This window comes from Helianthus annuus, chromosome 5 (assembly GCF_002127325.2).
Source record: "Helianthus annuus cultivar XRQ/B chromosome 5, HanXRQr2.0-SUNRISE, whole genome shotgun sequence".
In the NCBI taxonomy this organism is placed as follows: Eukaryota; Viridiplantae; Streptophyta; class Magnoliopsida; order Asterales; family Asteraceae; genus Helianthus; species Helianthus annuus.
In genome coordinates, this window is record NC_035437.2 from 85,499,254 (window position 1) to 85,571,342 (window position 72,089).

Below are 72,089 nucleotides of genomic sequence, written 5' to 3' on the forward strand. Positions count from 1 at the left end.
TATTTGGGGAAAGTGTGTTGGTGGCCGCGCGGATGAGTGACCAGTGGTCACCAGACAGCAAAGAGGTGCCTGTCTTGAAGATTGGCGATCAAGGTCAGTGATTTTCTTCCTTCTCTTTGTTTCAAGTGTTTGTTTTATTGTTACTTATGTTATTTGGACGTGTAGAGGCGCAACTATATCAAGCGGCATTCGCCACGTTCGGTGGTTCTATGGGCGTGCGCCCACTGCGCGAGGACGAGGAGAGCTGGTACGAGCAAATCAGAGGCAATTTTATGTACCCTGTTGCTGATGCCTTTACCTCGCCGCCTACCGCGACTGAAGGTGCGCAATTCCCTAAACCTCGTCCTTTGCGCTCTGTGACTTCCGCTGGGAAAGATGTTGTCTATCTTTCCAGCGAGGAGTCTGTAGGGTCTTCAAACGGCGAGTTAAGTTCGTGGTCTAACATCTTTGCAGGTGTGTTGCGCGACCTGGGGATTGACCCAGAAGAGAAGAAGAAGAAAACAATCAATTTGGATCCGGAGGTGACCAGCAAGGGGGCTGGTAGTAGTCGCGCAACCGCTGCCGCTGTTAAAGGTACTCTTCGCCTTCGACAGAGTGATTTAAACGATTATGTGATAATAAGTGACTCACTTGAAGGCTTATCGCGCACAGCTGAGACAAAGACTGGAGCGGGTAGCTCAAAGAGCTCTGGAAGCGCGGGTTCTCGTAACCCTGATGCTGGCGCGACCCCTTCGGTGCATGAAGAAGAGGAAACTGAAGAAGAAGATGCTGCTGCCCAGTTGGTCGGCAGAAAGAGAGTTAGGAGCGAGACCACAGCTGGTGTGGCCTCTGCGCCGATTGTTGATGTGATTCCCTTGGTTGGGAAAACGAGCAAACTGCGCTCTCTGTACAAGTTCTCTCCTGGTAAGCTCTTGATTTCTCTCCCTTTAGTTATGTTCCTTGCTTAATTACTTGTTTTATTTTTGCAGAGATCAAGAAGAAGACCCCTGAGAAGAATGTCAAGTTTACTGAGCCCGAGCCGAAGAGGCCGAAGATTACTATCAAGTCCTCTCAGACTGCTGATAGTGAGTCTGCTAGAGAGAAAAGTGTGGCTGAACAAGACGCGGCGAAGGCTGTTGAGGCGCAGCGGAAGGCTGAGGAATGTCGCAAGAAGGAGGAAGAGAAAAGAAGAAAGCTGAGGAGGATAAGAAGAAAAAAACTGAGGAGGAGAAAAAGAAGAAGGTTGAAGAGGAGAAGAGGGCCGAAGAGGCGAAGAGGAGAGCCTTTGAGTTGGAGAGGGAGCAAGAACAGAAGAAGGCTATGGAAAAGCCTGTCAATGTTCAAGAGTTTGAGGTCGTTAGGGGTTCTGAGAGGAGGCAAGAGCCCGAAGTCGTCAAACCTACCCACCCCGCGCTTGTTGTGACCCATGACCGTTCAAAGATACTTACTTCCAAGGGGTCGAGTCGGTATACTTCCAGTGGCGCGAGCTCTGGTGGAGAGCTGGGGGCTATAACCCAAATGTCATTGGGGCGAAGGATACCGTCGGTGATATGTATTATAAGAGTTACACCGAGGAAGAGCGCGGTGATGCTCCTCACCAAGCTCCCTGGAGTTTGAAGCAAAAAGACACATTTCAAGAATTCGGGCCCTGCCGTGATTGGTTCTTAAACTCGTTTACTCCCGGTGAGGTTAACCGGCAGAGGGCGAAGACCCATGAAATGTTGTATCGAACTTTCATGCTTGGAGAAGCCAATGCTCGCGCTGCCAACCATCAGATAGTTCGTGAGTGGCGAACGATGGTTAGGGAGCGGGCAGACTGGGAGGGCTATCGCGAACGGATGCTGAAACGTATCACCGACTTTGAAAAGTCCAAAGCTGCTTTTGCTGAGGAGAAAGCCAAGTTTGATGCGGATAAGAAGGCCGAGGAATGGGGGCGCGAGGGCCTTAAAAATAAACTTCAAGCAGCTGAACAGCAACTGGCCAAGGAGAAGGCCGAGTTCAAGCGTATATGTGAGAGGGATAATGAGCGCGCCTTCGCGCCTCGGAACAAGATTGTTGACCTTGAAGCGAAAATTGCTGAGCTGACAGTGAAGGTTGAAGATGCGCAGGTTGAGAAGGCTGCCAAACAGCAGATTGAGGTTAGCTTACCCCTTAATTCTTTCTTGCTATGTTGTTCACAAAATAGCCTAAGTCTTTTGTCGCTTTTCAGGTTGAGTTGGCTGAGACGAAGGTGCAATTGTCCGACAAGGATAAAGCTCTCCAGGCTAAGGATGTCGAGATTGCTGAGCTTAAGCGTCGTCTGAATGAGCAGATTGATAGGTGTGAGTCCTTGGAAATCGACCTCGAAGCAGAAAGAGTTAAGGCTGCCACTGCTGAAGAGGCGCGTGCTGTTAGTGCCGCCGCTCTTAATGTAGCGCGGACCAACTACTCAGAGGCCCAAGGAATCGTTGATACGCTTGTTTCTGAGGCCGAATGGATGCGTAGTCGTGGAGTGGTGCTGGTAAGTTTATACTTGCATGTTTTTGCATGCTTAATTTGCTAGCTGGCCTTAATATGCAGTTCTCGTTATAGGTTGCCAACTCTATCCTCAATGCTGGCGAGCTGGATCGCGCTGTCGCTGCTCTTACAGATGCTGCGCGCGTAGTGGGTCATCGGGGAGGCTATCTAGAAGGTGCCTAACATGTTGAGGAGATGATCGGACAAGAGTGTGATGTGAGCCATTGCTCGGTGACCGACCAGGCTAATGCCGCGCTGACGCGTGCTGAGAATGCTTATGACAACCTTACTTTGCCTGTAATGGATTTGGTTGTGGAAGCTTTAAAGAAAGACGACTGGTGCCAGTGTCTCAAGGCCATTCTTGATCCACCAGTGACTGTGGAGTTATCAGATGAGGAGGAACCAACTGGCGATGATGGTGGGAATGATGATGACGATGGTGGGAATGATGATGATGGCGATGATGATGGTGATCAACATGATGAACTAGAATAGGCTTTGTCGATAGGTTATGCCTTGTAATTTTTTCTGTTTTTGGCTGTACCTTGTTGCGCAGTCGCGCACGTATGACTGAGTATGTTTTGCAATGGTTGCGCTTTTGCGCTTTTGAAATATGATCTTTTTCATTTTGCCTTTCGTTTTTCTAGTTACAATGGTTGCACTGTGGCTAGAAACTTTGGTTAAGTTAGCGCGAATGAACGTAAGTGTGACTCTTTTTGTTGAGTGTAGTTGTCCGGTCTTGCGCTATGTTTGCGAAGAACCTTGAAGGCCTGCGTTGTAGCTCATAATTTACTGAAGTGTTTTCGTGCTAATCAAAAGTTTAACATGCATTTGTAACTAGGAAATAATGTAGAGAATTAGCATTCAACATGTAAAGAGTGCTTGTATTAGCAATTTGTTAGGCGTGTAGCCCCTGTTTACAGCAATAGTTGAATACATGTTTTTCTTTCGCACACCACCTGGTAACACTGACTGCTGTCTAGTGTGGTGGAATTTTGATTCTTCACGGTATTAAGCCACCTGAACGCTGACTGCCGTCGAGCGCGGTGGTTTTCCGGTGTTTATTCTTGATAGGTGATGTGGCGAGACCAGTGATCACCCATTTCTCTGTATCTTCTTGATGTCCTTGCGCACACTCTTCAGTAGGTGGTCCAGCTTGCCACTCTTCAGAGCTTTCTCGATTTGTATGCGCAGTTGGATGCAGCCGTTAGTCAAGTGGCCTGCGTCTTTGTGGAATTCGCAAAACAGGTTGAGATCTTGGCCTTTCTTGCTACGCATTGGTAGTGGATCTTTGAGATCCAATTTCTCTGTGTTGAGGACTTCGAGCGGTGTCTTGGTTAGCTGAGTCCACTTTCTTTCTTGGTGATCCTCTTTGTCTGACTTCATGTATCGTGCTTTGTCGCTTGCTGCGTGAGTATCCTCCCAACGCCTGCTCTTGTGCTCGCTTGATCTTGAACTCCAGTCGGAGTATCTCTTCCTTTTCTCATGTCTACTATAATCGCGCGAGTAATCCTTTGAGTAGTGATGAGATGAGTGGTGCTCTTTAGTATCATAACCAGATTTGTACCCACTCAGGGATTCTTCTGTTTGTGCCACGATCTTCGCTGCGTCCATGAGCTTGTCCCATTCTGTTGGCATTCCATCTTTACCTGTGATAGTTCTGATGAGACTATCACAACGTATGGCCTTCTTGAAGTGGCAACGCATGAGTTGTTCACTGACGCCGCCTATCTCCAAACATTCCTTGTTAAAACGGGTCATGAAGTCCTCCAGACCTTCACCATCTCTTCGCCAAATATCTTCTACTTCGGCTGTGTCGCGCTGGTAGCGACGTTGTTGGCTGAAGTAGCTCAAAAACTGCGTCTTGAAATCTACCCACGATTTAATCTTTCCAGGTGGAAGGCTATCGAACCAGGCGCGAGCCGCCCCGGTAAGAGTTTGAATAAACAAGTGACACCACATGGGCATGTTCCAACCTCCCATGCAGCCTACACTTGTGAATGTTCTGACGTGATCATCTGGATCAGTCAATCCATTGAATTTCCCGACAGTCGGGGGTAGCTTCTCTCGTGAAAGCGGCGCGAGTGCAATTTTCGGGATGAACTTGGAGTGTTCCGCAGCTCCCGCTGGTCGGTATGCCAGGCGGAAATCTCTTTCAGCTTCTTCTGTGTACCCGATGTGCTGTCTCGGCTTGAAGTACTCGTGGTTTTTTGGCAAGCGGTTAAAGACTGACGAACCCTCGTCATCTACCCAAGTCGGATCGTTCGGGTCTGTCTCTTCCCATTCGTTGTTCATGTTGCGCGGCGTGAGCCGGCTGTGAACAGGGCCTCGTTGAAGGGTTGACGGATAGTCGTGATAACTGTCCGTTTCCCCTCTTGTGTCGCGCGTGTCGTGTACGCTCAAACGTCTGGTAGGGGGAGGCCTGTTTATTCTGCCTTGGAGATTGGGCGGTGGAGGCATCTGGCGCGCCCCTTGACTTAGGGGAGTCACTAAGGACGATTCTGCCGTCAAAACTGCTTGTTGCGCAATCAGCGACTGGTACGCTGCATTGATGGTGGCGATGTTTTTGGCATACCATGAGGCTGGGGTTTCGCCCTCTGGTAAGCCTAATAATGCCGAAACATTCTGAGCTGGCGCTGGGTTCGAAGGTCCTTCTCCGTTGTTCCCTGGGGTGACCACTTGAGTGATGCGGGTGATGCTCCCGCGCGGGCCCCCAGTATTGGTTCCGTCGACTTCACCAATTTCTTCGATTTGTTGGGCTTGGAAGTTTTGGATTCCTTCACCCAACGCCGCGTTAGAGTTGGCTCCGAAGCCGAACTCTGGAATGGTTCCTTGACCAGCCATGGTCGAAGGAAGAAAAGATGTCAAAAGCTCAAATAAAAGAAGATGAAGGTGGTTATAGAAAAGATCGGTGGGCGCCAATGAAGAAACACTGAACTGATTAAGGATACTAATCGGTTTGGTTTATGTTCCTATCATAGTGGTTAATCTTCTAATGAATATTTGAGCTCCGACTTGATGTATAATCCTGCAAAACAGAACACCGTTACTCGTTAAGAGGGGAATGTGGGGGTTTCCCTCTTAACCAGGCTCCGGCGTGAGAATAAGCGACTGCTTTGAGATGATAATTAAGTGCTAAGAGTGAGAGTAGAGGGAATAGAATGTTTAACCTGTGGAATGAGGTCTCTCTTTATAGCCGGAGGGGTGTAAGAGGATATGGGTTGATGGGCCTTGGGCCAGAAATGGACAGCATAACGGATATGCTCTTTGTCTCTCTAGTGTCGACCGTTTAGTGGCTTCTAGAAACTCTTTGGTGCTGGCGCACCTTGATTGGAGCCACGTGTCGTTGTTGTCGGCCCTGCTGCTTTTCTGCCATCAGCAGACAAGTGGAGATCGTGGGACAGATGTCTCCGTCCCCTGATTGGTGCCATGTAGGCGTCCTTGAGTACTTCTCGTCAGACGATCGTGGCGCACGATTGAGCAGAGCCTGCTGGACGCTCATTGGCTCCTTTTACTGCCACTTGTACCTTGTGTACCACCGGAGGTAGCCTTGCGCTCCCCTCCTGTGTGGTTCTTGTTGGGCATCTAACTAACCCGCGCGGGGTTAGTATGTCCATGTGTTCCATTATTTTATGCTAAGTGCTGATATCTGAGCTTCTTGTGGGCTATGCCTTGCGCGACACAAATCGGAAAGTGGTGTAGGTCGCGCGAGGCTCTCAGTAAGAAGTTTATTAAAATAAGGAGTATGGTCTCACGCGCAACCTCAACTGAGGTTTGCGCGGCTTTTTGGGACCATACCCCTTCAGGTGGTGAATTTGCGTACACAACTGAAGGTTCAGTGCACGAAAAGTTTCTTACGAAATGTACGTGACAAAACAAGGATGTTGGGAATTAAACCCATGTACGTGACAAAACAAGGATCGTTCTAATAGATTAAAGAGAATAAACGAAGTACAAAATCATCTGCTTTCTGAATCTGAATCTGAATCTGAATGTTAACTTTGACTCATAAACCCTTGAATCCCAACACTTTTCTAAAAGAGCCTGTATTAGAAACCATCCTATGTCTTTTACCAACCGAAGAGGCAGCAAGGATAGGTATTTTCTCTAGGGAATGGAGGTACAAGTGGACCAATATTCCAAGCCTTCGGTTTACTTTGTGTAATAGAACTTCCGAGCTAACATCTGATGTAGCAAGTACAAGGAAAAACATGGACATGAATGATTTACACCAAGTTTTGTTGCTACGCCAGGGTCCAATACACGAGCTCACACTTGTTATAGATGATTACTGGGAAGATTACAATTGTTTTGAGTTTTGTCAGATAATACTTCATTTGTCGAGAAACCATACTGTCAAGAAACTAACATCTTTTAATACTTCATTTGTCAGATAATACTTCATTTGTCGAGAAACCATACTGTCAAGAAACTAACATCTTTTAATACTTCATTTGTAACCGTAAGGATGATGCAAATTTGTACGTAAAGATCTCTGCACAAACTCTTCTACATCTTTTAACCAATTGTCCATCACTTAAGACCTTGAAAGATTTGTTGAAATCGAAGAAAAGAGTAACTAGCAGAAGACGTGTTGGGTTCTTCCAACAAATTGTGTATGTGCTTGTGCTGTAGAAACCGGTGATGAATTTATGTATCTGAATAAGGTCTCTGCCTTAGATCGGTCATTTCTTGTGATACATTGTCACACCCCAATATTTCCGCGTATTACCGGTGGGCCCGGTGGGAGTATCGTGACAGTTATAAAAGGGATCCACAGGCGGATCAAAGATAAAAGCAACATTGTTCAACAGATTCTTAAACATCTAAGCTTGCAAGACTCTTTATTGATGCTAGGAGTAGCCAGCCCATTACGATCAGTACCTGCACTTAACCTTTTTGGGAAAATACGCCAGTTTTCACTGGTAAATACAATTAACCGACTCATTTTGAAAATGTTTAGGAAAATTGATTTGAATGCACAAGGCACAAAATATCTTTTATAGCTTGGGATAATTATTTATATATAAACTTGTAAAAGAATTACATGTTTGTTATACGTTCAGTAGCCCGGGCTGAATACCGAGTTAAAGATTAATAGACACACCACATGATATAATCCCGCGGCGAGTTATTCTCAAACCGGTGGTTATACCTTTTTATATATATGCACTGGCAGGTGTATGCCTACACCCCGTGCTTAGGTCGTGACCATTTCAATAAATGATGCCAAGGATATCCGGGACATGGTCATTAACCCCCCCCCCCCAAAGGCTTTAAGAAAACAAAACAGTTTAAACGGGTCATCTCAATGAATTAACCTTTATATGATTAACAATTCAATGCCCGACCAAGCGGTATTTTATATACCGTACCCCAAGCCCGTAAAAGGGAAAATAAGTTAAAAGTATTTACCTGAGCAATTTATACAAATTTATCCCAGCCGTACAAATCAGCAAGTGCAAGTATCTTTTACTGGTCTCCTAAATCTGGAACGAATGTTTTAATTAACCTATTAGATTCCTAACGGGTCTTACTTAAGTTTAAACTTAGACCGGTTAGTTTTAAAGAAAGGTATACGGTTCAAAACGCATGATTAAGCGAAGACCAGAATAGAATGTGATTTAGATCCAAAAAGTTTGAAGACTTGTATAATATGGGTAAACTAAACACATTCTGGAATTTGAGATAAAAATGATAAGGTTTGACCCGTTTCGGTTAATTTATGCAAACTAGTTACATAAACCGCACCGAACGCGAAAAATGCATAACGGGTAAACAAATGAGTCATGAATAGGTTTCCTAAGTTAATATGCCTTAAATATGTTGTGATATCAGTAGGATACCTTCCATTATACCCAAAGCGGATTTAAACTCAAATTAAGCCCCGTAGGGGTATTTTGGTCATTTTAGAGGTTATAAAAGAGATTAAATATAAATCTGAGGTTCAGGTCTGAAAAGATCAGTAAAAATATTTAATTTAATAAGTTACATCAGTAGGGTATTGCATATATGTGAAATTTATCATTTATAACCAAACTATGCACCGTAGGGGCAATTTGGTAATTTCACATAAGCTTTAAAGGTCAATTTTGGAAATCTGGGTTCAAAACTTTTTCTTACTGTTAAAGTATAAAAATTTACTTAAAACATCCGTAGGTATTAAGTCTTATATGATAAAAATAGTTTTAATACATACTATGTGTTTAAAACGCGTAAAAATTGGTTTTAAGCGATTTTCGGGTTATAATAAGAAATCTGAGTTTTTGATCAGTTTATAAAGTTCAAAATATTTTATTTATCATATAAAATCAGTAGCAAAAAGTTTGGTATCAAAAGATTATGTAAAACTCATTTTATTAGCAAAAAAGGGTATAACCGACAATTACCGAATTAAAGCAAGAACCCTATGTTATGCTCAGCTTAAAAATAAATAAAAATCTTCAAAAATCCCAAAATATTATATTAAATCATTGGGTAAAAAGTTTGGTATCGAAATTTGGGTTTAAATAGGCTTTATGCCAAATATGTCGTTTAATTAATAAAAAGTTTTCAATTTACGCTATTAAGCATAACTCTTAATCTAGACCTCAAACTGATGTCAAATTTTTAGGACAAGTTTATAATTCAGTAACAAAGGTTTTTATCCTCTCACATTTTCAAAAATATCGTTTTAAGTTCAAAAGGGCATAATGGTCAACATTTAGGCATATAACGGAAACATGCAAATGAATCGGATAAATTAGGAACCAAGTTGTATAATCTCAGAGGGTTATACTAACTTATAACCTGGTCCTAATGGAACTTTAAGGCATGTCTAAACTAAGCTAAATCGGGTCACAACTGAAAGTCAAAGCAAAAGTCTACTTTTGCGACTTTCGGTTCCGAACCGAGCCTAAACTCAGAATTGTCGGGTTGAACATGCCTAGACATGTTCAATTAATATTTACCAAGTTATTAAAGTGATAAAACTGATTTTATTGCTTTTACATCGTTAGTTATGAATTTTAATTATAAACCGACTCATTTGACTTTTATTTTAATTACTTTGACCCGACAATTAACTAAGCAAACGTGGTAATTAGGAGGTGCCCTTTTGAAGGTTTAATACCTACCTAATTACGATCACGTAGCCATGTTCGTTGCGAACAATGGCTTGATCGCTTAAAAGTCAAAGCGTTTATCGTAAACGCTTGACTTTTCGGCTTTAATCGCCAAATAAAACAAACTAGCCATAAGAGGCACTTACAAAGGGACCAAAGGACTGAATGGAGGTTCCTAAAAGCTCAGGGTCCTCCTTGGCTTGGAGATACAGCAGCTTTGAATGAATTGGTGCAAGTGCAAGTGAAACATCTTGGCATATTTATAGTAATTTAGATGTAGGGGTGTAAACAAGCCTAGAGGCTCGAGAGCCACTCGTGATCGGCTCGGTTAAAAGCTCGAACGAGCTGAGACTTAACGAGCCCGGGCCCAATCTCGAGCCTGAAATAGAGCTCGTTTTGTTATCGAGCCCGAGCTCGAGACTGAAATACAAAGCTTGTTCAGGCTCGCGAGCCTAAACGAGCCCATACAAAATTTTAATTTTTTATATATAATATATTAATAATGATGATAACCTTGATGAGCCGAGCTAGAGCCGAGCTTTGGCTCGTTTAAGCGATGTTGAAGTGAGCTCGAGTCGAGCTTTTAGCTCGTTTAAGGTTGTCCTTGAATTAGTTCGAGCCGAGCTTGAGCTTTGGGTTTTACTCGCGAGTCGAGCTCGAGCTCAAAAAAGTAGGCTCGAACCGAGCCGAGCTCGAGCTCGAGCTTCATAAAAACCTAACGAGCCGAGCTAGAGCCTGGTCGAGCTCGGGCTCGGCCCGGCCCGTTTACACCCCTATTTAGATGGAATAGGATGATGCCAAGTGTTTCAAGAGTTCAATGGATCATAACAGGTGTTAATACAGCTATTTACATTCTATGTGCAGCCCAAGGTTTCAATTTGATGGTTTGGATGAGAGTGGGAAACCAATACTATCGAAAACCAGTAATTAAACCCATATATCTTATAAAAATTTGGACAGAATTGCAGATTCAGTCCCTGTTCTTTGTAATCAGCTCCTTAAACCCATATATCTTATAAAAAAAACATATTCAGTCCCTCTGACTTCTGAATCAGATGGTTGCAGTTTTAAAACAACTTTTGAAAGTTGTTAAGATTAGAAACAGTTTGCTGAATTACAATTTCAGCCCCTGCATATGATAAATGTTATTTCTGACACATTTAAAGCTTGTTAAGCCATTTTCAAGGCTCTACAATGATGCCTAAACCTAAGGGATATGAAACATGCTCAGAAATATGCCGGATGTCGGTTCGTTTGGCCGTACGGTTGCGTCGTTCGGCTAATTATGACGAAACACGAACAGACGCGAAAAACGATCCAAATTACGCGACGAATGGAATTTTATCATGCCAAACACTAAAATAAAATATTTTAGTGATTACATAAATTTTTGGATGTCCGGATATATTCAGAATGTAATATACGCGCGAAAATGCAAACTTATGCACTTTTTGACGTTTAGTCCCTTTTTGACAAAAAAGTTTATTTTTGCATGTCGGACCCCTCAAAGCCTATTTCTAAGCTATGTAAAGGATATTTATGGTATTTTAACTTATATTCAAGTTCCGTAATGATCGCTACCATCCGATTCAATATACTTTTGCAGTTTGACGCAAATAGTCCTTTAATCGCACAAAGTAACGTGGAATGTCATTTAATGATATTCAAGCCTTCCATGGCCCATAATGGGTATTCCCAAGCATGTGTTTAGTTATTACTACGCTCTCGTTCGCTTGAATGGTCACCAAAAGGGTAGATTCAAAAGTTGACGCTTTTGGTCTCTCTAATGCGCAAACTTGCGCAAATCATCGTTTAATAGCATCGAAGCCTTATCTAATCCATGTTAGGCATTCTTAAGAGTATTATTAAACATCACGATGCTACAGGTTCGTAAAAAGGTCATTCAGAGGTATAATTAAACATATTGACGCTTTTAACCCCTTAAACTTGCGAAGTTGCGCGTAACGTCACTTAAAGGCATAAAAGCCCTAAATGGCCAATAATTGGCATTCCCGAGAGTATAATCAATTATCATGAAGCTCTCGGTTTGTTAAAAGGTCACTCAGAGGTAAGAATAACATGTTGACGCTTTTAACCCTTTGACGCGCAAACTTTCAATCAATTATGCAAACGGCCATTCTCGATCAACAAGTGGCCCATTTGTGAATATGATTACCATGTAATGTTATTCAGAGGTTTATAATAAGCATGTTAACATTTCCAGTCCTTCTATAATCAATTTTTTTTTGATTTTTCGCAAAATTAGTCCCTCAGATTCAACTTTTGACTTTATTAGGGTTTATTAAACGTGTCAATACATCATTGGACGTGTTTTTACGAGGTGTTACATACATGAACGTTGTATTCTTGTCTTTCAGAAGAGTTGGTATTGAACCAAGAATACTTCAAACATTCTAAACCCTACCTGGAAACAAACCAACAAAATCCTGATAGTCTTCTATGATGATTCGAAACATTCACGAACCACAATGGACTCAGACTCATACTACTCACCCTCCCCTGAGGAAAAGTTTTCCCGACGACTCAAGATAAAACAGTTGGTTTGTGTTCATATCAGCGTTGTTTATCACCCTGTGTGAGCACTGGAAGCCCGACCACTAGCAGAAGAACCCGACACGTCTTCTATGATGATTCGAAACATTCACGAACAACAATGGACTCAGACTCATTGTTGCGAATTTGGTTTCTTCGGTACAGGCTGATGAAACCGAAGACTCAGACTCCTTACAACTCTCATCAAATGCCTCACCCTTCCTTTTATTCTGTAAGTATTAAATACAGAATAACACCATGCCCTAATCCTGCGTTGATAGCTTCCGTTTTATTACAGTCATACGACACGTTTTTTTGTTCTTCAATCTTTGTTACTTGTTAATGTTTTATTTTTTTCTACTTTTAGAAAGGTTTGAGCACCTCACGACTGTAAAATGTCTCTTGTGATTGACACCTTAAATCCCTTAAATACTTTGAGAAAAATCTAATTTTCGAAGAATACGGACCGTATAAAAGTATACGGCCCGTATATAACGTTCGTATACATTGTATACGGCCAGGTAAATTATTTACACATGGTGTATACGGGCCGTATAATGTTATACTGCCCGTATGGAATTAAAAAAACTGACAAAGACTTTGTTAGTTTTTTAAATTCTATACGGGCCGTATAACATTATACTGCCTGTATACACCATGTGTAAATAAGTTTTTGCCATGTGTTAATATTTCGACCCTTAATTTATCCTAATATGGGTTTATAATTAAAAAAAAAAGACAAAAAACCGAGTTGACGTGGGAATCGAACTAAAGGTTGGAAACAACGCTCCTTACCGGTTAAACACTAGACAACTTTATTTATTGGGTTCACCCACAATTTATTTATTGATTCCTACTAAATTTTCTATACATGTTTTTTCTAAAAATTACAAACCGACTGAGTTTCTATGAACCCGATGTTTTAACGTAGATTCGCCCCTGAATTCTACAATATATGCAAACTAGCCTAAGACCCCGCGAGCTTCGCGGGTGGCTAAACACCAACTAAACACATAAAATAATTTAAACGTAGAAGCATTAAAGTGTGATTTGTTAAGCTTAATATTTTGAGACAGTTGAGCTCGTCCCAATAGTACATCTACATAATGTTCGTTACAAATTAAGTTTTTATCAAATAAACCTTCATGATGTTTTCATGATGTCTTCTTTAACTCCACTATCGCATTCATCCTCTGACATTATCAATTCCAATCAGGACAACTTAGAATTTAAAGCTCTATTGCTAGATTATTAAAAAGAGTTGATTACTGTTTTCGTCCCTGTGGTTTGTCAAAAATCACTATTTCAGTCCATTAGTTTAAAAATTGCGATTTTAGTCCTTGTGGTTTCACTTTCGTAACCATTTTAGTCCACCTCGTAACCATTTCAGTCCTTGTACTTACAGAATAAAGGGATTGAAATGGTTATGAAAGTGAAACCACAGGGACTGAAATGGTCACGAAAGTGAAACCACATGGACTGAAATCGCAATTTTTAAACTAATGGACTGAAATAATGATTTTTAACAAACCACAAGACGAAAACAGTAATTAACTCAAAAGAGTTAATTACTGTTTTATATACATGAAATTAATTTGAAAAAAATAGATTCTTACTTAAGTGTAAGAACAACTCAAACGGGTTCTTAGAGATATCAACTGGTTGGCTACCCTCCAACACTTGATTTGCTATAAATCCCTTTTAGTGTTATAGAAAAAAATAAGGTTATAACCCGAAAATTTTCCGGGTAGGAAAATTTAATTTATAACAAATAAAAGTATAAAAATAACACTTTAACATCTAAAGTATTCTCTTTTCCTTTTCTCCATCATAAATTTTTAATTGGTTTCTTAAACTTTTTCTTGTTGTAAAGAGCCATAATAACAAGAATGTAAAGTAAACGTCTATATTTAGAGCATTTACATTGGAACCTCTATTCTATATTATATAGAGAAAATAATAGAGGAAACAATAAAAATACCATCACTTTTTGGAATTTCTATAATAGAAAAAAATTAAAGTAAAGTACACCTCTATATTTATAGGGTTACATACATTTAACCCTCAATATTATTATTCTGAGTGTGTAATATCTAATATGATTTTGAAAAGCTTCATTTATACCACAGCCTCACCAATTTTGAAAAGACCCATTTAAAAAAAAAAGACTCATTTCATCACAACCTGTTTTAATCGAGTTAATCACAGGTTATCCTCTAAATATCTTTTGACATCTATACATAAAATAAATACAAACAAACTAATCATAAGTCCGTCTTTAAACAATTTTTCAAAGTTTACCTACTTGAGCAATTAGAGATAAATATAAAGCAAATCACCCGTTAGGTAAAAACAGTTGAAATTGCATTTTTTTTTAGTAAACCAAACTTTATTAATCACCAAAAGAGGCATACAAACAACAATTAAGCTTCCAAAAAAACACACTAAGATACATCCAAAATACTCTTACCCCATTACACATCCAATCACTTTAAAAAAATTATCTATACACATACACTAACCAAAGTCTAAACCAGAGAAAGTGGACCAGATTGAGAGATTGACGCCTATCGATCTGTTAATCATCCACCAGAGAGTAGCCTACTTAATGTCTTGCACTATTTTAGTTTGAAAAGCATCGACCCCTTTGAAGATCTATCATTTATCCTTAACCATAGCCTTCATACTATGATGAGAAATACAATATCAATCGGCATTTTTTTTCGTGGGCGTATCCAGACTAATTCTACATACACAAACCTTCCAACATATTGATTTAGCGAAGATACGTGAAACGAACAAAAGACAGGAAGAGCAGCTTTTATATTTTGTTATCATACCTGTAATCATTTTATAAATGCTATACAAAATTATAGGAAGAGAAACTATTATAGTTATTTTTTTATAATATCAATCATAATGCTATACACACCTTGTTGTAGCTTAAACACATTTCTTCAGATTATGGCCCAATTTGATCAGATTCTAAAAAACGAAGAAAGATTATCACGAGTACTGTAAAACTGGGGTTTAGGATGTAAACCATAAAAATAACAAATTAATTTAGATGATTAGCCTTGCAGAAAACCCAAATCGGAAAGTTTACCTGAATCGTTAACGAAAAAAATCAGACTTAGATTGGGTTACTCAAGCGGATATTAATCCCTGGAATAAGATCGGGTATCAAACATAAGAGCACACATGAGTTGATTAATGGAAAAAAATGGTGAGGAGAAGAATATACATCAGTGAATCGAATAGAGATCAATTTCCCATAGGATCCCATTTAAGATATATAGATATATAGATATAGATAAAGAACGGTGCAAGATATACCTTTCCTTCAACTTCTCATAGGATCCCATTCAAGAGTTCCTTGTAGGGGAAGGAGTCTGAAAGAAGCTCATCATCTAAAATTACAAAACACAATTTGAATTAGATATGCAACTCGAGTACAAAAACAATAGTCGAAGAAGACTCGAAGCATCCCTAAAATTACAAATAATATAGTCAAAGCATCTCATAAAAAAACATCAAGATTTCAAAGCATTCAAAATTTAAAATCAAATACAATAATGGTTTACTTCAAAATTTAAATTTAAAATAATGATTGACTTCAAAATTTAAAATTTAAAATTTGAAAATCAAATCACTAATATCCAATCCCGTAAATCAAGCAAACTTATTAGGAAAATCTAACCTTTCAAATTTAAATTCAATTTACAGATTCGAAATTTAAAATCAAGCACATTAATGGCAAACTTTCAAATTTAAATTTAAAATAATAATTGACTTCGAAATTGAAAATTTAAAATCAAACATAATAATGGTTTACTTCAAAATTTAAATTTAAAATAATGATTGACTTCAAAATTTAAAATCTGAAAATCAAATCATTAATATCCAATCCCGTAAATCAAGCAAACTTATTAGGAAAGTCTAACCTTGCCAAGCAAAACCAACCGACATAGAAACAAACTCATAAGAGAGGGAAAAAATATAAAACAAACAAAAGGAGGGGTTTCAAAAAACGTAAATGAATTTATTTATAGAAACACTACAAATTTTCTGGAAATTAATACAATACCAAATTTATTAGTAACTAAAAAATACATCCAAAATTAAATGAGCATAAAGGATGAAACCAAACAGTATATCGGATAAAAAATAGGAAAAAAAAAAACAATAAAACTAAAATTTTTGATTAACATGTCCGACGTGGCATAAAATTTAGGGTTAACCATGAAAAAATAAAAAAACAAAACAAAAGAATCATTAATACATATTAATACAATACAAAATTTATTAGTAAAAAAAAAAGATTTTCAAATTTCAAAAAATATCATAGTTTGATTTGCCAAAAAAAAAATAACTTAAAAATTATAGAGATTAGCATAAATGATGAATACTATCATTATACCGGATCAAAAAACACCAAAAAAACGATAACATTAAACTTACCTCTTGTGTTCGAAGAAGATTCAGACTCCCGCAATTGCATAAAAATTAGGGCTTATCATGAAAAAAACAAAAAATAAAAAATAAAAAAAATCAGTAAGAGCATCACTCTTTCAAAGACATCAAGAATAGATCCATTAATAAGATTAGATTCGAAAAATTTAAATCATCATCAGCAACACAAAAATACAGAAAAATGATTAAAAAAAAGTGCGATTAAGCATTTAACATATAACAATCTAATCTTGTTTACATACCTGCAGAATAAGTGGAATGATCTACAAAAAAGAAGAAGAACAAATTCTGAGAAACTTGAAAATTAATGTTATTGTCGAAAATTATGGAGACTAACACAAAATTTGGAAACAATTAAAACTTTAATATAAGTTATCTTGATAAATTTGGAAATACGTTACAATTTAGACAACTTTGATAAATATCCATAATTGATATAAATTTCAAAAATTCAAATTTTGAAATAATCAGTCAAAACAATTTACCCAAATAGTTAAATATTATTCAAACTTAAATTCAAAACCAATGTGGTTAATATATTCATCATATAATCAATATCTAAATGATTGTGAAAAAAAAGTCAATCACAAAAAATATAGAAAAATGATTAAAAAAAGTGCGATTAAGCATTTAAAATACATAACAATCTAATCTAGTTTACATACTTGCAGAATAAGTGGAATGATCTACAAAAAAAGAAAAAGAACAAATTTTGAGAAACTTGAAAATTAATGTGATTGTCGAAAATTATAGAAACTCACACAAAATTTGGAAGCAATTAAAACTTTAATATAAGTTATCTTGATAAATTTGGAAATACGTTACAATTTAGACAACTTTGATAAGTATCCATAATTGATATAAATTTCAAAAATTCAAATTTTGAAATAATCAGTCAAAACAATTTACCTAAATAGTTAAATATTATTCAAACTTAAATTCAAAACCAATGAGGTTAATATATTCATAATATAATCAATATCTAAATGATTGTGAAAAAAAAAATCAATCACAAAAAATACAGAAAAATGATTAAAAAAAGTGCGATTAAGCATTTAAAATACATAACAATCTAATCTAGTTTACATACCTGCAGAATAAGTGGAATGATCTACAAAAAAAGAAGAAGAACAAATTCTGAGAAACTTGAAAATTAATGTGATTGTCGAAAATTATGGAAACTAACACAAAATTTGGAAGCAATTAAAACTTTATTATAAGTTATCTTGATAAATTTGGAAATACGTTACAATTTAGACAACTTTGATAAGTATCCATAATTGATATAAATTTCAAAAATTCAAATTTTGAAATAATCAGTCAAAACAATTTACCTAAATAGTTAAATATTATTCAAACTTAAATTCAAAACCAATGAGGCTAATATATTCAATATCTAAATGATTGTGAAAAAAAAATCAATCACAATCATGGACCTGAGAAGAAGCTCGAGACCACTGATTCAATTCATACCTTAGTTGTCGAATGAAGAATGTTGTCTGGAAAAAAACTCATCTTCACAATCAGTACATTGCTAGAAACCCTTAATAAACCCTTACCATCTTGACAAATGAAATACGAAGAATATCAAAATAGAATACGCAAAATTGAAGAACGCAAATCAAATAATAAACCTTTAAAGGATTAAAAAGATTGAAAATGTAAGATTTTGAAGAGATATCATGTCTTTTCATTGTCTTTAAAGATAATCTTGCAAATTCTTAACCCCAAATTGGAATTTAAATCTGATAATTTCTAATATAATTTTAGTTAATTCGTCAAATTTAAATGTTCAAAAAGAAAAGGACAACAATGATTTAACTACAATACATAACACAAATATCATTTATAAGTAAAAAATTATGTTCTCTCATCTTGAAAGTTAAAATCGCCATGGTATCATCTTTTAAAAAAATGTTATAAAAATTGAAAACCTATATCTGTTAGGCAAAAGCAAAGAATTTGCAAAAGGGGCTAAAGGTATGGAAAGGATGGAGAAATAACTCACCACAAAATCATCAAATCAACTGGAATTTGATCTTCTTCTCCACTTATGAGGAATTGATAAACCCTAACAGATAATCATAAGACCGATTTGATGAAAAGGGACTCAAAATAACACCATATCGATAAGAAAAGGAACTTGCTTACAATCAACTGGATGAACGATAAAGAAGACTCAAAATAACACCAAATCTATGGAAAACGAACCTGCTTGCAATCGATTGGAAGAATGATCAGCTCTCTAAAGGACCTGTTGTCAACAAAGACATCACAATTTTAAGGATTTAAATAGAGAATGATGGATGAAACATTGCTTAAGCTTAAACAATAATCTGTACTATAACCTTTCTGGTATGCCAAATCATCACTCCCAATTGTTGAACTGTAATAGTGTCAGCAAACAACGTCACCTCTGACAATTGCTCAAAATCTACTTCAATACGTGAATTTAATCGGAAAACCTAAATATGAACATATGATAGAGAACATCAAACAGGAAGCGACATTATCAAACATGAATCGATATTTGAAGAATTGTTACCTATTTGTTGAATCGTTTGGAGAAGACAGTGATGGATCCCTGTAACACCTCGAAAATTCATGTCCACTATTATCGACACGTGTCATGGACTTAAAACGTGTAAAGGATTGATTTAGAGGGACTAAAGTTGACAAACAAGGAATCTATGTGTGTAAAAGGATTCAAAGTGTCAACAATGAATAAATATATCTTTCAATAACCCTACATAATGTTTATACCCTTAAACGAATAAATCATGGATCATACGAAGCTAATTGTGAAAGAAAGTGAGGAATTACAAACTACAGGGGTTAAATGTGTCAACATGTTTAAAGTATACCTCTGAGTGACCTTTTAGCGAACCGGAAGCTTTGTAATGATTAATTATACTCACGAGAATGTGTGATAAAAATTTCACAAAGTTTCGTTATCGTATGAGAAAGTTATGATAAAATTCGTATACGAGGGGTTAAAAGCGTCAACGTTGAAATTTTAGACTTTTCGGTGATCGTTTGAATAACCGGGGACTTAACAAAGTTGGTTTATGACTTGGGGTCCTTAAAAGTCAAGTTTGGGGGTTAAAAGTGCAAGAAACCATGTTAAAATCAAGTTTGGAAGGACCAGGGCCCTAAAATGCAATATTTGAAACTTGCTGACCGGACTTGACCCTCACACGGGCCGCGTAAGCCCCTTGGGGATCCTTACGCGGGCCGCCTAAGGTGCCCAGATGCAGAAAATCATCACAGCTGCCTGTTCAACTGGTTTAACCGACTTATGAAGCTTGTTTTCGATTCTATGGCCTAGGGACACCTGTAATGATCCCATAACATCCATAGACCTTGTTGGAATGATCTTGGAGCTCTAAGAAACCTATATAAGTGCCATGAGTTCATTTGTTCAAATGCTCATTCACTTGCAACAATTCAGGCACTCATTTCTAGAGGTAGCTGACTTGGGAGAAGATTAAGAAGTGTAGAAAAAATAGCAAGGACCTTAAGTAAGAGTTCTAATCCTTGTTTAGTTCTTTTAATTAGCTTATAAACCAAAAGGTCAAACCGTCGTAATTAAGATTTGACTTCGTCATTAATCTTAATTTGTCCAGTCAAATTTCAAACTGAAAGTACCTATGAGTTGGTAATTATGTGGGCAATAAACCCTTAAAAGGGCACCCTCTGATTCCCACTCTATCTAGGTCAATTGTCGGGTCAAACTTGATTATAAAAAGTCAACAGGAAGCTTATTTTCAAATTAATGTATAATTAGCAATGTAGAAGCTATGCAACCTGTTTTTATCACTCATATAACTTGGTAATTAATGTAAGAACATGTCTAAACATGTTCAACCCGACAATTTTCAGTTTAAGCTCGAATTGGAACGGAAAGTCGCATAAGTGGACTTCTACTTTGACTTTCAGTTCTGACCCGTTTGATCATAGTGTAGGAATGCCTTAGAGCTTTATTAGGACCAAGTTACCTATAAGTATAACCCTCCGAGATTATACAACTTGGTTCATTAGTTATCCGATTCATATGCATATTTCCGTTAAATGCCTAAATGTTGACTATTATGCCCATATGACCTTAAAACATGAATTTTGAAAATGTAAAAGAGTAGAAACCTTAGTCACTGATTTATAAACTTGTACCTAAAATTTGACATCAGTTTGAGGTCTAGATTAAGAGTTATGCTCATTAGCGTAATTAGCGTAAACTTTTAGGCTGAGCATAACATAGAGATCTAAGCATTGATTCGGTAATTGCCGGTTTTGTCCTTTTGGCTTATAAAATGAGTCTTACAAACCCTTTTGATACCAAACCTTTTTGTACTGATCTAATATGATAAATAAAATATTTTGAGCCTTCTGGAACAATAAAAATATCAGCTTTCCTATGAAAACCCGGAAATGGCTCCAAATCGCCTTTTTACGTGTTTTAAGCGCATAGTATGTATTAAAACCATTTTAGATATATAAGACTTGATACCTACTGATGTTTTAAGTAAATTTTTATACTTTAGCAGTAAGCAAAAGTTTTAAACTCAGATTTCCAGATTTGACCTTTAAACCTTAGGTGAAATTACCAAAATGCCCCTTTAGTGCATAGTATGGTTAGAAATGATAAATTTCAGATATAGGTAATACCCTACTGATATAACTTAGAAAATTAAGTGTTTTTACTGATTACATCAGACCCGAAACTCAGATTTATATTTAAACTCTTTTATAACCTTTTAAATGACTAAAATGCCCTTACGGGGCATAATTTGAGTTTAAATTCATTTGGGGCATAATAGAAGATATCTTACTGATGTCACAACATATGTAAGGCATATTAACTTAGGAAACCTGTATATGACTCATTTGGTTACCCGTTACGCACTTTTCGCGTTCGGGCCGGCTTATGTAACTAGTTTGCATATAATAGCCGAAACGGGTCAAACCTTATCATTTTTGTCTCAAAATCCAGAATGTGTTTAGTTTACCGATATTAAACAAGTGTCCAAGCTTGTCAGGTCAAAACCACATTCTAAACCGGTCTTCGCTTTATCATGCGTTTGAACCGTGTACTCCTTTTGAAAACTAACCGGTCTAAGTCTAAGCTTAATTAAAGACCCGTTAGGATTCTAATAGGTTATTAATAACCTTCATTCCAGATTAGGAGCCCAGTAAAAGCTACGTGCACTTGCTGTATTTGATTTATACTTTGCTCAGGTAAATACTCTTAACTTATTTTCCCTATACGGGCTTGGGATACGGTATTATAAAAGTACCGCTTGGTCGGTTGTGTAGTCATTTAAATCGGATTGTGATTAATGTATTTACATGACCCGTTTAATATGTATTATTTGGTGTATGGCCTTTGGGGGTTAAATAACCATGTCCCGGATATCCTTGGCATCATTCGAAGAAATAGCCACGACCTAAGCACGGGGTATAGGCGTACACCTGACAGTTGCATATGTAAAAACTGGTAGTCCACTTAAAGGAATCAACCTTATGGGTATTATACCTGTGGCGTGTCAGTTAATCTAGACCGGCCCTACAAACCAGCCCTGATGGACGACAAATAAGTAAAACTGTGTACAAGATTATTTTTAAATAATTGTCCCAAGTTATAAAAGATATTTTTGCCAAAATGCATTCAAATCAATTTTCAAACTCTTTTCAAAATGAGTCAGTTAAGTTGTATTTACTAGTGTAAACTGACGTATTTTCCAAAAAGGCTATGTGCAGGTACTATACGAAATAGGCTGGCTACTCCAGGCATCATTACTCAAGTCTCGCAAGCTTTAGATGTTAAAGTATGTTGAACAATTTTCCCTTTTATTCGATCCGCCTGTGGATCTGTTTCACCCACTTTGTGATACTTAATATTACACTTTATTCGGTTGAAATAAATCTATATTTTTGCTTCCGCTGTGCATTTAAATTTGTGTTGTTTGACTATGACGATATCAACTACGTCACGATACTCCCCACCGGGCCCACCAGTAATACGTGGAAATATCGAGGTGTGACAGGTTGGTATCAGAGCCAACAATGAGTGAATTAAACACTAGCCTTTTGTGTTTAATCGCAGTTACACAATTGCACATTCCTTGATTCTCGAGTCTAGACAAAGAACTTAGGATTAATCTTCATTTGTTTTATTTCGTCCTTTATTGTTTTCTTGTTATTTTCTGATTAGCCCCTGCATGGGCAAGTCATTTTAGTTAGAAGTCCCGTTTAGGGCAACTATGTACTTGTTTAAATTTTAGTGGGACGGTTAAATTTAAAATATCATTCCTAATATAAGATCTACCATTATAATAAAATGGCAAAATCTAAAAAGGACAAGACCTAGCCATGTGTCACCTTAAGACAGGGCCAAGATGGTAGTTCCACAATTAGATTCAGATCCATATTAACATCTCAAATTAGGATTGTCCTGCGTTTGAATATTATAAAGAATCTTAGAGGTAAAACCTAGTCTATATGTCGTTGCAAACATGGCCAAGATGGTAAAACCTATTCAAAAGATTCCAATACTTGTTAACATCTGAAAGTATGTTAACACTCTTGGCAAAATATGATTCGATAAAATCGCATAAGTCATCCTTAAATTGGGTTATTCCAATTTTTCCTTATTAAAATAATCATCCCTCAAAGATGAAGTGCCTACGGGCTATAATTAACGTCCTTTGAGACTAAAGACAGTGGTAGCCTACAACTCTCTGTCAAGAAAAGGTAATGAACTTTGATTCAAACCTTAATGCCTCGATTCCATAAAATCGGGTCTTATAAATTAAACTTGTCTACGTGACTAGGCCTTTTTGTGCTATTATTAACTTATAATTTAGGATTATGATAAAGATCCTGAACAATTATATATATAACAAATTAACTAAAATGGCTATTAAAAAGCATGGTTAATAAATCGTCAAGAACGATAGTACTGTATAGGCTTCTAAATAAACCTTGTCATTAATTTTCTTTTATGTAGCAATTAAAGCTACATGGCTAGGTCAGAAGAAGTAAATAGTCATCCCCTGGAAAACCACGATGATCATAGGATTAATATAACCAGAGGAGAGCTCCGTACACTGATTGATACAGCTGTATCTAAAGCTATAGATAGGCAATTCAGGGAATTTAGTGGGACGAATAGTAGGACCTCATCGGTACCCCACTCTAAAACTGTCCCTAAAACTCATTCTAAAGCCCACAGCAAGCCACCCTCTACCCAACCTAAACCTAAGAAAGAGGATGTTCAACATTCCTCAAACCAACACAGTGTTCCATCCAAGAGGATAATGTTCGATGATGAACCACGTACCAAGTCCTGTACCTATAAGTACTTTGTTTCCTGCAAACCCCGGGATTTCACTGGGGAGAAAGGGGCAATTGATTGTATGACCTGGTTAGATGAGATGGACACAGTAGTTGACATCAGCGGTTGTGCTGAAAGGGATATAGTGAAGTATGTGTCCCAATCATTCAAGGGAGAGGCACTAGCATGGTGGAAGTCTCTCATTCAAGCTGCAGGAAAGATCCCACTATACAATCTGACATGGGATCAGTTTGTTGCTCTCATTAAAGAGAATTATTGCCTGCAGCATGAGGTTGAAAGGATTGAGTCAGATTTCTTGTCATTGGTAATGAAAAATTTAGATTGTCAAGCTTACCTCACCAGTTTCAATACCATGTCTAGACTCGTTCCGTATCTGGTAACCCCGGAACCTAAAAGGATTGCTCGCTTCATTGGGGGTTTAGCCCCAGAAATCAAAGCCAGTGTTAAGGCATCCAGACCTGCTACTTTTAGATCAGCAACTGATCTATCTCTGTCTCTTACCTTGGATGCGGTCAGGCTAAGATCGCTCAAGAATTCTGAAGAAGGTAAGAGAAAGCGTGAGGATGATAACTCAGAGAAAGCATGAGGATGATAACTCACGAGGGTCGGAGAAGAAGCACAAGGGAAACACTGACTCCAAGAAGTCTGGGTCCAACAAAGGTAATCAGCGAACAGAGGAGAAGCCAAAGTGCACGACTTGCAAAAAACGCCACTTTGGAAAATGCAGGCTTAAGTCCAAGTCTCAGTCAGGACCAGCTGCATGTGGGTTATGCAAGTCTAAAGAGCACAAGACTGTTGATTGCAAGAAGATTAAAGATGCCACATGCTACAACTGCAATGAGAAAGGGCACATTAAGACCAACTGCCCTAAATACGCTTAAAAACCTGAGGAAGCCAAGAAGACCAATGCTAGGGTCTTCCAGATGAACGCATAGGAAGCAATTCAGAACGACAATGTGATCACATGTACCTTGTCACACCCCGACCGCGTATAACATGCAACCGCGGCGGAAAACGTCGGGGAGTGTTGTGAACAGAATTAATTGTTATACAACCATGGAAATTAAAGTTACATTTTATTTATTAAACAAAGGTGATACATTGTCTTGGAAATAGAGTACGGAAATCAAAACATAATTAAGCTAATTCAAACTTCATTTTTAGGCTCTAAGGCACAGGTCCGCCCTAGAATCATGATCATCGTCCTATGGAATAGCTCCTGAAAACACATGTGAAAGTAGGTACGTCAGCATAAAAATGCCTGTGAGATACATAGGTTTTGTGAAAATGGGATTCATGGCTTGAGTTTTAAAGAATGTTTAATAACAGTCAGTCATGAACCTTGTAATTTGTTTTGCTTTTGTAAATCATTCGAAAAACGATAACATCAAACGATATGTATAGATAAGTGCAAGGTTAAACGAATAACCAAGTAAAATGAGTTGAATAAGATAAGTTGTTTGTGAGAATGATGTCTTGTGAAGAATATGTTACTTATGTAAAATGTAATGTGTCTAAACTGAAATGACTTAGATAACGCCACGATATGTAACTTTATACAAACATTTATATATAGGAAGTACCAGCGGCGTATCCACCATGTTTGTATCATATTACATATGCCACGTTACTTAAATCATTTACCCAAACCAATCCACCATGTAAATTGTTCATGTGTAAACCAAATATCAAGTGTTATTGTAAACCTTGTAAAATGTTTATGTTCAAATGTAAACCACCAAATGTGTATGTCAATGTCGACGTGTTTATGTTCAATGTAAATCATGTAATGTGCATCCCAAAATGTATCATGTATGGTAAGTGAAATGTATCAACTTAAACCATGTGCACAAAACAAGTCGTTGAAGTAAAACGTGGTTTAAATCAACGTTATGTTCTGCGGAAAATGCATGCTCTATTGATATTAACATTCATGCGGTATTGTAAACTATGCATACATCCAAGCCTTGAGACTGCGGCGATAAACCCTTAAACAAATTAAAGGTTTATCTAAGTTATGTATATCGAATTCGGTCATTCCTTCCAGTCCTATCAAACCCAGGACTTCAGGAATGGGAGTTGTCAATTCCTATGGTACCACTACCTACTAACGAACGGCGTAGCTAGTGTTAATGAATGTATTGTCCCATGTTAAACAAACCAAATGTCATAACAAAATGAAGGCATGTGCCCATATGCTGAGTAAACATATGCAGCAGAAATGTTTATGTAAATCAATGTGTCCATATGCTGAGTAAACATATGCAACAGAAATGTTCATGTAAATCAATGTGTCCATATGCTGAGTAAACATATGCAACAGAAATGTTCATGTAAATCAATGTGTCCATATGCTGAGTAAACATATGCAACAGAAATGTTTATGTAAATCAATGTGTCCATATGCTGAGTAAACATATGCAACAGAAATGTTCATGTAAATCAATGTGTCCATATGCTGAGTAAACATATGCAACAGAAAATGTAATGTAAATCAATGTACTAAGTACGCACACAATGGGCATACTTTAGCATGAAATGTAATGAAATCATGTACTATAATGTACTAATGAGCATAGCAGATATACGATGTGAAAACATGGAAAGCATGAAAGTAACAGATAGGCACATGTGTTTCACCCCAAAACAGTTTGGAAAATAGTAAAAGAGGGGTTCAATGTACTCACCTGAGATTGCTTTGGAGTTCTTGTATAATAACCAGCTAATGCTAAAGATCACGGGATATCAAACGGCACCTAATAGGTAGCTATGTTAATATACCGGACCAAATCGGAAGGATCGGATAGTACGCGGGTTCGTAAACCAAACGAGTATGGAGACTCGTGTAATATGGTTTAACAAAGCCTATATACTAAAATGAAACTTAACCTAAGTGCTTACGCCCCATCATGACCCGTTTAGGTAGCTTAGGCTACCCTAACGCGTCGTTCGCGTAGAACGCGTCTGGAACGCCTAACATCGTGACCACAAGGTATAACCTCGGAAGGTTATAGCTATGGTCACCTAATGTGTTTGGTCGGATCCTAAAGATCGACCAAATGAGTCGGGTTCGAAAGGATAAGCGATGGTTTAGATCGCTTACCTTACGACCCTATATAAGCACTAAACTAAAAGTGACGAGCTAAGCATGTTAGAACATGCTTTACTAAGTTTGAAAACAGGTTTGACATCAAAACAAACGGCTTTGATGCCCACGAGTAGTTTGGTTACAAAACATGCAAGAATGCACATTTTGGCCGAAACTACGACTCGTCACTGAGCCTAGATAACGTGGTGATCAGTAGGTATGGTCACTATGGACCATAACCATCGTGATCACGCTCACGTTATGAAGTTCCATGAACTTCGCATCGACCATAGGCTGGTCAATGCAGAAAGTCAACAAAACGTTGACTTTCGGACTCGAAAAGCGAATAAAAGAGCGAAAGAAGACTTACGGAGGGTCCCCGAGTGCTAATCAAGATCCAATAGCTCAGGTATGAAGCAAAAGCATCAACTTAGAGCATTTAGATCTGATTTGTGGGTTTTTACACAAAAGGGGGGGGGGTATTTATAGGAAAAGTGGAACCGTTAGGATCGTTTTATCGAATAACGTGCTTTGATCTCGTGCGTACATGTGTCCAGGGGTTAGATTCAGTGAACTTGACCCTTGGCCCTTCATTTGGGTGAAAAGGCATCGCCCTTTGATCGAACGAAAGGCCAGATTCTGCATTAAATGCAGAATCTGCTGTCAGACATGTTCACGCGGCCCGCGTGAAAGTGGGTGCAGGTCTTACGCGGGTCGCCTAGCCCCGTCTGATCTGCACCACTTGCAGAATTTACGTATTTGGTCCCTGTTGCGTGTTTAAGCTATTTCCAGCCCCTTTAAGACCTGTAAAGTTATCTTTAAGGCCCTAAAATGATGCCTAAACATTGTGGACATGAAACATGCCCAAAAATATGTCGGATGTCGGTTCGTTTGGCCGTACGATCGCGATGTTCGCTTAATTACGACGGAATGCGCATAAGCACAAAAGACGATCCAAATGACGCGACGAATGGATTTTTCTCATGCCAAACACTAAGGCATAATATAAGGATGCTTACATAAATTTTTGGATGTCCGGATGTGTTCAGAACGTAAGTTATGCGCAAAAGTGCAAACTTGTGCACTTTTTGACACTTTTAGTCCCTGAATGACTCAAAAGTTTATTTTAGCATACCAAACCCCTCAAAGCCTATTTCTAAGCTATGCAAAGGATATTTATGGTATGTTTAACTTATGGACATGTTCTGGAATGTTCGTTACAGTTCAAATTGGCATACTTTCGCAGTTTGTCAAGTTTAGTCCCTGTAAGCGAATTAACTTGTTTTTGCTATACCAAAGCCTTCAAAACTTATTTCTAAGTTATGTAAAGGTTATTTAAGGTACGTTGAGTATATGTTGATGTTCCGGAGTATTTGTCGTATTAAACTGAGTACGTTTACGCACTAGTTAGCGTATAACTCTCCAGAAAGCGATGTAGAGTTTGGAATTGAATAAAAGTCAGAACATGAAAAATGTAATACACAATGAAACAAACATTGGGATCAAATTACATTATTTTATTGAACTGTTCACAATGATTACAAGCACAAATGTTACAGTCTCCCCTACTTGTGGAAATTTCGTCCCGAAATTTATTTAGAGGAAACTGATTGAAAAAGATGCGGATATTTTGCTTTCATTTGATCTTCACGTTCCCAAGTAAACTCGGGTCCACGCTTAGATTCCCAACGAACCTTGACCAAAGGAATGCGCTTGCGTTTAAGCCACTTGACTTCACGTTCCATGATTTCTACCGGTTTCTCAACAAACTTCAGTGTTTTATCAACACGAATTTCGTCAAGCGGTATGTGGAGGTTTTCATCAGCTAAACACCTCTTGAGATTGGACACGTGAAAGGTTGGATGAACATTTCCAAGTTCAGGAGGTAATTCAAGTCTGTAGGCTACCTTACCGATTCTTTCGACGATCTTGAATGGTCCAACATATCTAGGTGCAAGTTTTCCTTTCTTTCCAAATCTGATCACACCTTTCCAAGGTGAGACCTTAAGTAATACACGATCACCGACTTGAAAATCCAAGGGTTTGCGTTTTAGGTCCGCGTAACTCTTTTGACGGCTTCTAGCTGTTTGAAGGTTATCACGAACTTTCTTTACCTTTTCTGTTGTCTCTAGAATGAGGGCAGGTCCAGTAAGCTGAGCCTCGCCAATCTCATTCCAGCAGACTGGTGAACGACATTTTCGACCATAGAGAGCCTCGAAAGGAGCCATGTTGATGCTGGAGTGATAACTGTTGTTGTAGGAGAATTCAATCAATGGAAGATGTGAATCCCAACTACCACCAAAGTCTATCACACAAGCTCTAAGCATATCCTCCAGTGTCTGGATTGTTCTTTCAGATTGACCATCCGTTTGCGGATGATAAGCTGTGCTCAGATTAAGTTGGGACCCCATAGCAGATTGCATGGTTCTCCAAAAATGAGAAGTGAAACGAGCATCCCTGTCAGAAATGATGCTCAAAGGAACACCATGTCTAGCTACAATTTCATCTACGTAGATTTGAGCAAGTCTGTCAGCTGAATAATCCTCACGGATTGGCAAGAAATGTGCTGACTTGGTAAGACGATCAACGACTACCCAGATGGCATCGTGACCTTTCTTTGTGCGCGGGAGTTTAGTAATGAGATCCATAGTAATGTTTTCCCATTTCCAAACTGGGATCTCCGGTTGTTCCAATAAACCAGAAGGACGCTGATGTTCTGCCTTAACCTTAAGACAAGTAAGGCATTTGGATACGTATAAGGCAATGTCTTTCTTCATACCAGGCCACCAATACTGAATACGAAGATCCTTATACATCTTATCTGAGCCAGGATGAATGGAATAACGAGACTTATGGGCTTCATCCATAAGCAAGGTACGAAGATCATCTTGGCTTGGGACCCACAAACGGTCCATGAAATAGTACGATCCATTGTCTTTCAGTTCAAGAGCAGGTGTTATGTGATAAGGAAATTCCTTATCCATTAAACCTTGTGAAACACAAGCTTGTTGAGCCTGAGAAATACGGGCTTGGATATCGGTTTGAACAACAGATTGGACACGTACACAATGAAGCTTAATTCGTTCTTTGCGACTCAATGCATCGGCTACGACATTCGCCTTACCAGGATGGTAGCGAATCTCGCAGTCGTAGTCGTTTAGAAGTTCAACCCAACGTCTTTGCCTCATGTTGAGTTCCTTTTGATTGAAGATATGTTGAAGACTTTTGTGGTCAGTGAAAACCACACATTTTGTTCCGTACAAATAGTGTCTCCAGATCTTAAGAGCGAAGACAACTGCACCCAACTCAAGATCATGAGTGGTGTAGTTCTTCTCATGTATCTTCAACTGTCTTGATGCGTATGCTATGACTTTATTTCTTTGCATCAGGACGCAGCCAAGTCCTAATTTAGATGCGTCGCAATAAACGACGAAATCATCGTTGCCCTCAGGCAATGTTAGGACAGGTGCGTCGCAAAGCTTTTGTTTCAAAGTCTGAAACGCTTCCTCTTGTTTGACTCCCCATTCAAATGGCTTGTTCTTCTGAGTTAGAGCAGTTAGAGGAACTGCAATCTTCGAGAAATTTTCTATGAAGCGGCGGTAATAACCCGCTAGACCAAGAAAAGAACGAACTTCAGTAGGGGTAGTAGGTGTATCCCAATCCTTAATCGCACTGATCTTGGAGGGATCTACATGAATACCTTGTTCGTTGACAATATGTCCTAAGAATTGGACTTCTTTAAGCCAGAATTCACACTTGGAGAATTTGGCGAAAAGTTGTTCTTTCTTTAGGAGTTCCAAAGTAAGACGGAGATGTTGCTCATGATCAGCTCGCGTCTTAGAATATATCAAAATGTCGTCAATGAAAACAATGATGAACTTATCCAAGTAAGGTTTGCAGACCCTATTCATTAAGTCCGTGAAAACAGCAGGAGCATTAGTCAAACCGAATGGCATGACTGTGAACTCATAATGTCCATAACGAGTACGGAACGCTGTCTTGGGAATGTCTTCTTCATGTACACGAAGCTGATGATATCCAGATCGTAGATCGATCTTTGAAAAATAAGAAGCGCCTTGCAATTGATCAAAAAGATCATCAATGCGAGGTAGGGGATATCGATTCTTGATGGTAAGCTTGTTAAGCTCACGATAATCGATACACATCCTAAAAGATCCATCCTTCTTCTTTACAAAAAGAACGGGAGCACCCCAAGGTGAATAGCTAGGACGGATGAAACCTTTGTCGGAGAGCTCCTGAAGCTGTTTAGATAATTCCTGCATCTCCGATGGTGCAAGACGGTATGGAGCTCTTGCAATGGGATTTGCACCAGGTACGAGATCAATACGAAACTCGACTTGGCGTGCTGGAGGTAGACCAGGTAAGTCTTCAGGGAATACTTCGGAATAATCCCGAACGACAGGAATATCTGAAATAGACTTACCCTTGCCTTTATCTGCTGTAACATGTGCTAAGAAAGCCACATAGTGCTTTCGCAGATACTTCCGTGCTTTAAAACAAGACATGAGTTTGAGTCCACCGGCAGGCTTCTCACCACGAACCTGTAGGATCTCGCCTGTAGACAGCGGCACACGAACAATCTTCTCAGAACAAACTATCTCTGCGCGATGCTTGGATAACCAATCCATTCCCACTATAACGTCGAAGCTTCCAAGTTGCATTGGCGTGAGGTCAATAGGAAAAATATGGTCGTTAAGATTCAACTGGCAGTTGCGTAGAACAGAATTTAGAACAATGGGTTCACCACTGGCAACCTCTACTGTCAAAGGTTTACCTAGTTTCGTTCTAGACACGCGAAGCATTGTCTCGAAAGACAATGACACGAAACTCTTGTCGGCACCCGAATCAAAAAGGACAGATGCTGGCTGATTATTAATAAAGAACGTATCGTTCACCACCTCGTTGTCTGCTTGTGCTTCTTGTGCATTCATGTTAAAGACTCGACCTCGAGCCGGTGCCGGATTCTGGTTTGCATTCTGGTTCTGGTTGACTAGTCTTGGACACCGATTTCTGTAGTGGGTCAGATCCCCACAATTATAACATGCACCTGGTGGGTAGTTTGGTCGTGCAGCCTGACCCTGCTGCTGAGCAACCTGTTGAGCAGGGTTCTGGACTGCGTGATTCTGAGCAAATCGACAAACATTGGCGAGATGACCTGACTTCCCACAGTTAGTACAGAAACGGCACTGATATTGTGGCTGGTGGTGACTGTTGCATTGATTGCACAAAGGTGCACTTCCTGAATAGGGTTTCTTTGCTGGAGGCTGGTTGGGAGCTGCTTGGTTAGCTTGGGCAGTCACAGCAAAATTTTGGGAAGCCTTACGCTTCCTTGACCCCCTTGAGGAACCAGAGTCCTTTCCCTTCTTGTTCTGACCTTTCTTACTATCCTCCTTGTCAGCCGACTGTTTCTTGCCCTTGTCGCCCTTCCTGTGTAGTTTATTCTTTCGGATCTGTGACTCAGTCAGTGTTGCTGATAACTCGATTGCCTGACGGAGTGTGGTAGGGTTGCTACCAGTAAGAATGTCTTGTACTGAGTCAGGTAGACCGTCGATGTACCTTTCGATAGCCTTGTCGAGTGGGGTAACCATAGTTGGGCAAAGAAGACTCAACTCCTCAAACCTGTCTGTATAAGCCCTGTGCTCGCCACTATCTTGCTTCAACACATCAAATTCTTTCTCCAACGCTCGTTGCTCATGACGAGGACAAAACTCCCTCATCATAAGAGCTCTCAGTTGAGCCCATGTCTGAGCTAGAGCAACTTCTGCACCTTGATCTCTCATAACCCCATTCCACCACGTAAGAGCCCTCTTCTGAAACACGCTTGAAGAAAACTCGACTTTGCGATTGTCAGGACACTGCACATGACGGAAAGTGTTCTCGATGCTCTCGAACCACTGAAGAAGCCCAGTTGCTCCTTCAGAACCACTAAACTTGAGTGGCTTAGCCTGGTTAAAATCCTTGTATTTGCATGTACCATTGTTGTTGTTGGCCTGGTTCCATTGAGCAAAGAGATTCGGAAATTGAGCAGCCATCTGCTGCGCAATAATCTACGCCAGCTCGGCAGTAGCTATCTGGTTGTCGCGTCGAGGAGGCATTCTAGAAGAGAAAAACATGAAATGAAACGAGTGAGATGATTGGATGAAGAGAATGAGATGAAGCAAAATCAACAAAAGCAAAGATGGCGGTTATGCATCGCAAAGCAAATAAGCGACATGAAATGTCTAGTCAAAGTAAATGGGTCAGAATTAGTGTATCGCGAAGACATGCTCGCCTATAAGTGAACACTCACCCCAAGAGTTCCCAGGTAAGAGTGACTGGTCCGATTATGTGGATTTGTACGAACACTCTAGCCTTAGACAGAAAACTCAGGATACAGGCATTCACCCTTCCAGTTCGCACGTGTTCACACTATTAACCCAACACTTTGACGGGATTTTTGAAAATCCAAAGGGGTTCAAAACCTTATAATAGAGGGTTCAAAACCTAGTAATCAATCATCCTAGAACAGATGATTACTTTTCAAAGCGGATTCGGAACCGAAGTTCCCGTTGTGGTTATCACCTAAGGATAGGTGATGTGCATGTTTTAAACTCTAAACACAAGATAACTTGTGTTAGGGTCCTAAAGTTATAGTCTAGGTCAAAGCATTACTAATAACCTAATTCCCTATAACCAATGGCTCTGATACCAACTCTTCTGTCACACCCCGACCGCGTATAACATGCAACCGCGGCGGAAAACGTCGGGGAGTGTTGTGAACAGAATTAATTGTTATACAACCATGGAAATTAAAGTTACATTTTATTTATTAAACAAAGGTGATACATTGTCTTGGAAATAGAGTACGGAAATCAAAACATAATTAAGCTAATTCAAACTTCATTTTTAGGCTCTAAGGCACAGGTCCGCCCTAGAATCATGATCATCGTCCTATGGAATAGCTCCTGAAAACACATGTGAAAGTAGGTACGTCAGCATAAAAATGCCTGTGAGATACATAGGTTTTGTGAAAATGGGATTCATGGCTTGAGTTTTAAAGAATGTTTAATAACAGTCAGTCATGAACCTTGTAATTTGTTTTGCTTTTGTAAATCATTCGAAAAACGATAACATCAAACGATATGTATAGATAAGTGCAAGGTTAAACGAATAACCAAGTAAAATGAGTTGAATAAGATAAGTTGTTTGTGAGAATGATGTCTTGTGAAGAATATGTTACTTATGTAAAATGTAATGTGTCTAAACTGAAATGACTTAGATAACGCCACGATATGTAACTTTATACAAACATTTATATATAGGAAGTACCAGCGGCGTATCCACCATGTTTGTATCATATTACATATGCCACGTTACTTAAATCATTTACCCAAACCAATCCACCATGTAAATTGTTCATGTGTAAACCAAATATCAAGTGTTATTGTAAACCTTGTAAAATGTTTATGTTCAAATGTAAACCACCAAATGTGTATGTCAATGTCGACGTGTTTATGTTCAATGTAAATCATGTAATGTGCATCCCAAAATGTATCATGTATGGTAAGTGAAATGTATCAACTTAAACCATGTGCACAAAACAAGTCGTTGAAGTAAAACGTGGTTTAAATCAACGTTATGTTCTGCGGAAAATGCATGCTCTATTGATATTAACATTCATGCGGTATTGTAAACTATGCATACATCCAAGCCTTGAGACTGCGGCGATAAACCCTTAAACAAATTAAAGGTTTATCTAAGTTATGTATATCGAATTCGGTCATTCCTTCCAGTCCTATCAAACCCAGGACTTCAGGAATGGGAGTTGTCAATTCCTATGGTACCACTACCTACTAACGAACGGCGTAGCTAGTGTTAATGAATGTATTGTCCCATGTTAAACAAACCAAATGTCATAACAAAATGAAGGCATGTGCCCATATGCTGAGTAAACATATGCAGCAGAAATGTTTATGTAAATCAATGTGTCCATATGCTGAGTAAACAAATGCAACAGAAATGTTCATGTAAATCAATGTGTCCATATGCTGAGTAAACATATGCAACAGAAATGTTCATGTAAATCAATGTGTCCATATGCTGAGTAAACATATGCAACAGAAATGTTTATGTAAATCAATGTGTCCATATGCTGAGTAAACATATGCAACAGAAATGTTCATGTAAATCAATGTGTCCATATGCTGAGTAAACATATGCAACAGAAAATGTAATGTAAATCAATGTACTAAGTACGCACACAATGGGCATACTTTAGCATGAAATGTAATGAAATCATGTACTATAATGTACTAATGAGCATAGCAGATATACGATGTGAAAACATGGAAAGCATGAAAGTAACAGATAGGCACATGTGTTTCACCCCAAAACAGTTTGGAAAATAGTAAAAGAGGGGTTCAATGTACTCACCTGAGATTGCTTTGGAGTTCTTGTATAATAACCAGCTAATGCTAAAGATCACGGGATATCAAACGGCACCTAATAGGTAGCTATGTTAATATACCGGACCAAATCGGAAGGATCGGATAGTACGCGGGTTCGTAAACCAAACGAGTATGGAGACTCGTGTAATATGGTTTAACAAAGCCTATATACTAAAATGAAACTTAACCTAAGTGCTTACGCCCCATCATGACCCGTTTAGGTAGCTTAGGCTACCCTAACGCGTCGTTCGCGTAGAACGCGTCTGGAACGCCTAACATCGTGACCACAAGGTATAACCTCGGAAGGTTATAGCTATGGTCACCTAATGTGTTTGGTCGGATCCTAAAGATCGACCAAATGAGTCGGGTTCGAAAGGATAAGCGATGGTTTAGATCGCTTACCTTACGACCCTATATAAGCACTAAACTAAAAGTGACGAGCTAAGCATGTTAGAACATGCTTTACTAAGTTTGAAAACAGGTTTGACATCAAAACAAACGGCTTTGATGCCCACGAGTAGTTTGGTTACAAAACATGCAAGAATGCACATTTTGGCCGAAACTACGACTCGTCACTGAGCCTAGATAACGTGGTGATCAGTAGGTATGGTCACTATGGACCATAACCATCGTGATCACGCTCACGTTATGAAGTTCCATGAACTTCGCATCGACCATAGGCTGGTCAATGCAGAAAGTCAACAAAACGTTGACTTTCGGACTCGAAAAGCGAATAAAAGAGCGAAAGAAGACTTACGGAGGGTCCCCGAGTGCTAATCAAGATCCAATAGCTCAGGTATGAAGCAAAAGCATCAACTTAGAGCATTTAGATCTGATTTGTGGGTTTTTACACAAAAGGGGGGGGGGTATTTATAGGAAAAGTGGAACCGTTAGGATCGTTTTATCGAATAACGTGCTTTGATCTCGTGCGTACATGTGTCCAGGGGTTAGATTCAGTGAACTTGACCCTTGGCCCTTCATTTGGGTGAAAAGGCATCGCCCTTTGATCGAACGAAAGGCCAGATTCTGCATTAAATGCAGAATCTGCTGTCAGACATGTTCACGCGGCCCGCGTGAAAGTGGGTGCAGGTCTTACGCGGGTCGCCTAGCCCCGTCTGATCTGCACCACTTGCAGAATTTACGTATTTGGTCCCTGTTGCGTGTTTAAGCTATTTCCAGCCCCTTTAAGACCTGTAAAGTTATCTTTAAGGCCCTAAAATGATGCCTAAACATTGTGGACATGAAACATGCCCAAAAATATGTCGGATGTCGGTTCGTTTGGCCGTACGATCGCGATGTTCGCTTAATTACGACGGAATGCGCATAAGCACAAAAGACGATCCAAATGACGCGACGAATGGATTTTTCTCATGCCAAACACTAAGGCATAATATAAGGATGCTTACATAAATTTTTGGATGTCCGGATGTGTTCAGAACGTAAGTTATGCGCAAAAGTGCAAACTTGTGCACTTTTTGACACTTTTAGTCCCTGAATGACTCAAAAGTTTATTTTAGCATACCAAACCCCTCAAAGCCTATTTCTAAGCTATGCAAAGGATATTTATGGTATGTTTAACTTATGGACATGTTCTGGAATGTTCGTTACAGTTCAAATTGGCATACTTTCGCAGTTTGTCAAGTTTAGTCCCTGTAAGCGAATTAACTTGTTTTTGCTATACCAAAGCCTTCAAAACTTATTTCTAAGTTATGTAAAGGTTATTTAAGGTACGTTGAGTATATGTTGATGTTCCGGAGTATTTGTCGTATTAAACTGAGTACGTTTACGCACTAGTTAGCGTATAACTCTCCAGAAAGCGATGTAGAGTTTGGAATTGAATAAAAGTCAGAACATGAAAAATGTAATACACAATGAAACAAACATTGGGATCAAATTACATTATTTTATTGATAATTGAACTGTTCACAATGATTACAAGCACAAATGTTACATACCTTCCTCATAAATGATGTTTACGTAAGAGTATTATTTGATTCTGGAGCAAATAAGTCTTTTGTTGATGATAAGTTCTGTAAGTTGTTAAACCTACCTGTTAGAACCTTAAGTGTGAAATATGAGGTTGAATTAGCCGATGGAACCATAGAAACCACATCAACCGTGTTAGATGGATGTGTTATATCCATTAGGAACCACTCTTTTCCTTTGTCCTTGCTTCCTTTGAAGTTAGCCGGTTTTGATATAGTTATAGGCATGGATTGGTTATCGCATAACCAAGCCCAGATCGTCTGCAATAAGAAGCAAGTGGCGATCAAGACTCCGTCTGGTGAGTCAATTACCATTCAGGGAGATACCCAGTATGGACTGCCCGAGCAAGTGTCTATGCTTAAGGCATCCAGATGCTTGAAAAAGGGTTGTGTCATTTATATGGCACAGGTAACCATTGATGAGCAGAAGCCCAAGATTGAAGATATTCCAGTCATTTCTAAATACCCGGAAGTTTTCCCTGAAGAACTACCTGGTTTACCACCAGATAGACAAGTAGAATTCAGAATTGACATCATCCCTGGAGCAGCACCTGTTGCGAGAGCGCCTTATAGGTTGGCACCAACAGAGATGAAGGAATTGAGGACGCAGCTAGATGATTTGCTAGCCAAAGGTTTTATTAGACCTAGTTCGTCTCCTTGGGGAGTGCCAATCCTATTTGTTAAAAAGAAGGATGGATCGATACGTCTGTGCATCGATTATCGTAAGCTTAATAAGGTCACTATCAAGAATAGGTATCCTTTGCCCAGGATCGATGATCTGTTCGATCAATTGCAAGGGGCAAGCTACTTCTCTAAGATCGATTTGAGATCAGGCTATCATCAACTGAAGGTTAAAGATGAAGATGTGCACAAGACTGCATTTAGGACTCGCTATGGTCATTACGAGTTCCTAGTGATGCCTTTTGGGCTCACAAATGCACCTGCCGCATTCATGGATCTCATGAATCGCGTCTGCAAGCCCTACCTAGATAAATTTGTCATCGTCTTCATCGATGACATCCTCATCTACTCGAAGAGTCAAGCTGACCATGAGAAGCATCTCCGTTGCATTCTTAAACTACTTCAGCAGGAAAAGCTCTATGCCAAGTTTTCAAAGTGTGAATTCTGGCTTCGTGAAGTCCAATTCCTTGGACACGTGGTTAGTGAGCGTGGTATCCAAGTAGATCCTGCTAAAATTGAAGCTATTATGAACTGGCAAGAGCCGAAGATGCCTACGGAGATTCGCAGCTTTCTAGGTCTGGCAGGATACTACAGACGATTTATTGAAAACTTCTCAAGGATTGCAGCACCTCTGACTCTTCTCACCCGCAAGAATAGCAAGTTTAATTGGGGGCCTAAGCAGCAGGAATCTTTTGATATTCTGAAGCAGAAGTTGAGCAACGCCCCAGTACTGATGTTGCCTGATGGAATTGATGAGTTTGTAGTATATTGTGATGCATCACACACCGGGATGGGATGTGTGCTTATGCAAAAAGGCAAGGTCATTGCCTATGCTTCACGTCAGTTAAAGGTGCATGAAAAGAACTACACCACCCATGACTTGGAGCTGGGTGCCGTTGTATTCGCACTAAAACTATGGAGGCATTTCTTATATGGGACTAAGTGTGTGATCTATTCTGATCACAAAAGCCTGCAACACCTGTTCAATCAGAAGGACTTGAACATGAGGCAGCGACGTTGGATGGAAACTTTGAATGATTATAACAGTGAGATAAGATACCATCCAGGCAAGGAAAATGTAGTCGCTGATGCCTTAAGTAGGAAGGAAAGAGTGAAACCTATAAGAATCACTGCCAAGAGCATTGAGATAAAGAATAGTTTGAATGAAAGGTTGTTAGCTGCGCAGAAGGAAGCCGTATTGGAAGCTAACTATCCTGATGAAAAGCTAGGAGTAACTGAAGAACAGTTATCCTATGGCAAGGACGGAATCCTAAGGTTAAATGGACGAATATGGGTTCCAGTTTATGGACGACTTCGGGATGTTATCCTCCAGGAAGCCCATAGTTCTAAATATTCCGTTCATCCTGGAGCTGATAAGATGTACCAGGATCTGAAGACAAACTATTGGTGGATAGGCTTGAAGAAGTCTATAGCTACCTATGTAGCTAAATGTTTGACGTGTGCGCAAGTCAAAGCTGAACATCAGAAGCCGTTAGGTTTGCTACAACAGCCTGAACTTCCCACATGGAAGTGGGAGATGGTGACAATGGATTTCATCACCAAGTTGCCAAAGACAAAGAAAGGAAATGATACTATATGGGTGATAGTAAATAGACTGACTAAGTCATTACATTTCCTACCCATTAAGGAGACTTATAGCTCCGACATGTTAGCCCAATTGTACGTAGATAAGATTGTATCTCTGCATGGCGTACCAGTGTCTATTATCTCTGACAGAGATACCACATACACATCTCCTTTTTTGGAAAAGTTTCCAACAGTCTTTGGGCACGCGCTTAAATTTTAGTACGGCTTACCATCCTCAGACGGACGGACAGATTGAGCGTACCATTCAAACCTTGGAAGACATGCTTTGTGCATGTGTAATTGATCTAGGTGGTAGTTGGGATAAGCACATGCCATTGATCGAGTTCTCCTATAACAATAGCTACCATACAAGCATTCAGGCTGCGCCTTTTGAGGCATTATATGGTAGGAAATGCAGAACGCCTATTTGTCGGGCAGAAGTAGGAGAAGCTCTGTTATCAGGACCTGACATAGTCCTTGAAACGACGGACAAGATTGTCCAGATTCGTGACCGCCTGAAAGCTCCAGGGATAGGCAGAAAAGCTATGCTGATAAAAGGCGAAAACCTCTAAAGTTTGAGGTTGGTGATAAAGTTTTGCTTAAAGTATCACCCTGGAAGGGGGTGATGCGATTTGGTAAGAAATGTAAGTTAAGCCCAAGGTATATAGGACCATTCGAGATCATCAAATGTGTCACACCCTGGCTTTGCGGAAGCGTGGTTAATTTGGTGTGACTTCTTAATACCATAGCTTAACCATAACAAAGCTATATGAAGTAAAAACATGCAAGATCATCCATTAAGTTTTTAAAAACCAAATACAATACCATTGTCTTAACGGGAAAACACCCTAACAACCATAACCTTGTTCAACAAACATTACAAACTCAAACATAACATAAACATGGTTTAAGGACTGTGACTTGTCCAGGAAAGAGTCACATTCCCTAAACCCGGATGACCTCGGAAATAGTGCAGCGGGAAAACGTGCCATACCATGCCAGATCCCTTAATTCCCTGAAATACATGTAAGTTGAAAAATCAACAATAATGTTGAGCGAGTTCATGTGTAAGTGAGTAAGTAAAACACTTGTAAGTATAAAAATTTCCTGGTATGAAGCAAATAAGGAAAAAGAGATCACCAACGGTTTGCAAGGCCATTGATATGTGTGAAGTGCAAGTAGGAAGACTCAAACCTTGCGATTTTGCGTCGGGGCACAAAGTCACCCCGAGGTCCGTACTGTTGGACCTGGGGTTGGGCTCGCTACACCCAGATAGATCTACCGCTTACGTCCCTCGGTCCTACAATGAGGATTAATGGCCTCCAGTTCCCGCCTACCCACTCACATGATCTAAGTAGTAACCCTCCTTACGCTAACCATACCATGTAAAAAGTACTCGTAATCATAGTAACATGTATTTCACCCCCGCAGTTTAGAAAACTGAAAACAGTTAAGAGAAAAAGGGGGACATGAACTCACTGTCGGTGCGTCTCTACCAAGTACTCCAAATCAGGCAGCTGTGCAACGACCTACATGTACTAATTCTATTAGACGGACGGCCGTGCCTTAGCTTTGTGGTTTAGGTTTTTGGGAAATAGTTAGACAACTATTTCGTGTTTACTTTTCGTATATACTTGGTAATTAATCTCCTTCTCAAGGATGGGGGATTTAATACATGTGCGTTCGAATTATATCATTAAGTCTCACTTAATATACATTTATTTCCAATCCCAAAATATAAATATTTTTTCTCAAAAATATTATATTTCCATTTCACATAACTTTTCCAAAAATAATACGTTGATAAAATACGCGTTCATGAATATTTCCGTATAATGCGTAAGTTACGTTTTATCATTCGAGTGGTAATAAATATTACCAGTGTAACTTATATAGTTATCGTAGAGGCGTTCGTATTATTTTGGATCTGTTAACGTTTGAAAATATTATTTTTACTCTAAAAATAATATTTATATATTTTCTCAAAATAATCATAAACAAAGTTGTGAAAATATATTTACCAAATATATATATTTATCACGTTTAGATTTTGTGAAAATCCCACCTCCGAATTTTTAGTAAATAAAGTCATGGCGAAATTTATATTTCGAAAACATGTCAAAAATAATTCTAACACTTGTAGTGTAAATAATTCTAAGTGTTAGGTTTTTAGAAAAATTTCGCCAGAGTTTCCTCTGTAACTGGAGGTGGCCACGCTTTCAAGCGTATCATTTTCTTTTGCAAATCAATTCAACAATTTCTTTATTCGATCAAAACAATTTTCAACACAACAAACTAGTCGACAAGTATGTAAATCGCATAATCACATGAATTTGTAATTTTTCTAAAAATTATAGCGTACGTCTCCTTACATTTAGTGGATCTTCATATAAAGTAATGTGATCTCGTAAAAACCTCATTTTTAGAGTTAATCCGTCTTTACAACCTCCCGTCATCTTTTACAAAGATTGTTATTTTGTCGAAACTTTTCATTTCACAAGTGTTTACACACTTGTGGTTTATAAAAATCATGCTTGTTAGTGTAAGATCCTTTTTTTGAAAACGTGATTTCTTTAACAGTCGGTCTTTTGAAAATACCACTTGCAGATACGTAGATCTGCTAGTTTTAAAACACTATTCCACAAGTAAAACATTTTTACACAAGTTCATGATTCGCGGGTGGTAGAGTTTCACCTTTTAACCCTTGTTCTATTCATAACAACCTTATGTCATGATTCGTGATCATGACCAAACCGGGTTAAACGATGATCCGAGCTACCACAACATAGATCGGGTCTAAATAATCACAAATCTCAATTACTACAACATTTACACAACTAGTGAGCTTTTAACCATCATTTTTCATGTTTTTAGTAGACTTTAATGCTTCAAATTGCAAGATTCCGAGTTTTAATCGTTACACATCGTATTAACCACTTTAGATTAATTCAAGAGAGTGTTTTAAGCATTATACCTCTAGCTCGAGGCTAGGGAAGAATCTAGACGTAAATCGGGTGGATAAAAGCTGGAGAGTGAGGTCCTTCGCCTTCCGTTTGCTTCGAGCTTCCTAATACGTGACCCTTGACACTTGTAGAGCTTGGAACTTGCAAGATAGAAATCGAAAATGGATGGGGTGCCAAGGGGGGTGTTCGGCCGTGACTTGTAGAGAGGGAAGGAGAGAGTTTGGATGGTGAAGTGTGTTGTGATTATCTCATGTGCCAACACTCACTACTTATAGACAATTAGTTAGGTTTTCGTCCAAAGGATCATGTGCTATCTAGATATTAAACATCTTGATTATAATATTAAAAAGAATTCCAAGCTTGTCCCCTTCTAGTTGGGCCGATTTCAATGGGGGGGGGGTCTTGGTTGGATTCTAACCACTAGTTAGGTTACTTTAGTTAAGTTAATAGGTTAGTTAAGTACTTAACTCGGTTAGTGGTGTGTTGTGTTTTAATGCGGGTGTTAGGGTGTTCAAGGACCCTAACTAGCTCAGAAAAAGATCAATAATGTTCATGTCATTATTTTTATGTTCCGGGTATAGTCCGGTTGTTCGGTTGGATAGTAATCCGTTAAAGCGCTTAATAAAGCTTTAAAGTGTCGTTAATTCCCTTTTTAGTGACACAACTTATTTCCGACACTTTGGAAAGTGTCTAGTAATATTTTTCTCATGTTTTGGCACTTTATTAGCTAGCTAGAAGCTGAATTGTAAATTAATGTGCTGTGTTTTGTGCTTAGAGTACGTTTTAGGCACATCCGATCACTGTATCTTATTCCTAGAGACGCAGTTCTACAACCCTTGTATCCATACACTCACTATGGGTGTAGTAAAATAATTCTGGCTCATACAGGCCTTAGAGGCAGTATCTGCCTGATGCTGGCTTTATCAGCATGTTGAATAGGTTATCCGTTCATAGTGCTACTGTGCTTTTGTGCATCATGTTTGTCACTAAGGTTCAGTATGTAAATAATGTAGTGACGGTAAGTAAAGTATGATGCAGGAATATACAAGTACCAGAATTCAAGTAGCAGTTCATCCACACTTTCAGTTAAGCACAGTAATTAAGCAGCAATTAATTGTTAATTAAATCGTACGGATACCTGGTTTAGTGAGGGTTGTCACATTCTCCCCCCGTTAGAAAAATTTCGTCCCGAAATTTTAAGTTTTGCTTGTAGAAGCAGGGTTCTTAGGAAATAAGTGGGGGTATTTCTCTTTCATTCGGTCCTCACGCTCCCAGGTGAATTCAGGACCATGTCTGGCATTCCAACGAACCTTGACGAGCTTGACACTGCTCCGGCGGGTCTTGTTCACTGTCCAATCCGTGACCTCAACAGGTTCTTCAACGAAGTGGAGCGTGTCGTCAACATGAATCTCATCGGTAGGAATGACAACGGTATCTTGTGTTGGACTCTTCTTCAGATTGGATACATGAAATGTATCGTGAACTCCATTTAGCTCAGCAGGTAAGTCCAGCTTGTAAGCTACGGTCCCGATTCTTTCCAAAATCCTGAACGGACCAATATACCGCGGATTCAACTTCCCACGCTTCCCAAAGCGTGCCACACCCTTCCAGGGTGATACCTTTAGCAAAACCATATCGCCTACCTCAAACTCTAGAGGTTTCCTGCTTCGATTCGCGTAAGCTTTTTGACGGTCACGAGCCGCACTGATGCGATCTCGTATCTGTGCAATCTTATCGGTGGTTTCCTGGACTACATCAGGACCAACCAACTGTCTATCACCGGCGTCAGACCAACAGAGCGGTGATCTGCACTTACGGCCATAAAGAGCTTCAAATGGTGCAGCACCAATACTGGTGTGGTAGCTGTTGTTGTAGGAAAATTCAACCAATGGTAAATGCTTATCCCAGCTACCGCCCAAGTCCATAACACACGCTCTCAGCATGTCTTCCAACGTCTGAATCGTCCGCTCGCTTTGACCATCGGTCTGCGGGTGAAACGCGGTGCTCATATTCAACTTCGAGCCAAAAGCTTCTTGGAAGGACTGCCAAATCCTTGATATGAACCTTCCGTCTCTATCAGAGATGATTGAGAGAGGTACTCCATGGCGTGTAACAATTTCTCTCATGTAAATTTCGGCCAACTTGCTCGTATTATCCTTCTCTCTGATAGGTAAGAAGTGCGCTGATTTCGTCAATCGATCCACTATTACCCAAATAGTGTCCTGGCCCTTTGGCGTTCTTGGCAACTTCGTAATAAAATCCATGGAGATTTGTTCCCACTTCCACTTGGGAATTTCCGGTTGTTGCAGAAGTCCTGAAGGCTTCTGGTATTCCGCTTTAACCTTAGCGCAAGTTAAACATTTGCTCACATAAACAGCAACATCGCCTTTCATCCTAGGCCACCAATAGTAATCTTTAAGATCCTGGTACATCTTATCTGCTCCAAGGTGGATAGAGTACCGTGACTTGTGAGCTTCATCGAAAATAACCTTCCTTAAACCTCCAAACAAAGGAACCCAAATCCTTTTCTCAAAACACAACGTTCCTTCCTTGTTCGGTACCAATAACTTCTCCATCCCACGGAGATATTCCTCTTCAAGGTTTCTCTCCTTGAGAGCTTCTTTCTGCACGGCACGAATGCGCAAGGAAAGATCGGTCTGAATAATCATCTCCAAAGCCCTAACCCTTATGGGCTTGATTCTCTCTTTTCGACTTAGGGCATCGGCGACCACATTCGCCTTCCCTGGATGATACTTTATCTCGCAGTCGTAATCATTCAACAGTTCAACCCATCGTCTTTGCCTCATATTCAACTCCTTCTGGTTGAATATATGCTGCAGGCTCTTGTGATCTGTGAAGATTGTACATTTCGTACCATAAAGGTAGTGCCTCCAGATCTTTAAAGCAAAAACCACTGCGCCAAGCTCCAAATCGTGAGTGGTATAGTTCTTTTCATGCACTTTCAACTGACGCGATGCGTAGGCAATAACCTTTTGGCGTTGCATCAACACACAACCCAATCCTTGACGTGAAGCGTCGCAGTATACCACAAAATCATCTGTACCTTCCGGTAGGGCTAAGATTGGCGCGTTGCAAAGCTTATCTTTCAATATCTGAAATGCTTCTTCCTGTTTGATTCCCCAATCAAACTTCTTGTCTTTCTGCGTGAGGAGCGTCAATGGTTGAGCGATCTTTGAAAAATTCTCAATGAATCTTCGGTAATAGCCAGCCAAACCCAAGAATTGCCGAATCTCGGTTGGCGTCTTTGGCGTTTCCCAATCCTTGATCGCCTCGATCTTGGTGGGATCCACGTGGATTCCATCTCCATTCACCACGTGTCCAAGGAATTGCACTTCTCGTAGCCAAAACTCGCACTTAGAGAACTTGGCATACAACTGTTCTTTCTTTAGCAGCTCCAGAATGGCTCTTAAGTGCTGCTCGTGCTCAGCCTTCGTCTTTGAATAAATCAAAATATCATCGATGAATACAATCACGAACTTATCCAAGTACGGCTTGCAAACTCTATTCATCAAATCCATGAACACTGCAGGTGCGTTTGTCAACCCAAACGGCATGACTAGAAATTCGTAGTGTCCATATCGAGTTCTGAAGGCTGTCTTCGGGATACTTTCCTCTTGTATCCTTAACTGATGGTATCCAGATCGCAAATCGATCTTTGAGTAAAAGCTTGAACCTTGAAGTTGGTCGAACAGATCATCAATCCTTGGCAGAGGATACCTATTCTTGATCGTCAGCTTGTTCAACTCCCGGTAGTCGATGCACATCCGAAAACTACCGTCCTTCTTCTTGACAAACAAAACTGGAGCTCCCCAAGGCGAGAAGCTCGGTCGGATAAATCCCTTGTCTAGCAACTCTTGAAGTTGTGTCGACAGTTCTTGCATCTCGGACGGAGCAAGTCTATAGGGTGCCTTAGCCACAGGCGCGGCGCCTGGAACTAAATCGATGTGAAACTCTACTTGCCTCTGAGGCGGCAATCCAGGCAAGTCCTCTGGGAAGACTTCTGGATATTCCCTCACGACAGGGATGTCTTCGATCTTCGGTTCTTCAGCTTTCTTATCTACAATGTGTGCCAGAAAGGCAACACATCCTTTCTGCAAACACTTTCTTGCTTTCAGGCAGCTAATAATTCTTAATGGCGTCTCACGCTTCTCTCCGTGAACCACAATTGTCTCACCATCATCGGTTGGGATACGAACAACCTTTTCATGACAACTTCCCGTCATCTTTTACAAAGATTGTTATTTTGTCGAAACTTTTCATCTCACAAGTGTTTACACACTTGTGGTTTATAAAAATCATGCTTGTTAGTGTAAGATCCTTTTTTTGAAAACGTGATTTCTTTGACAGTCGGTCTTTTGAAAATACCACTTGCAGATACGTAGATCTGCTAGTTTTAAAACACTATTCCACAAGTAAAACATTTTTACACAAGTTCATCATTCGCGGGTGGTAGAGTTTCACCTTTTAACCCTTGTTCTATTCATAACAACCTTATGTCATGATTCGTGATCATGACCAAACCGGGTTAAACGATGATCCGAGCTACCACAACATAGATCGGGTCTAAATAATCACAAATCTCAATTACTACAACATTTACACAACTAGTGAGCTTTTAACCATCATTTTTCATGTTTTTAGTAGACTTTAATGCTTCAAATTGCAAGATTCCGAGTTTTAATCGTTACACATCGTATTAACCACTTTAGATTAATTCAAGAGAGTGTTTTAAGCATTATACCTCTAGCTCGAGGCTAGGGAAGAATCTAGACGTAAATCGGGTGGATAAAAGCTAGAGAGTGAGGTCCTTCGCCTTCCGTTTGCTCCGAGCTTCCTAATACGTGACCCTTGACACTTGTAGAGCTTGGAACTTGCAAGATAGAAATCGAAAATGGATGGGGTGCCAAGGGGGGTGTTCGGCCGTGACTTGTAGAGAGGGAAGGAGAGAGTTTGGATGGTGAAGTGTGTTGTGATTATCTCATGTGCCAACACTCACTACTTATAGACAATTAGTTAGGTTTTCGTCCAAAGGATCATGTGCTATCTAGATATTAAACATCTTGATTATAATATTAAAAAGAATTCCAAGCTTGTCCCCTTCTAGTTGGGCCGATTTCAATGGGGGGGGGTCTTGGTTGGATTCTAACCACTAGTTAGGTTACTTTAGTTAAGTTAATAGGTTAGTTAAGTACTTAACTCGGTTAGTGGTGTGTTGTGTTTTAATGCGGGTGTTAGGGTGTTCAAGGACCCTAACTAGCTCAGAAAAAGATCAATAATGTTCATGTCATTATTTTTATGTTCCGGGTATAGTCCGATTGTTCGGTTGGATAGTAATCCGTTAAAGCGCTTAATAAAGCTTTAAAGTGTCGTTAATTCCCTTTTTAGTGACACAACTTATTCCCGACACTTTGGAAAGTGTCTAGTAATATTTTTCTCATGTTTTGGCACTTTATTAGCTACCTAGAAGCTGAATTGTAAATTAAAGTGCTGTGTTTTGTGCTTAGAGTACGTTTTAGGCACATCCGATCACTATATCTTATTCCTAGAGACGCAGTTCTACAACCCTTGTATCCATACACTCACTATGGGTGTAGTAAAATAATTCTGGCTCATACAGGCCTTAGAGGCAGCATCTGCCTGACGCTGGCTTTATCAGCATGCTCAATAGGTTATCCGTTCATAGTGCTACTGTGCTTTTGTGCATCATGTTTGTCACTAAGGTTCAGTATGTAAATAATGTAGTGACGTAAGTAAAGTATGATGCAAGAATATACAAGTACCAGAATTCAAGTAGCAGTTCATCCACACTTTCAGTTAAGCACAGTAATTAAGCAGCAATTAATTGTTAATTAAATCGTACGGATACCTGGTTTAGTGAGGGTTGTCACAGAATGTGTAGGAACAGTGGCTTATAAGTTAAACCTACCTGAAGAGCTCAGTGGTATTCACAATGTATTTCACATCTGCAATCTGAAGAAATGTCTAGCTGATGAATCGCTAGTCATACCAGATATAGATGTGCACATAGATGAGAGGTTGAAATTTGTGGAAAAACCTTTGTCGATTGAGGATCGACTGGTTAAGAGGCTTCGGAGGAAGCATGTGCCTATTGTAAAGGTTAAATGGGATGCCCGTACAGGTCCCGAGTACACGTGGGAGGTAGAGTCCACAATGAAAGAAAAGTACCCTCATTTATTTCAATAAATCTCGAGGTTGAGATTTCTTTTAAGGGGGTGAGGATGTAACACCTCGAAATTCATGTCCACTATTATCGACACGTGTCATGGACTTAAAACGTGTAAAGGATTGATTTAGAGGGACTAAAGTTGACAAACAAGGAATCTATGTGTGTAAAAGGATTCAAAGTGTCAACAATGAATAAATATATCTTTCAATAACCCTACATGATGTTTATACCCTTAAACGAATAAATCATGGATCATATGAAGCTAATTGTGAAAGAAAGTGAGGAATTACAAACTACAGGGGTTAAATGTGTCAACATATTTAAAGTATACCTCTGAGTGACCTTTTAGTGAACCCAAATCTTTGTAATGATTAATTATACTCACGAGAATGTGTGATAAAAATTTCACAAAGTTTCGTTATCGTATGAGAAAGTTATGATAAAATTCGTATACGAGGGGTTAAAAGCGTCAACGTTGAAATTTTAGACTTTTCGGTGATAGTATGAATAACCGAGGACTTAACAAAGTTAGTTTATGACTTGGCGTCCTTAAAAGTCAAGTTTGGAGGTTAAAAGTGCAAGAAACCATGTTAAAATCAAGTTTGGAAGGACCAGGGGCCTAAAATGCAATATTTGAAACTTACTGACCGGACTTGACCCTCACACGGGCCGCGTAAGCCCCTTGGGGATCCTTACGCGGGCCGCCTAAGGTGCCCAGATGCATAAAATCATCACAGCTGCCTGTTCAGCCGGTTTAACCGACTTATGAAGCTTGTTTTCGATTCTATGGGCTTGTTTGATGGTTTATTATGGCCTAGGGACACCTGTAATGATCCCATAACATCCATAGAACTTGTTGGAATGATCTTGGAGCTCTAAGAAACCTATATAAGGGCCATGAGTTCATTTATTCAAATGCTCATTCACTTGCAACAATTCAAGCACTCATTTCTGGAGGTAGCTAACTTGGGAGAAGATTAAGAAGTGTAGAAAAGATAGCAAGGACCTTAAGTAAGAGTTCTAATCCTTGTTTAGTTCTTTTAATTAGCTTATAAACCAAAAGGTCAAATTGTCGTAATTAAGATTTGACTTCGTCATTAATCTTAATTTGTCCAGTCAAATTTCAAATTGAAAGTACCTATGAGTTGGTAATTAAGTGGGCAATAAACCCTTAAAAGGGCACCCTCTGATTCCCACTCTATCTAGGTCAATTGTCGGGTCAAACTTGATTATAAAAAGTCAACAGGAAGCTTATTTTCAAATTAATGCATAATTAGCAATGTAGAAGCTATGCAACCTGTTTTATCACTCATATAACTTGGTAATTAATGTAAGAACATGTCTAAACATGTTCAACCCGACAATTTTCAGTTTAAGCTCGGATTGGAACCGAAAGTCGCATAAGTGGACTTCTACTTTGACTTTCAGTTCTGACCCGTTTGAGCATAGTGTAGGAATGCCTTAGAGCTTTATTAGGACCAAGTTACCTATAAGTATAACCCTCTGAGATTATACAACTTGGTTCATTAGTTATCCGATTCATATGCATATTTCCGTTAAATGCCTAAATGTTGACCATTATGCCCATATGACCTTAAAACATGAATTTTGAAAATGTAAAAGAGTAGAAACCTTAGTCACTAATTTATAAACTTGTACCTAAAATTTGACGTCAGTTTGAGGTCTAGATTAAGAGTTATGCTCATTAGCGTAATTAGAAAGCTTTTAGTAATTAAACGGTGTAATTAGCGTATAGCCTATATAAACCCAATTTTTGATATCAAACTTTTTACCCACTGATGTAATATAATATTTTGGGATTTTTGAAGATTTTTATTTATTTTTAGGCTGAGCAAAAAATAGAGATCTAAGCATTGATTCGGTTATTGCCGGTTTTGCCCTTTTGGCTTATAAAATGAGTCTTACAAACTCTTTTGATACCAAACCTTTTTCTACTGATCGAATATGATAAATAAAATATTTTGAGCCTTCTGGAATAATAAAAAATATCAGCTTTCCTATGAAAACCCGGAAATGGCTCCAAATCGCCTTTTTACGCGTTTTAAGCGCATAGTATGTATTAAAACCATTTTAGATATATAAGACTTGATACCTACTGATGTTTTAAGTAAATTTTTATACTTTAGCAGTAAGCAAAAGTTTTAAACTCAGATTTCCAGATTTGACCTTTAAACCTTAGGTGAAATTACTAAAATGCTCCTTTGGTGCATAGTATGGTTAGAAATAATAAATTTCACATATAGGTAATACCCTACTGATATAACTTAGAAAATTAAGTGTTTTTACTGATTACATCAGACCCGAAACTCAGAGTTATATTTAAACTCTTTTATAACCTTTTAAATGACCAAAATGCCCTTACGGGGCATAATTTGAGTTTAAATTCATTTGGGGCATAATAGAAGATATCTTACTGATGTCACAACATATTTAAGGCATATTAACTTAGGAAACCTGTATATGACTCATTTGGTTACCCGTTACGCACTTTTCGCGTTCGGATCGGCTTATGTAACTAGTTTGCATATAATAGCCGAAACGGGTCAAACCTTATCATTTTTGTCTCAAAATCCAGAATGTGTTTAGTTTACCCATATTAAACAAGTGTCCAAGCTTGTCAGGTCAAAACCACATTCTAAACCGGTCTTCGCTTTATCATGCGTTTGAACCGTGTCTTCCTTTTGAAAACTAACCGGTCTAAGTCTAAGCTTAATTAAAGACCCGTTAAGATTCTAATAGGTTATTAATAACCTTCGTTCCAGATTAGGAGCCCAGTAAAAGCTACGTGCACTTGCTGTATTTGATTTATACTTTGCTCAGGTAAATACTCTTAACTTATTTTCCCTATACGGGCTTGGGATACGGTACTATAAAAGTACCGCTTGGTCGGGTTTGTAGTCATTTAAATCGGATTGTGATTAATGTATTTACATGACCCGTTTAATATGTATTATTTGGTGTATAGCCTTTAGGGGTTAAATGACCATGTCCCGGATATCCTTGGCATCATTCAAAGAAATGTCCACGACCTAAGCACGGGGTGTAGGCGTACACATGACAGTTGCATATGTAAAAACTGGTAGTCCACTTAAAGGAATCAACCTTGTGGGTATTATACCTGTGGCGTGTCAGTTAATCTAGACCGGCCCTACAAACCGGCCCTAATGGACGACAAATAAGTAAAACTGTATACAAGATTATTTTTAAATAATTGTCCCAAGTTATAAAAGATATTTTTGCCAAAGTGCATTCAAATTAATTTTCAAACTCTTTTCAAAATGAGTCAGTTAAGTTGTATTTACTAGTGTAAACTGACGTATTTTCCAAAAAGGCTAAGTGCAGGTTCTATACGAAATAGGCTGGCAACTCCAGGCATCATTACTCAAGTCTCGCAAGCTTTAGATGTTAAAGTCTGTTGAACAATTTTCCTTTTTATTCGATCCGCATGTGCATCTGTTTCAGCCACTTTGTGATACTTAATATTACATTTTATTCGGTTGAAATAAATCTATATTTTTGCTTCCGCTGTGCATTTAAATTTGTGTTGTTTGACTATGACGATATCAACTACGTCACGATACTCCCCATCGGGCCCACCAGTAATACGTGGAAATATCGGGGTGTGACAATCCCATCTTTCAAAAAGCACCAAATCTTGAAAAATATCACTGAAGCACCCAAGAAATGAATATAGGTATTGATGAATGCATAGGTTAGAAATCACTGAAACCCTAAGAAGAGGCGGTGACTAGGTATTCCAGACACCAACAACGCCGCAAAAAGAAAATTGAAACACGGATACATACCTTATACGCCGCATAATAAGGACTGGTTGCTTCCACTCGCGATTGAAGATGAAGAAATCTAGGGTTCAGGAGATTGCAAATAACATATTAAAGATCGATAGATGATATCTAGGGTTTAAGGAAGAAATAGATAGTGTTTAACAATGACAAAGAAAAATCAAAGCGGGAAAAGAAAAATAACATACCTATGTTTTTCGAAGATCAATCGATGAAGAAGGAAGAACCGGATGCAGGAGATGGGTATTAGGGTTTTGGAGTGAAGTGAAGCGTATTAAAGAAGCTAAAAAGGATGGTTTTGGCGGAAAAAGCAAAAAAAAAAAAATGGTCTAAGCAAATGCCACGTGGCAAGTAATGGCTTAAGCTAATGCCATGTGGCTTATGCTTGTTTTGCTTTATTAGAAGTAGTAGATTTTCTATGCTTTTAAATTGTACCCATTAAGATTTTCTATGCTTTCTATGCTTTATTAGAAGTAGTAGATTTTCTATGATTTTCTCAATGTCATTTAATGATATCCAAGCCTTCCATGGCCCATAATGGGTATTCCCAAGCATGTGTTTAATTATTACTACGCTCTCGTTCGCTTGAATGGTCACCAAAAGGCGTAGATTCAAAAGTTGACGCTTTTGGTCCCTCTAATGCGCAAACTTGCGCAAATCATCGTTTAATAGCATCGAAGCCTTATCTTGTGACAACCATCACAATTACAGGTACTGTACAAATTACTGATTTATGTTACATACATACATGTGCATCACTTTACATACAGTCGCTCCATTTATCTCATACAGACTCTTAGTGATAAACCTGATGCACAAAGCACAGTTGGCACAGTGAGCGGATAACTCAGACACATGCTGACAATGCCAGCACATAGACAGACACTATACTAAGGCCAGTATGAGCCAGGGATAGAGTACTACACTGGTATGGAGTGTAGGGAAGTGAGGACCATAAGGCTATGTCACTAGGTGATAGTTTGAGTGCCGGAAAGTGCCTAAAACTCGTTTTAAGTACAGAATTCTGCATTCTCAGCAACAATTCAACTTTTAACACACTCGTACTATACAGAGAATTGACTAAATGGTCCTGAACGCTTTCCTAAGTGTTGGAATTAATTTCGTTACAAAAAGATGCATAAAAGACAATATGCAGTACAATTAAACGCTTTAACGGAACGATATGTAACCGAACAACCAGACATTACCCGGGACACCAAAATTTTGTCAGAAACATTATTTTATTATTCTTAAGTAATTACGGTCACAAAAATCCCCACACACTATAGAAACATGGCATACACCCACTATTCTTGAAACTACCCTTAACCTTCTAATTAATTACCTATTAGTTACAAAATTTTTACATTAACCCCCCCCAACCGAAATCAGCCCCCAATGGACCCCACCCCTAATCATTCCAAATCTTTACCAAATAATCCTTCTCAATTGTGATTGGGCCTCCCTTATCTGTTACATTTACAAGAAATTCACACTCATTACAATAGGGTGGCTAAGATAATCATCATCACTTCAAAGATCACACTCCACCCACACTCTCTCTCTCATTTTCGGCTCCCCATAGCTGATTTCACCATCACCACCACTTAGTCACCTTCATCTTCATCATACTCAAGCTCCATTCAAGCATTGAAGGTGGTTCATGAAGGTAGCAAGTTGAAGGAACTTCAAGGAAGCTTTGTTCTAATCTTATCATCACCTCTTTCACCATCATTTCTTTTTCACAAGTTCATCCTTAGCCTTAGTGCTAGTTGTAAGTCTTCGATTTAACTCATGAATCACTTCTACGTTGATTATTCGAAAGGTTTTAGTAAATGTGTAACACAAGAACATAAAAGAGAATGAACTAGAAAATGGACATAAACTTACATAAAAATCTGGTTGGATTATGTTGGTATAAGCATGCATGTTGTTTGATCATTGATTTCTCGATAAACCCGTTGTTAGAACAATCGTGGATGCGTTTTAGTAACATTTACACTTTAAAAAGCATGCTGATTAGTATTTTCAGCCAACTTCAACAGGCTGTAACTGGACCATTTTAAATTGAAAAACCGATTTTCTGAAGCCTAAAATGTGTATTTTGGAATAACTAAACAAATGGCACTGGAATCGTAATTTTTCGAGACCATTTACTATTTTTAAGGGACTGTTTTTGGACAGCAGCTCAAGCTGCATTTTTACTGCAGAAAAAGTGTGTTGTATTCGGAGTCATACCTTGAACCCTGAGTGAAACCAACTCATGGAATTTTTACAGTATATGGTCACCGTTGTCAGGATGACCCTCCAACTGGAATTTCGTCAATCGGATTTACGGTTAATTTTTAGTGAATTATTCCGTAAACTGCAATCAGAAAGTAACAAATCTGATTGCAGTTGGGTAAATGAATTTCTATAAAATATTGGTAACGAACTGGACCCTGATATTTTTACACAATAAAATTTGGATCGTATGAGTCATTCTGTAAAAATTTGGGAATTTTTCGAAAAGGTTAACTATTTTATAAAAATCCTCGAAAACAGTCCAATTTTGGGTGATGAAGCTGAAATAAAGTAAGTAATGCTTTGTATGTCTATATGTCGGTTTGATTGTTGAAAATGATCTACGGGGTATATGTAAAAGAAAATGATATGCTATTAAAGCATGGACACCTCCATTTACAAAGGAGACCATGGCGAAATTTTCCGAAAATCCTAACACTTAGTAAATATTTTCTAGACAAGAGTTTACTAGTATATTTTCGACTATGTTTTGCAAACATAAAACTCGCCATAATTTTTGTAACAAAATGCCATTACTAGGATATTTTGGATGGATAACATTTTGATGAATGAAATTTATCACAACATATAACGTATTTATGAAACAAGTAGAAATATATTAGTTTGAAAGTTATGATATATTTTTCTAGAAGACAGGGAAATATACATTATGTATGTGTTATTTTCGGACAAATAAGCTATTGTATATTTTTCTAAAGTGGGACTTAGGAATGTATAATGTCAATACCTTAATCACAAAATACATGTATAAATACCCCCACCTTTGGGACGGAAGCACGAAGCTAAAATACTCGAGAAGTATTAATACAGAATTATTGTATAAACAATTATTCCAAAGCTAAAACATAATTATTATAACTTGGAATAATACCAGAAACGTAACTCAAAGACATAAATACTAAGACAAGGCACGACCCGTTCATCTAATAGACGTTAGACCATTGTAGGTAGTCGTGTTTGCTGAAGAGAATTGGGTTACGAGTACCAAAGACGCAATACTGTGAGTTCATGTCCCCCTTTTCTCTTAACTGTTTTCAGTTTTATACTTCGGGGGTGAAATACATGTTACAATTATTACAGACTTTTACAGACATTTACAGACATTTACAGACCTTTTTATACACGGTATGATTAGCTAGGGAATTTACTGCTAGATCACGTGAATGGGTAGGCTATTATCGTAAGACCATTAATCCTTGTATAAGGACCGAGGGGCCTGAGTGATAGATCTATTGGGTGTTGCGAGCCCCATCCATTGGCCTGCGAGTGGCTGCATGTGGTGACTATGTCGTTCCGCCGGAGGGGACGGTACGGAGTACGCATACAGGTTTGAGTGCTTCCTAGGCCATGTCACTTATTAATGTATTAGCTACACATTAATTGATCTGTTTTTCCTTATTGCGACATACCAAAGACCTACATTTATACAGACACATTTTAACAATTTATACAGACACACTTTAACGATTTATACAGACTCACATACACATGAACTCGCTCAACTTTTTGTTGACTTTTCAAACTACATGTATTTCAGGGAATTAATTGGATCTGGCAAGTGATGCATGTTAGCTGTGTACTAAATAGGGATGTCATCCAGGGTCATAGGTTTGGGGGGTGTAACTCCTTCCTGGACGGGTTGCATGTCTCAAATCCTCGTTTTGTTAATAGTCTTTCGTCGAGTCTTATGGACTCCTTTTAAACAAATCATGGTTTTTAACGTACTCAGTGGTTGATATTTTTAAAGACAATATGTTATGCATTTTCTAAATTATTTTAATGGATGAACATCTTACGTTTTTATCATTTAGCATTGTTGTGATTGTTGCTATGATATTAAGAAGTCACACCAAATAAACCACGCTTCCGCAAAAGCCAGGGTGTGACATATCTAATCCATGTTAGGCATTCTTAAGAGTATTATTAAACATCACGATGCTTCGGGTTCGTAAAAAGGTCATTTAGAGGTATAATTAAACATATTGACGCTTTTAACCCCCTAAACTTGCGAAGTTGCTCGTAACGTCACTTAAAGGCATAAAAGCCCTAAACGGCCAATAATTGGCATTCCCGAGAGTATAATCAATTATCATGAAGCTCTCGGTTTGTTAAAAGGTCACTCAGAGGTAAGAATTAACATGTTGACGCTTTTAACCCTTCGGCGCACAAACTTTCAATCAATTATGCAAACGACCATTCTCGATCAACAAGTGGCCCATTTGTAAATATGATTACCATGTAATGTTATTCAGAGGCTTATAATAAGCATGTTAACATTTCCAGTCCTTCTATAATCAAAGTTTTTGATTTTTCGCAAAATTTTCCCTCAAATTCAACGTTTGACTTTATTAGGGTTTATTACACGTGTCAATACATCATTGGACGTGATTTTACGAGGTGTTACATACATGAACGTTGTATTCTTGTCTTTCAGAAGAGTTGGTATTGAACCAAGAATACTTCAAACATTCTAAACCCTACCTGGAAACAAACCAACAAAATCCTGATAAACTTCTATGATGATTCGAAACATTCACGAACCACAATGGACTCAGACTCATACTACTCACCCTCCCCTGAGGAAAAGTTTTCCCGATGACTCAAGATAAAGCAGTTGGTTTGTGTTCATATCAGCGTTGTTTATCACCCTGTGTGAGCACTGGAAGCCCGACCACTAGCAGAAGAACCCGACACGTCTTCTATGATGATTCGAAACATTCACGAACAACAATGGACTCAGACTCATTGTTGCGAATTTGGTTTCTTCGGTATAGGCTGATGAAACCGAAGACTCAGACTCCTTACAACTCTCATCAAATGCCTCACCCTTCTTTTTATTCTGTAAATATTAAATACAGAATAACACCATGCCCGTAATCCCGCGTTGATAGCTTCCGTTTTATTACGGTCATACGACGCGTTTTTTTTGTTCTTCAATCTTTATTACGTGTTAATGTTTTATTTTTTTCTACTTTTAGAAAGGTTTGAGCACCTCACGACTGTAAAATGTCTCGTGTGATTGACACCTTAAATCCCTTAAATACTTTGAGAAAAATCTAATTTTCGAAGAATACGGACCGTATAAAAGTATACGGCCCTTATATAACGTTCGTATACATTGTATACGTCAGGTAAATTATTTACACATAGTGTATACGGGCCGTATAATGTTATACAGCTCGTATGGAATTAAAAAAACTGACAAAGACTTTGTTAGTTTTTTAAATTCTATACGGGCTGTATAACATTATACGGCCGTATACACCATGTGTAAATAAGTTTTTGCCATGTGTTAATATTACGACCCTTAATTTATCCTAATATGGGTTTATAATTTAAAAAAACAAAAGACAAAAAACCGAGTTGATGCGGGAATCGAACTAAAGGTTGGAAACAACGCTCCTTACCGGTTAAACACTAGACAGCTTTATTTATTGTGTTCACCCACAATTTATTTATTGATTCCTACTGAATTTTCTATACAGGTTTTTTCTAAAAATTACAAACCGACTGAGTTCTGGGAACCCGATGTTTTAACGTAGATCCGCCCCTGAATTCTACAATAGATGCAAATCACAAGGACTAAGAAAGCATACTACAAACATACAAACACCACGTAAATATCAAATAAAAACAAAAGAATAAAAAACAATTATGAGGTGTTTGGGTTAGCTTATTTTGGAGCTATTTATAACTTATTGACTTATAAAAGTTAATAAGTTGTTTTTTTAATGTTTAAGTTAGCTTAGACTTCTCAGCTGTCATATCTGCCTTGACATTGATAATCCCTTCATCTACCTTCTCAGACTTCAAAAATTCCTCATATCTCTCCTCTCTCAATCTCTCTTTTTAGCTCTTTCCTCTGCTTCTAATTTTATTTGCTCCTCTACTGACGGAATCAAATTTACAAGAGCTTCGAAATCAATTGATTTCAGATCAATGCAGATATTCCCTTTCGGATCCAAGTAGCATTCTCTGTCTGGATCCCACCTTTTTGCTTTCTTAGCTTCTTTGTAGGCATCATGAATCTTTTTATATTTTCTCTGTGCCAGACTTCTTTCTCTGTTGTACGTTGATTCTGTTTCAACTTGTGCCATGAACGCGTAACCAACCGCATCTTCTTCTGGAAGAAAATCGTTCCAGTTGAACCCTTCATCGTCTTGAATCACTGCAAGAGCCCTCAATTTTTCTTTTGGATTGTCTTCGATTTGCTTCATTTTTGGCAGTCTTCACGATTTCTGTGATAACTGCTTTTCTGTAGTAGTCACCATGAAAAAGGATTCGCAGTTTCATCAGCTGCTGAATTTCGGCACTCCCTCTTGAAATGACCTTTTTGTTTACATTTAAAACAAGTCACTTTTGACTTGTCAAATCCCAACTTTGTTGACGGCCCCCCAATCGACTGTCGCCCCGTGATCTCCATGAATAGATGTGCTCGACGAATAATGCTTGCCATATACCAACGGATATCTATGAGCTCCATCTCCTCCGGGTCAATCTGATCGTAATCTTCTTTTGTAAGATTCGTGTTACCAATCTTCCCTGCTACGAGACTCTCATATGATTCCAATATCCATGTAAGAAACACCATTTGTTGTTTAGCGGTTTCTTCATTGAAGTTTTGGGTGTTGTTGAGGTTGACGGCAATGTTTCATTGAAAGACGTTAGCATTTGGAGCATTTTGAGATTGTTGCGTGTTTGGATCAGATGATGTTGGTGTACTTGAACCGGTACCATGATATCCGAAACCACTCGATGAAGACCCACTGCTTGAATTCTCTTTTGCAACAGTGTTTGAACTTTCAGCACTGAAAGCATTTGGTGACGAGGATTTTGAAATCATGCTACCCCTATAGTACAAATCCACATTCTGTTGATACTGTGTATTATTCACTTTGTTCAGCTTTTTGATTTCCAACTCGTGCCCCTCTAGCTTCTCAATCAACCAGTTCAACGTAATACCTGCCATGGGCTTTGTGTTCTTTAGCACCAATGCAAAATAATGCCAATCGTGTTCGTTCGGTAACGCTTCAAACAACTTATCAACTATTTCTTCTCGATCCTTTTTAATATCGAATCTGTCAAGTTCCGCCTTCAAGTGGCAAAACCTTCCTATCATTTGACGAAGAGTTTCGTTTTTCATGCAGGCAAACAGATCAAACTCTTTTTTCAACAATGACTTTTTGTTTTTAATGATCTCTTCTCCGCCCGTGCACTTTTTCTCCAACTTCCTCCACAAATCTTTTGCATTGTCGTAATCGATCAAAGAAATAATATCGTCTTGTACAGATTGGTGTAAGAGTGCAATGGCTTTTTGCTAAGCAATAAATTCTTCCTGCTCATCATCTCATAAATTCTCATAATCACTTCTTTTATTCTTGAATCCATTTTTAACACATTTCCAACTATCAAAAGCAAAGCCCCTCAACCAGCCATCAAAACGTTTTGCCCAACTGTTGTAGTCCTCGATAGCCATAAGCTTAGGTGGTTTGTTGTACGTGCCGTAGGCATTTTCCACGCTAAGTGAATCTGATATCGCTTTTGTAGCTGTTTTAGGATTCGCATCTAATGATGTAGCTCCGGTGCTGTTGTAGGCGAAAAAGTCACCGAATGGATTTAGAAACTCGTCACTCATGATTGTAGTTCTTGAAAAAGTCAAACACAGTCAAACTTGATACACAAAACAGTTGAATGGATGAATAGTCGTCCGGATGGCTATCCGGATGAAGTGATCAAATGAATAAGTGTCAAATGGGTCAAGTGTCGGATGGCTATCCGATCGAATGGTCATCTCAAACTTTCAAACAACAAAAACTCTATCCGGTCGGATGACTATCCGATCGGATGAGCAATGACGTCAGCTAGAACACTTGAAACAGTAACAATGCAATCCGGTCGGATGGCTATTCGATTGGATGAGTGACATCAGCACAGTTCATCTCAAAATTCATGGTTTTTTATCGATATTGATGTGATTTTGTTTGAATTTTGCCGTGAAACTTTGTAAGATTGTTACTTAACAGATTGCGCACAGATTATGTGAATTTTAGGCCATTTTATCCGTGAATTCTCAGTCAATTTTGGATTTTAAGGTGTTTGAGATGAGAAAAAGTAGAAGTAAGATGAAATCAGAGAAATAGATGAAGAAAATGATGAAATCTCGTGTAGAATTAGCTGAAAATATCTGAAATTGGTCAAATCTCTGTCAAATCGCTGTAGATCCTCTCCGAATCCGATCTCCAAGCTCTGGTACCACTTGTAAGGACCGGGAATTCGGCTCGAATGAACTCGCTAAGGTCATATCTGCGATCACCACGATTGTGCGGAATTCAATTGCGGTGTAGGAGTAAGATCAACAACGAAGATACAGTCATGGTTGTAAAAGTCCCGCCTAGGCTCCGAGTACTCCCCGAGTACTCGCTACAAGGTAGGCTGCCGAGGCACGAGTACTGGTCTCTCAGGCCAATTACTCCCCGAGTAATCTCCGCCTAAGCCGAGTACTTCCCGAGTACTCCCGAATCCGACTAGGGAGCGACTAGCGACTTTTGCAACCATGGATACAGTTCAAAGTAATCATTCTCATTAGAAGTAGTAGAAAGTACAAAGTTCCAGTGAGAAAATGCAAGAGCTTCGCCTCAGAGATCAGAAAAAAATGTCACAAATAAGACCCAAGGTCTCCTATTTATAGGCGAGCTCCATCTGGGAGAAATCATCTGCCGACCGGATGATCATCTGTCCGGATGAGCCTGTCCATCCGATCGGATGGACTCTATCCGTCCGGATGGACTCCATCCTTCCGGATGGACTTTACAAAATACGTTTAACTTCGTTTCATCCTAGATATAATATATAACACATACAAAACTATACAACGACGACAACTAGGACAAAATAGACTACATACAGACGAAAGCTACAGACATAGTGCATCTACAGTAATGGATTTTTTGGTGTATGTATTGAATGCTTGGCTTAACTCATTTAACCATGGGTTATGACATCTCTATTTATAGAGAGTCTAGGCAATGAAAAAACATTTTTTCCCATGCACTTGCTCTACACAAAGTAGCTTTTTGGCATATTCAGTGAATCCATAGAGGTCAATTTGCTACTTTCCAAATGTGTCAAGGCCTTATCTCAAAGACAAGTTGGCTCCTCAGAAATTCTGATCGCCATCTTACCAGAATTCTGTTGAGTTTGATCATCAGAAATTCTGATGATCAGAGTTTACCATATTCTGATGATAAATACCAGATTTCTCATCAGACTCATCAGAATGGCCTTTTCTGATCGTGCAGTACAACTTTTTTTTTTTAAATTATACATAAAAACTATCGATTTTTGTAAAAAAAAATCGTAAAAAAATTGGTATGTTTTTAGGCTTTTTTAGTTAGTTTTTAATTTTCTCATTTATATTTAGTTTTCTCATGATCTTACCCTATATATATAAAGTTACGTCTTCGTTAAAAAAAGTATTTTTGGTTTTATTGGAATCATTTACCTACATTTCTTTAGAACACGTGACTCCTCGTATTTGTTTCTCATGCTTTTTAAACTTCCAACACTTTTTAAATTACTGGCCAACCATTATTTTTCACGCCATGCATTGCGGCGACACACGATAAGGTGAAACGTGCAGTAAGACATGAAATGTAAAACATAATGCGTAAAAGACAATTATAAAAAAGTGTAAAACATAATGGTAACAAACTAATGATATCATAAATGTATACACAATGCAAAAGGGAAAGTTTGAGCATTATGTGTAAGTTTAAGGGTTAGATTTGGTAGGTGGTTTAGGCATTATGTGAAAGTTTAGGGGTTAGACTTGAAAGATTAAGGGTTAGACTTGGTAGGTGGTTTAGGCATTATGTGAAAGTTTAGGGATTGGGTAGACTTGGTAGGTGGCAAAAGTGCATGGAAGATTGTCTAGGGAATAAAGTTAGAATTTGCAAAAGTGACAGGGAGCGGGTGGAAAATCCATCGACATTGTCAAATTAGATACAACAACAACACCAACACCACCACCACCACCACCACCACCAACAACAACAACAACAACAACAATAGTGTGAGATTTATGGAGAACACTAAAAAAATAGAACTCGGGAACAATATGTTAACATTTAAATATATCTTAAAAATTCAATTTGAAATGCTAAAAATTGTTTTTTTAAAATTTTTTCGAATCTTATGTATTTAAAGATGTATAGAAGTTATTCCAATAAAAAAATATTTTTGTAAAAAATTATTTTTTTTACTGTTTTTTAATTTTTTATTTTTTTTTATTAAAAAGACTTCTACATGTATCTATATGTAAAAGTTCCGAAAAAATTAAAAAAAATATAATAATTTTTAACATGTTAGGTTGAATTTGTAAAATGTTAAACACATGATTTCTCAATTCTCCACTTTTTAGTGTTCCCCAGTTGTAAAATGAATCATTCTATTCTTACATTTTCCTTTTAATTTTGTTAAGGGTATGTAATATTTTGTGTGTAAACCAACAAACCATTTGAGGATATATTGTTGATTTAGTTAAAGAAATTTGAGTTGGTGCTATAGTTAAAGAAAAAAAAAAGAGGCTAGAGAAGTTGTTAAAGAAATTTGAGTTGGTGCTAAAGTTAAAGTAAAAAAAGGCTAGGAAAGTTGGCTAGCCTAGTCTAGGGAAATAAGTGACGAGCAACAAAATTTTGACTAACATACTATTCTAAATCAACAAACCATTTGAGAATATATTGTTGATTTAGTTAAAGAAATTTGAGTTGGTGCTATAGTTAATTTTGACTAACATGCATATCTCGGGAATGTCGGACATATGAATTGGTGGGCGTCTTTGTCCTCCCTTTTTCTTTGTTGGTTCTGTTGTGATATAAAATTTATCAGGGTGAAACCTTTACAAAAAAAAATAATAATAATAATAATTCATCAAAATAAAATTATACATATTGCATTTTGTAGCGTTGGCGACCAGTAGTTTTTCTTAACGCCGATTTCTTTTTAATAGAATTTTGATAATTCAACAATGGCGACCAATAGTTTTTCCTCGGCTACACATATATACACATAATGTTGTTGATGATATAGTTATATCATGGTGGAATTTATGTCATACAAAAGAGAATTTAGTTACTCCATGTGAAACGAAAATAAAATTGACGTAAATATTATCAATGGAGTAAACTATTTCTATTTCTTGTATAGTTTATTTTTGTGAACAATAACTCCTAGATTTTTAGGATAATTACATTACAACCTCCATAAAGCAGAATTTTAACCCTAAATCTTTTATTGTAAGGTACATCACTTAACCATCGAGGTACCCGTTGAAAACTTTTGTAAAGCTTATTAGAAAGAGACAGAGATCAGAAAACGTAATGCTAAATACATACACCAAAAACCTTATTTAACTAAACTTACACTCATCCACTTATTACATCAATCAAACTACAACTCTTCAACCTACATGCCATAGTTTTTCAATGAGGATTGTTATTGATGCACCACTTGCATGTTAACCAAACATAAGCTCCCATACATGTCGTAAACTAGACAAATATAGGTTACACATGCAATATAAAAGGGTTAAAATGCCCATACTATTGGAAGTTTGATGTGAATGAAAGTCTCAATTGGTAATTCACCTTATCCCACATTGATGTGGGAACAAAAAGAAAGGCTACTTACAATGAAAAACCTTGACTAAGCCTTTGAAGCTTTATGACATGTTTTACTATAAGTCTTACCCGCGCATGCGCAGGGGGGTGTAAAAAAATGGGTTTCGGAACTGGAATTTGGTTGAACTTGTGTGTGCCCGCAGCTCCTGCGGACACGAATGCAGCTCCGAAAACCCGGGCTCGCGTTAGGCAGTTTTTGCACTCGAGATTCTTTCAGTTTTAAACTGCCGTTATTATGATCATTATTTGTCAGTTTACTGATGCACTAATGACCATTATTTGGTTTTAATTGTCTGTAATGATGACCAGAATTCAGTTATGTTTCGGTGACTATAAAACTAGATCAAGTTGGTCAGTTTAAACATACCAACAAACAGCTTCTTCTCTTCTCTCTCAATCTCTGCAACGACATTCTCCAGTTTCTTTTCAGGCAAGTGCTCAAGTCCGGCAGTGCGCTGTTGCTGCTTCGAACCGGCGTACCCTGGGAACAGACGGCGAATCTGTTTAAGGGAATTGTGTCAAACACACACCCAGTTCACTGTTACCGTTAACTATTTCCTTATTTCTGTTTCAGATTATTTTGAAGTTCTTATCAGTAGCAGTTTTTTCTAACACATACAACTCATATTAGATGGTGTTTTACTTATATCATATGGTCCGTATGAAAGTACCACATGACAAAGAAAGGATATATGTGACAGTGATGTAACAAATACACATATAGACCATATCACTTTTTTTCGCCAATTTGTTGTCCACTACTGGAAAAAATATACGTAATATAGAGAAAACAACCTTTTTGATCAATTTTTCTAGTTAAATCAACCTCTTTTATAACCTTTTTAAAATAATTTTATAGATAGACAATATATATAATGGGTAAGGATCATTTCAGAACTCTAATTAATTGCAGAACTTTCAGAACTTTTAACAAACAATCATTTTATAGATATTTTTTTATTTAAGGTACTTTTATCATTTATTAGATGTACTTTTATGATTTCATACATGTTAATAGTCGTTTACATATATAATAATCAAATTATATATAGAGTAAATTACGTTTTTGGCCCCTGTGGTTATATCACTTTTACTATATTAGCCCAAAATATGATTTTTTAACATATGTGCCCCTATAGTTTCTATAACTAACTATTTTGGCTCCCGAGTCTAACTCAATCCCAAACTCTGGTTAATTATTTGTCACATGACTGGCACATGATGAGTATAATGGTAATTTCTCTTCCCCCTTCTACTAACACCTATTAAAAATAATTTAATTTCCAATTACACCACAAAACCCAATTAAATCTTCTTCCTCCCCTCTCTCTAAAACCCACCACTATCGCCACCACCTTCAACCCACCACCACCACCTTCAATCCAACAACATAGCAGCTCTGCGCCTTCAGAAGACACGGTATAACACAACCGTTAGCAAATATGTTACCGACAATAATAAACTATGAAACTAAACTTCATTGGAATATACACACGCCCAGTGTCATCTATATGAGAAATACAAAAACAAATCTCCCGTTGTCCGATAAAAATGGTAGCATTTCCTTTTTCAGAAAATTTTACCTATTAATATAAGTGTGTCACTGTGTCAGTTACTGGGTCGACGGGTTGGGACTCGGTTGAATTGTTGAACCCGAATATAAGCACAACCCATATACTGACTTGTGTCAACTGTCAAGGAAATCAATACTGGTTCGAATCGTATCAGAAATTGCCACCCGTATCATTTATCATCATCGTTAAATATGGCTAAGGGTCAATTACGGTTCATAAGATTCCTCAACTTTCTTTGTAGCAAAGGTGTTTTTAGATATTTGACAAATCATCATTACTGAAACTTTCAAGGGCAGGACAGAGTAACTGGTATTCGTTAAAAATGCTATGAAACTCCACCTATGCAAAGAACACAATACACTAAATTTGACTGTTTACCAATTCTTATACAATATCCATGGTTTTCAAACATCCATATTGCTAAAAATCACCAAAACAAAAATAATTTTGTTCATTAACATGCCTATTGCACTACAGAAAATCGCTTGCATGTTAGTGTGTTGAAGGTGGTGGCGATGGTGGTGGGTTTAAGAGAAAGAGGGGAGGAAGAAGATTTAATTGGGCTTGGTGGTGTAATTGGTTATTAAATTGTTTTTAATAGGTGTTAGTAAAAGGGGAGGAAAAATTACCATTAAACCCGTCATATACCTGTCATGTGACAAATAATTAACCAGAGTTTGGGGTTGAGTTAGACTCGAGGGCCAAAATAGTTAGTTATGGAGACCATGGGGGCACATATGTTAAAAAATCTTATTTTAGGCTAATATAGTAAAAGTGATATAACTACAGGGGCCAAAAACGTAATTTACTCTTATATATATGTCTAACAACAAATTACATGTATGGTAAAACTAGTTTACATATGTGTAATTATAAAATTAGATATAAAAGCATGATAAAATTACTCTTAACATGTACGTAATCATAAATATACATATAATAAATTATAAAAATTCTCTAAATATAAAAATAAATAAATAAAAATATTGTTTATTAAGAGTTCTGAAAGTTTTGCAAATATTTAGAGTTCTGAAATAAATTCAACCTTATATATAATTATAGCAAAATATTTTAAAAGACTTTTTAAAATAACCTTTTTTTGTAAAAAACAGATTATTTAAAAGAATGTTTTTTTTTTGAAGATATTTAAATAAATATTTCTTTTACAAAATGAAAAAATAAAGTTATATTAAGTTTGAAAATTTGAAAATAAGAAATGTTTTCTTTTTTAAAATCGTTTCTAAAGACCTTTCTATTGAAATGTTTTTTAGAAGAAGTTAAAAAAACATTACTATAAATTCTTGTTTACTTATGGTCTGTTTATTTATTTATTAATTAATTATATATATATATATATATATATATATATATATATATATATATATATATATATATATATATAGGGGAAGGTTCAATTAAAAACCAGTAGTTAAAGTGAAATCCGAAAACTAACTAAAAAAAGGCTAAAAAACATACCATTTTTTTTTACAAATTTTCGCTAGTTTTTGTATATAAAAAAATTACAAAAAAAACTTGTACTACACATGTGCATTATATGTGTACTACAAAAAAAGACCCGTTATTATAAATTAACCGGTCCAAGTCTTATGACTTAAATAAGACCCGTTAACATTTTATTGGATCATAGTTCCGTCCATTCCAGACTAAGAGCCTCTAGTAAATTGAGCCTGCATTAGTTGTTTCGATTAATGGTCGTGCTTAATATATCTTTGATTTGTAAAGATAAGCTCAGATAAATATTCTTAACCTATTTTCCCTATACGGGCTTGGGATACGTCACTAGCCGCTTGGTCGGGTATGGGATCAATGACGAATGATATCCAAAATCCAAATAACCCGTTTTAATTTGTTATGTTTGAATATTTATACATTGGGGGTTAATGCGACCGTGTCCTGGATCTCCATGACTCACTTAATTGCAAGTGGCCACGAGGGTGTAGGCATACACCTGACAGATGCTAATGCTATTATATTTTTATTAAAAAGTGGTATGTCGGTTAATCACGTATCGGAGATTACTTCCGGGCCCCATACGTATTGACAAGCATGTAATACTGGTAACAAGAGATATAGTTTGTCCCAAGTTATTCATGAAAATGATATACCAAATGGTATAAAATGGTTTTGAAAAGATTTTCAAAACGTGTCGGTTAATTGTATTTATCAACGAAAGCTGACGTATTTTCAAAAGACTAAGCACATGTTAGCAAATATGGAATAGGCTGGAGCTGCTCGGTATATGCATATTGGAATTTGCGACTCCAAGCAAGGCCTAGTAGTCTTTATATATTCATTTTTGTTATTTTCGATCCGTCTGTGGATCTTTAGTACACTTTCCGTCTGTATAATTATTTGAACTTTTCAGACACTTGTACTTTGTAATATTATTTTATAATCTCAAGACTTCCGTTGTGCTAAATGTGAATATCTATATCAATCGTTACGTATAAACCTCAAGTCCGGGCCCACCCGAAAATCAGGGTGTGACAATTACCCTTTTTATTGTTGTATTGAGTTTTTCAAATTTCAAAATCTAAACCTACATTACTTTTTTATAGACGTTTACTGGTGGCTTTTAATTAAAGATGGTACATCTTAATTTTTAGCATTACCTTTCTTAAATTTTACATTATATATGCTAATCGTGGTGGTGGTGACAATTAGATAATAGGTAGTATAGATGTGTTTCCATGACATCGCTTTAATCAGTTGTACGCAAAAGCGTCATCTACTTGTACATTTTAATCAGCACTCGATATTGACCAAGACAACTATCGAAACGTTGACAAAAATAAGTAGGTCATCACAATACGTTTGGATTTTTTTAAAACATTATAGTTTATAAGATATATCAAGAATATGTAAAAGAATAATAAGTTTGAGGTGGAGGGGAAAAAGTGTAACCAATTATCTATAATTTTGTTAAAAATCGGGGATTTATATGTAATAAGACGAGGGATAAAAAATAAATAGCGTTTAAAAGACCAAATTACCGTCATTTTAGGGGTGTATCTATAAATTATGGGGGGAGGGGGGGAGTTCTAAATTTGTTTTACAATATAGAACCGATCAACATATATGATATTTATATAATATCTAAATTTGTTTTACACTAGTTTAGGAAACGATCGATATTTATACAACTCCCCGTCAAATATATTATATTTCCCATGAGTAGCCGAGAATCCCATGATCTTCATTTTCTTAAAACTCGTACTTGTTAAGTGGTGCATTAAGCTCAAATCTTTTAGGCAAATCAGGATTTGCCAAAAACAAACGACCATAAGCAACAAGATCGGTTTGGTTTGTAGCCACAGCATTGTTACCACTTTCCATATCATACTCTCCAGCCGATATAAAAGTGCCATTGAATGCTTTTCTCATCGGCACAAGACTTTGAGGGCGATCAACTTTCTTACCTAAATACTTCATCCTTGGTTGGATCATATGGCAATAAAGAATATTATATGCATTCAAAGATCTGGCCATGTAAAGGCCTAAGGCATTTGGATTTGAGTTATCTGAAAATGGTGAAAGTCTTATCCCAACTTTGTCTGCTCCTATCTCTTTCACAATAGCATCTACTATTTCTAGAGCCAGTCTGCAACGGTTTTCTAGAGAGCCACCGTATTGGTCTGTCCGGTTGTTTGTTTTGGCTTTCAAAAATTGGTCCATTAGATAACCATAGGCACCATGGATCTCAACACCATCAAAACCTGTGTAGTTCATGTATATTGGTTACAACATTTTTCTTAAAGATAATCAAGGGTTTATTAATATATATATGGTTACCAGCTTCAATTGAATTTCTTGCAGCAACTCTAAATTCATCAACAACAAGAGGAATTTCTTCTGTTTTTAGCTTCCTTCCGACATGCCAAAGTTGACAAAAAAAGATTCCACCTTTTTCATGAACAGCATCCACAATAGGTTTCCATGCCTCTACTTGATTCTGGCTCCATATGCCTGGTGTCTCTCTACTCCTTAATAACAACAACATCAATTTAACTCTAGGTTTGCCAATATTCCTAAATAAAGGCCCTTATCGCGTTGTGTGTGTGCCCTTAGCTTATATTTGAATGGATGAGTAATATCTTATTTTTGTATGTTCCATGATGAAAGACAAAAATAGGATCCTTTGATTACAAATTACTCTCCGAGGAAATTATGCTTTGCGTCTTCTAATGCATAATAATAACAATAACAATAACAATAACAATAATTAATTAACCGGATAAAGAAAGAGGGTAGACTAAATTAAGTTATGTGATTCTGATCATAATTCTTTATTTATTTATTTAAAACTAGTTATGTATTGCCCTTACTTACCATTGGGCAGTGTTGGAAACACCTGTGGCTTCAGAAATCAGAAGACCTCCTTTGGTTGTTCTTTGGGAATAATGGAAGATGCCGCCATGTGGTTGTGGGATATTTCCAAAGGATCCTCCCCTTGATAGAGGTGCCAAAACAACTCTGTATAAAATTTATGAAATCAGAAAACAAAAATAAAGCATTAACCGTGGTATACATTCTTCTGTACACAACAAAATCAATATAAACACACGTCGGTCTCTTTCTCTAAAAGTATCTTTCATGGAAATTCAAGTAAAAATATGTTTTACCAAATTTTCAGCAAAGCAAACATTTAGAATTTGTAGAAAATGAGAGGAGTATTTCTGAATATAATTATTTTAAAAGTTTGGGATGTGGAGGGATTTGCCCTTAACATACTACCTGTGAGCGAGCTTAAATTTACCCATTTTGTATGGGCTGAGAAGAGGGGATTGCATTTCACCCACTTGTTTTTCTCCTTTTTCCGTCATATATGTTTGTTCCTGATCTTAATTTAAAAATTTATTTGGGATTGGTTCTTATAGTTGGCTTATTTAATAACTATTGTAATTTGTCAAATATGACCACTTTCACCCTCAACTTTTAGCTAGTTATATTTATTACAATAAAAAGAGTTGGTTAAAAAATAGTTAATTACATAGTTAGTCTCTGTTTGGTTTTTGTTGGGTGTCGAATCCAGCAAATAAAATAATAAGAAACCTACTAGTATGAGTGGAAGTAGAGTTCGTGTCCACAGGGATACAGATTAACGGATTATGCCAAAACGTTTTAAACACAGATACGGTTGTTTTAAAAGGGGGGTTTTAAGTTTAAACTATAATGTAAAAAAAACAATTTTTAATTTTTAGATTAAAAATAAAAGCTAATTAAAGTGGTACGAAAATTCAGATGTTAAAAACTAATTTCAACACTAGGGCAATTTCTTGATTCGGTTCGACTTACGATCATTAACGGTCACGGTGCAATGATCCTTTTTAAATAATAGTTTGTATCGACACTAGACGTCACGCAGTTCGGACATCCACTCTATCTAATGTCTAACCAAACGCCGTTCGTTGATTAGAGCCAACCCGCTACTCTAAACTCACGCCGTTCGGATTTTAGCGTGCGGGTTGCGTGATAGAAGTATCAGTTACAATCAAACACTCACGCCGTTCGGAGTGTCTAATTATATTGTATGATTCTATAATAATTTTGGGTTCATAGACAAACTCAAAATATTATTTGTTCCTTGCGTCAAAAATTAAAACTTTATTAGGGTTCTAAAAATTGATTGAACTATATTAGAAAAATTAATAAGTTGATCAGGTTTATTAACAATCTAATATTTTCCGGATCAAATCCGTGTATAAACAAGAATCATATAAACAAACCACTAAAATAATCGGATCTAACATAACCGTTTCACATAAGGTTGTG

General features: G+C 37.8%; 1 protein-coding gene and 1 long non-coding RNA gene across 3 annotated transcripts in view; both read right to left on the minus strand.

Moving 5' to 3' along the window:
• Nucleotides 1-18,784: 18,784 nt before the first annotated feature.
• On the minus strand, nt 18,785-53,028 carry LOC110938788. Its single transcript, XR_004892980.1, has 4 exons — nt 52,930-53,028; nt 52,745-52,802; nt 18,953-19,069; nt 18,785-18,858 (listed from the first exon to the last, which is right to left on the minus strand). It is a non-coding gene; the product is annotated as an uncharacterized LOC110938788 (long non-coding RNA).
• A 16,351-nt stretch (nt 53,029-69,379) lies between these two features.
• The window catches only part of LOC110940492 (putative 12-oxophytodienoate reductase 11), a 2,868-nt gene continuing 158 nt past the window's right edge, over nt 69,380-72,089 (minus strand). The window contains exons 1-4 of one of the 2 annotated variants that reach the window (XM_022182026.2): nt 71,052-72,089; nt 70,647-70,790; nt 70,110-70,300; nt 69,380-70,033 (exon numbers count right to left, since the gene is read on the minus strand). The exon at nt 71,052-72,089 is cut by the window's right edge and continues 82 nt beyond it. In XM_022182026.2, the coding sequence (XP_022037718.1) occupies nt 69,522-70,033; nt 70,110-70,300; nt 70,647-70,790; nt 71,052-71,140 (936 nt within the window). In that variant the 5' untranslated portion in view covers nt 71,141-72,089 and the 3' untranslated portion in view covers nt 69,380-69,521. The remainder of the gene's footprint in view (nt 70,034-70,109; nt 70,301-70,646; nt 70,791-71,051) is intronic. The other variant, XM_035990203.1, reaches the window with a different exon arrangement.